Source organism: Budorcas taxicolor, chromosome 5 (assembly GCF_023091745.1).
Source record: "Budorcas taxicolor isolate Tak-1 chromosome 5, Takin1.1, whole genome shotgun sequence".
Classification (NCBI taxonomy): domain Eukaryota; kingdom Metazoa; phylum Chordata; class Mammalia; order Artiodactyla; family Bovidae; genus Budorcas; species Budorcas taxicolor.
The window spans coordinates 102305628-102377716 of NC_068914.1; the positions used below are offsets into that span (position 1 = coordinate 102305628).

At 37.5% G+C, this 72089-nt stretch overlaps 4 protein-coding genes across 4 annotated transcripts; 1 reads left to right on the forward strand and 3 right to left on the reverse strand.

The window, feature by feature from the left end:
- Positions 1-14527: 14527 nt before the first annotated feature.
- Positions 14528-15463, forward strand: LOC128047859 (olfactory receptor 6C2-like). The gene has a single exon (XM_052640246.1). It carries the CDS (start codon positions 14528-14530, stop codon positions 15461-15463), a length of 936 nt encoding a protein of 311 aa, XP_052496206.1.
- A 6153-nt stretch (positions 15464-21616) lies between these two features.
- LOC128048362 (dnaJ homolog subfamily C member 21-like) lies at positions 21617-23326 on the reverse strand. Its single transcript, XM_052640741.1, has one exon. It carries the CDS (start codon positions 23324-23326, stop codon positions 21725-21727), a length of 1602 nt encoding a protein of 533 aa, XP_052496701.1. The 3' UTR covers positions 21617-21724.
- Positions 23327-33460: 10134 nt separating this feature from the next.
- LOC128047886 (olfactory receptor 6C2-like) lies at positions 33461-34396 on the reverse strand. The gene has a single exon (XM_052640276.1). The coding sequence runs from the start codon at positions 34394-34396 to the stop codon at positions 33461-33463; it is 936 nt and encodes a 311-aa protein (XP_052496236.1).
- Positions 34397-64850: 30454 nt separating this feature from the next.
- LOC128047697 (olfactory receptor 6C2-like) lies at positions 64851-65804 on the reverse strand. The gene has a single exon (XM_052640038.1). The coding sequence runs from the start codon at positions 65802-65804 to the stop codon at positions 64851-64853; it is 954 nt and encodes a 317-aa protein (XP_052495998.1).
- Between the last annotated feature and the right edge of the window lie 6285 nt (positions 65805-72089).

The following is a 72089-nucleotide window of genomic DNA, read 5'->3' on the forward strand; positions in this document are numbered from 1 at the left end:
ATGTTTTTCTGGAACTCTCTTGCTTTTTCCGTGATCCAGCGGATGTTGGCAATTTGATCTCTGGTTCCTCTGCCTTTTCTAAAACCAGCTTGAACATCAGGAAGTTCACAGTTCATATATTGCTGAAGCCTGGCTTGGAGAATTTTGAGAAGTACTTTACTAGCATGTGAGATGAGTGCAATTGTGCGGTAGTTTGAACATCCTTTGGCATTGCCTTTCTTTGGGGTTGGAATGAAAACTGACCTTTTCCAGTCCTGTGGCCACTGCTGAGTTTTCCAAATTTGCTGGCATATTGAGTGCAGCACTTTTATAGCATCATCTTTCAGCATTTGAAACAGATCAGTTGGAATTCCATCACCTCCCCTAGCTTTGTTCGTAGTGATGCTTTCTAAGGCCCACTTGACTTCACATTCCACGATGTCTGGCTATAGATTAGTGATCACATCATCATGATTATCTGGGTCATGAAGATCTTTTTTGTACAGTTCTTCCGTGTATTCTTGCCACCTCTTCTTAATATCTTCTGCTTCTGTTAGGTCCAGACCATTTCTGTCCTTTATCGAGCCCATCTTTGCATGAAATGTTCCCTTGGTATCTCTAATTTTCTTGAAGAGATCTCTAGTCTTTCCCATTCTGTTGTTTCCCTCTATTTCTTTGCATTGATCGCTGAAGAAGGCTTTCTTTTCTCTTCTTGGTATTCTTTGGAACTCTGCATTCAGATGCTTATATCTTTCCTTTTCTCCCTTCCTTTCACTTCTCTTTTCACAGCTATTTGTAAGGCCTCCCCAGACAGCCATTTGCTTTTTTGCATTTCTTTTCCATGGGGATGGTCTTGATTCCTGTCTCCTGTACAATGTCACGAACCTCAATCCATAGTTCATCAGGGACTCTGTCTATCAGATCTAGGCCCTTAAATCTATTTCTCACTTCCACTGTATAATCATAAGAGATTTGATTTAGGTCATACCTGAATGGTCTAGCGATTTTCCCTACTTTCTTCAATTTAAGCCTGAATTTGGTAATAAGGAGTTCATGATCTGAGCCACAGTCAGCTCCCGGTCTTGTTTTTGTTGAGTGTATAGAGCTTTTCCATCTTTGGCTGCAAAGAATATAATCAATCTGATTTCGGTGTTGACCATCTGGTGATGTCCATGTGTAGAGTCTTCTCTTGTGTTGTTGGAAGAGGGTGTTTGCTATGGCCAGTGCATTTTCTTGGCAAAACTCTATTAGTCTTTGCCCTGCTTCATTCCGCATTCCAAGGGCAAATTTGCCTGTTACTCCAGGTGTTTCTTGACTTCCTACTTTTGCATTCCAGTCCCCTATAATGAAAAGGACATCTTTTTTGGGTATTAGTTCTACAGGATCTTGTAGGTCTTCATAGAACTGTTCAACTTCAGCTTCTTCAGCATTACTGGTTGGGGCATAGACTTGGATTACCGTGATATTGAATGGTTTAAAAAATATACACTATTCTGTTTATTTATACTTTGGAATAGATTTTTTTTCTTAGCATTCTTGTACCCTAAGAGTATTGATATCATGAACTTTGGATATCCCTTTTTCTAAGAACTTTTCCCATATCAACTACTGAAAATTTACATAGTTTAATTATCTGCTTGAAGATTTTTTTTCCTAGATAAGTTGAAAACAGTTAAGGACGCTGTTCCATTGTCATGACTGAATCTATACTTACTCTACAAAAGACAGTTCCTGTATTAAAAATTCCTTTCCCAGGTGTTTCCCATAACTTTCTGCAATTGTTTATGCCTTTACATGGCTGTCACTGGTTTCCCACTGTGGTGCATAACACAGAGAGCATTTGACATTTATGGAATTCACTATGTGAAAAAGTATTTTGTAACAGCTGAAGAATATTATTCTTGTGTGCTCAGTCACAAAGTCGTGTCTGACTCTGTGACTGCTTGGACTGTAGTCCGCTACACTCCCCTGTCCAAGGAATTTTACAGGCAAGAATAGTGGAGTGGGTTGTCATTTCCTACCCCAGGGCATCTCCCTGACCCAGGGGTCAAACCGATGTCTCTTGCGTCTCCTGTATTGGCAGGTAGATTCTTTACCACCAAGCCACCTGAGAAGTCTTGTTTATTTTTCAATCTGATATGTATTTGTATGAAACGCTCTGACACTTTTTTTTAAGCAAGTCATTGATGTTATAGTCAGCTCTATAAGTATTAAATATTTTCTCCAGTCTGACTTCTATCCTTAGCTTCTAATAATTGTCTCTAGCTCAAGACTTCCAACATACTCCTCAACTACTTCTGATACGGTGTCTGAAGATACCACTCTACTCAAATGACACTTGGCAATTTTAGCTGTTGTTTCTGTAAGTTTCAATGAAATGTGGCCCATTATACTTGCACTTTTGGTTGTATCTGGCACTGTCAATCACTCCCTCTTCTTATGTTGTTCTAGACACATTGTTTGTACAATATCTACAGTCCTGGTTTTTGTTCTGCGCTTCTGGTTTCTCCTTCACCAGAACCTCTTCTGCTATTCATCTAGGATAACACTGATATTTCTCACTTCACTTGTACATCATCTTCTCTGCTTATTTTGCATTTTCTTTGAAAATTGATGAAACCATGATGTCAATTTATCATTTAAAATTTGATAATTATCTAAAGTTGCATATTTGATCTGATCTCTTTCAAGTTTAAACATTTTCACCTGATAATTTCACACTCCCTGAAAGCACACACGTTCACAATGGAATGCCTCCTCAACTGCATGTCTATTCACTCCTTGCTTTACTTCCTGTTTGCTGTACTAAAACAAAAATCCAACACGGATTGCCCTATATTAGTAACTGAGATCAAGCTAGAGTTTTCTCAGCAAAACACTAACTTGAAACTCTTCGACTCTGCAGGTATTTTCACTTAATTCTGCTGTTTCTCTGACTCAAACACAGGAAGTTCTATTTGTTTGTTTGGCAGCTTTCAGTTTTGGAGAGTGGCTCTCGAAGCACATTATAGTGAGAGTCAGGTATTGTTGTCATCTTAGGTAGACTACCTGTTCGGAAAGTGGTTTTATCTAACCATTTATGCTTTTCCCCTCCTCATGACTCTATCTGTTTGCTCCTTCTGACCTCTATCTGGCATTTAGTGACTTGTTCCTCTGTTTTCTGTTCAGGTTCTTTCAAGGAATCTCCTAACCTCTCAAACCACAGTAAGACCTAGGTGTTTTGACACATGGTATGCTTACAGTCTATTCAAAAGCTCATTGAATGTAATAACCACAGAACAGAAAACGTCTGAGATAGAGAATTAATTCTAGATAATATTTACCCTAGACCTAGGTACTCACACTAGTTTGGATAGTCATAACATTCAAATCTTTCTAGACAAAGTGAAAATTTCTGACAGTATTAGACTGTTATTTGTTTTTATGTGCCAAACATAAAGCAAGTGAATAAACACAAGTCCTAGGTGAATTAGGTTTTAAAGTCACTTATGAATGTTTTGTGTATTCTTCTGGCAAAGATCCTGAAACAAGCAGCAGTAGGGAGAGTGTCCTCAGAGAAGTGAAGAATCTACAATGACGTTTAACAAAGAACTTTCACATAAAATGAAAATAAAATGATAAAGCTCAAGCCTATCTTTCCTTCATCTTGTTTAATAACATGTATAGTTGTTAAGTGCTGCTCTCAGAATATAAGTATCCCTTGATCCTTCTAACTTAATTTTACCTTTGTTGCTGTTTAGTCAATAAGTCGTGTACAACATTTTTGGGGCCTCATGGACTGTAGCCTATCAGGGTCCTCTGTCCATGGGATTACCCAGGCAAGAATATTGGAATGGGTTGCCATTTACTTCTCCAGGGGATCTTCCCAACCCAGGGACCGAACCCTGCATTGGCCAGTGGATTCTTTACCACTGAGCCACCAGGGATGCCCTAATTTTATCTTAAGTAATTGCTACTTATTACAAACTAGATGTAAGCTTATTTTATTTGTTATATTATTTATAATATCTCAGCAAATATTTTTGGTTTTGTTTATGCTTTTTCATTTTCCTTTTTATAATTTTGATAAAGTACATATAACATAAAATTTACCAATTCAGTTCCATTAAGGGTACATTTCAGCAGCATTAAGTACATTTCTCTTGCTCTGTATTATATTGATATATTGTGGCTTCCATTCTGTCTGCCCTCTGTTGGATAAGGATAAGAGGCTTGTGTAATCAAAATGGACTAAAGACCTAGATGGAAGGCCAGGCACTATAAAACTCTTAGAAGTAATCAGAGGCAGAACACTCTTTGACATAAATCATGAAAGATCATTTTTGACCCATCTCCTCAAATAATAAAAATTACAATAAAACAAAAATAAATAAATGGAATCTAATGAAACTTAAAATCTTTTGGATAATAATGAAAATCATAAATAGGATGAATACACAACAATTAGAACTGGAGAAAATATTTGTATACAAAGCAACTGAAAAGGGATTGATCTCCAAAATATAGAAACAGTGCATGCAGCACCTTACGAATACAAACATACATCCCATGCAGAAATGGCCAAGAGAGCTAAACAGACATTTCTCCAATGAAGAGATACAGAAGGCCAACAAACATATGAAAAATATGCTCATCGTTGTGAAGTATTATAGAAATGCAAATCAAAACCACATTGAGGTATCACCTCACACCAGTCAGAAAGTGAAAGTGAAAGTCGCTCAGTGTGTCTGATTCTTTGCAACCCCATGGACTATACAGTCCATGGAATTCTGCAGGCCAGAATACTGGAGTGGGTAGCCTTTCCCTTTTCTAGGGGATCTTCCCAAGCCAGGGATTGAATCCAGGTCTCCTGCATTGCAGGTGGATCCTTTACCAGCTGAGCCACAAGGGAAGCCCAAGAATACTGGAGTGGGTAGCCTATCCCTCCTCCAGTGGATCTTCCCAACCCAGTAACTGAACCAGGCTCTCCTGCATTGCAGGCAGATTCTTTACCAACTGAGCTATCACATGAGTTACAATGCTCATAGTAAAAAATTCTACAAACCTTATATGATGGAGAAAGTGTGGAGAAAAAAAGAATGCTCCTGCAGCATTGGTAGGAATGTAAATTGATACAGTCACTATGGTGAACAGTATGGAGGTTCCTCAAAAAACTAAAAATAAAACTAACTTATGATCCAGCAATTCCACTCCTGTGCACATACATGGAGAAAATCATAACTAAAGAAGATATGTGCACCTGAATGTTCATTGCAGCACTATTTACAATAGACAGGGCATGGAAGTAACCCAAATGTCCATCAAGAGAGGAATGGAAAAAGAAAATATGATATATATATACACAATGGAATATTTCTCAGCCCAAAAAAGGAATGAGACAGTGCCATTTGCAAAGATATAGATGGACCTAGAGACTCTCATACAAAGTGAAGAATGACAGAAAGAGAAAAACAAACGTTAATGTCACTTGTATGTGGAATCTAGAAAAATGTTACCGATAAAGCTATTCAGAAAGCAGAAATAGAGACATATCATGGGAGGAAGGGGTGGTGGGATGAAGTAAGATATCGGGATCAACATATATACACATTATGAATAAAATATATAACTAATGAGTAAGTAGTGTATAGCACAGGAAACTCTATTCAATAACAGGAGTAGGGTGTTAAAAAGATGAATGACACTTATTCTTAAATCTGAACTAATGCTGATAATAAAAAGCAGGCATTAGCATTCAACATAAGACACGGTCAACAGTATCCTTCAAATTAGTCCAAAACAAGAAAAATACAAAAATCAGGCTAAGTTACAGTCTTGTTTGAAACTATGCTCTAGAAATCAATTATTTGTGGACATTAAAAGAAAAACACAACATTGAATATGTGTGTTAACAGATTAAGGGTAATGCACAGCAATAAAAATGTACTTAATATTCCTTTAAAGAAGCTGAGATAGGAAATTTTATTTTATATGCATTTAGTCAAAGTTATAAAAAATAATATGGGGAGAACAAATATGTATTGAGCATAATCACATGTAATACAAACACACGTAAATTCTTTTCAGAGGATGTCAAAAGAATGAGTAATTTTGAAAGAAAACTATGAAAATGAAAATTAAAATATTTAACTGTATTATTAAGCACAAATAAACAGTAAAATATATCATCTCATTTAAAAGTATAACATATAAAAATAGATATGAAAAATGTCATGATCAGAAAAATATGACTTTTTTCTGAAATGTAACATGAGATTTTATTTCAGGAAAATCCACAACAAGTTGAAGACCAGTAAAAAGCTGGGGAAAATAGTTACAATCCACACAACAGGCAATATGTCAATATATGCAGAAGTAATAGCAATAACGCTGACTTTTAGGGAATATAGAAAACTGAAAGATATTTGCACAAAATGCTTTTGGCATCACAGTTGATAGTTTATTTAGAAAGAAATGAGATACATTTATTAAAAAATTGTAGAATTATGTAACATAATATCAACTTGAGGTAGTCATTTTTTTTAATAGCAAAAAGTTTTTTTTTTAGAAATAACAAAGATTCAATTGTTAGAACTGATTCAAATTATGATGGAATGCCCCAAGAGAAATATTATATAGTTTCCCAAATGATGATGTAAATTTATAATGATTGAGGTAACAAGTAGTTTATTTAAAACTTTTTATTAAGTAGTTTGAAACACATTTGTAAATAAAGTCTACATTTTGAAATAACCAATTAATAAAAATATATGTACATAGGAGATATCTGGAATATTGTAATGTGAGATACTAAGATTAGTTTTCATATTGAAGTTTAACTTTTCTATTAATTCTATATCAAATATCAATTTTAGATAATAATTAGTGATTATAATTTTAATAAATAGTAATTATATGACTATATATTATAAAAATAAGCAGAGTTAGATATATTTGTTAAAATATTAAGGATGATACATAATGGTAAAGTGAAAAGAAAAGTGTTAGTTGTTCAGTCTTGTCTGACTGTTTGCAACCCCATGGACTTAGCCCATCAGCTCCTCTGTCCACTGAATTCTCCAGGCAAGGATACTGGAGTGGGTTTGCCATTCCCTTCTACAATGATAAGAATGTACTTAATACTACTGGATTGTACCTCTTAGGTAGTTGAGATGGTAGATTTTATGTTATATGTAATTTACAAAATTAAGAAAAATAACATGAGAACGTATAAATAAAACCAAGAGAAACATACTGAGAATAGCAAGAAATAAAACAAAACCCATATCTAGTTTATAATAAATAACAATTAGGGTAATTTTAAGCTAAAAGGAGCAAGGGGTAAGTGTATTCTGTGAGCAGCTACTAGCAGCTGTAGATGTTATTATTGGATGAGAGGAAGAAAAGGTAGGCTTGCACTTTATCATTTTATTTTTATTTTATGTAAAAGTTCTGTGTTGAATGTCACTGTGAAACCTTCAGTTCTCTGAGGACACTGGCCCCAGGTTGCACATTTCAAAAATTTTCCCAGAAGATGACACTAGAGATTCATAATTAACTTTAAACCTAATTCACCTAGGACTCATGTTTGTTTACTTGGTTTCCTGTTTGGCACATAAAACCAATGTGAATCTTGTTATGGTCAGAAATTCTAAGTTTGCCAGGAAGTTTGGATATCATGTCTATCCAAACTGAAGAGTTCCTGATATTCCTCCCAACCCTGGAGTAGCAAATACCTTCCAAAGAAACACAAATGCTATGGCAGGAAAGCCTTGGCAACATGTTAGAAATGATAGGATTGGATAAATTAGAGTCATCTCACTGCCTGTGAGGTAAGTGTGGGTCCATGAGTAAGAGTGATCAGATGTCCAGTTACAAGTTTATAAAAAATGTTTTTCTTCATCCTTCTAGTCCTCAGGATGTCCAGGGATAAATAGCCAACTGAAACCACTACATTTCTGGTCTTTGAGAGACAGAAAATTATTATCTCTTATAAACAGTTTGATATGTCTTGGCAATTAGAGAGATGTAAATAGTTAATAGGGGATTCCCTGGTAGCTCAGCTGGTAAAGACTCTGCCAGCAATGCAAGAGACCTGGGTTCAATCCCAGGGTTTGGAAGACCCCCCTGGAGAAGGGAATGGCAACCCACTCCAGTATTCTTGACTGGAGAATTCCATGGATAGAGGAGCCTGGTTCGTGGGATCTTAAAGAGTCGGACACGCCTGAGTGACCAACACACACACAGCACACAAATATACAATTAATTAAATTTTGATTAAAAGAAACCTGATTTCATAATTTGAGTTGATTGAGGATACTGATGAGACTGGGGTTTGAACTAACAAATATCTGGCAACTTAAAAATAGATGCAAGGAATGACTACGAGAAGCAGTCTTGAATTGGACATTATTTGCTGATATGATTAAGATCTTTGCACTCTTTAAAACATTCTGTTCTCTAAAAGGCAAGAGAAGTAAAGAGGCATCAGTCAAACAATAGTGATAATTTATTTTTTGCCGGGGTCCAGCCCTGGTGGATCCAGGGTAATTCGAAGGTAGGGACGGAATCGGCGTCCTGGAAAAAACTTATTTAATTACAGATATAGAGGGAGATTAGAAACAGATAGTGTAGTAGGAAAATTAGTGGATAAAAAGAGGCTGAATAACTGGTTTACGTGGAATACTAATCACCACCTACATAGGCCACAGGCGTCTTTCCATTCTCCCGAGGGAGAGGAGGCACTGAGGCCTCCCTAGTCTGATCTTAGAAGCCCCGGAAAAGTGAGTAGGCTTGGTGCGTACCCTCGTACCAGATGGAAATTCAGCCAGGAAAACGGGGAGCGAGAAAGAAACGACATGGGGGAATCAGTCTTTCCAGAAACTGATCCGATTTCTTTATTTTTCAGGTTTGTTTATATACCTTTTGGTTATACATAGGGATGAATACAGAGTCACAAGGGGGTCAGCAGACCTGACCCTTGTCACGATCAGGTGCTTCGTATAAAATTATACAAAGGTCTTATGGGTTTTTACATCATCTTCTAGCCATGAGGTCTGCTGACATTTTATGGCCCTTTCTGATACCGGTCAGTAAGCCAGAAAACTTATTTTTCTAGGGGTGATTTTTTCTTAAATCAGGCGCCACCCTCCAAATAAAGTTGCATTCCTATAGGGTGAGGGTGTAGTGAGTTACAATCAAGAAAGGAATTTATGTAACCTAAGGTTTATCATGATTAATCTTAAAGGTCAGTACTTATTTCTCCTATATGCTAGTTATGTTCATTATAAGGGCAGGAATATGGAGATTTAGCAGCAAATATTGGCTCAACAAATGTAAACCCTTCACCAAGGGTCCCCTTGTTTCCCCTTAAGATCTATTTTGTCTTAAGATAGTGATAAAGTTACATTTTTAAATAGCATAGTGATTTATAACAAAGTGCAGTGGTCTATAATAAAAGAGAAAATTCATTAACTCAAAAAGTCTAGTATTGCTACCATCAAAAACTACTATATTTCCTTTTCTATATTCCAAATGAAGTGAAGTCGCTCAGACATGTCTGACTCTTTGCGACCCCATGGACTGTAGCCTAACAGGCTCTTCTGTTCATGGGATTTTCCAGGCAATAGTCCTGGAATGGATTGCCATTTCCTTCTCCACGGGATCTTCCCAACCCAGGGATCGAACTTAATATATTCCCAGGTGCCTAAGGATATGGAGGCCTGATGGCAATCATTGACTCATCAATGAAAAAAGCCCTACGCTAATACTCCAAACTCTCTGTGCTGTTTATGGTTGAGAGGTTGTCACACAAGCTAGTCTGTCAGCAGAGAGGTTTGACCTGAGACACGCTTGTCACACCCAGGGCAGGGAATTAGCAGTAATTATTGGCACAACAAATGAAAAAACCCTTCACCAATATAATTTCTAATCAACCCACTAATACTCTACTAATGATCTTCTAACTTCTCAAAAGAGTCTGTATTTAGAAAGTTTTAAAACATCCCGTGCCTCTCACAGTTGGGAGGCTGTAAACAATCACATGCGGCCGGACGAACCTGATCAGGCAGGCCAGAGAACCTTCAGAGTTCGTAAGTTGAAACACTCTTGTCACGCCCAGAAATTTTTATTAACTTGGAGCTGCAAGTTAACTCCTTCTCCGAGAGAAATGGTTATGGGGGAGAGCCCCCGATAAAGTACTCTGGTTTTGGGGGTTGATGCTCGGGAACAGGGGGTTTCCTGAGGCTTGATCAAGCCTTTGCATATGCCAAGCTTCCTTCCTCAAGACCTTTGCCATGGGCAGAGTTCCTCACGCTGGCCCCCGGCAATTTTTCAAGATATTTATGAGCAAAGACAGAGCCTGAAGTTTCCAGAGTTGTGAAAGTCACCAAATAGGTGTCTCAAGAATGAAGAAAAAAGAGATAGGTGTGTTGTACCTGCAATCCTTTTCTGTAATCTGAGTCTGTTATTCTCTTTAATTATCCTGATGATTTAATCTGTTGTTTATATTTGTTTAGTTTATTGTTACATATGTGATGCTCACATATTTGGAAGACACCCCAGCTCATCCTAAAATATGTTTTTAAATAGTGCCCTCCCCCTCTGTAATGGAATCTATAAACTCTGGGAGGTTTACTAGGGGAAATGGGCACATGAGTAGCTCCCACTTCTGCAGGAAAGGAATATATTAAAGCAATCAAGTGATGCTGTCACAAGCCAGGTAATTGGAACTTCTAGCAGAAATTATGTTTTTATCTTTAAAAAATTTACTGATGGCCTTGGTCAAAATTTGGGGAGCAAAATCATTTCAGTAGATGTTAGTGTGTTTAGCTGGTGTTGGCTGAGGAACAACCACAGAGCAGTTGTTGGTCCAAATCCAGAACTATATTCCTGAATCTCTGGTATTGTTAGTTTCGTGTCAGGTGTTTTGAAGAAGCATGAATTGAAGGCATAAAAGGAAAGCTATTTCTTTGCCAAACAGTGTTTACCTTTCGGCCTTGATGCAAGTGTTTTTTATGGGCTCAGTGGAGAGGTTATAGTGCCATTTAAGAGCCACCTAGTGGACTTCCCTGGTGGTCCACTGGTTATGAGTTCTCCTGCCAATGAAGGGACACATGTTCCATCCCTTGTCTGGGGAGATCCCACATGCCACCAGTCAACTAAGTCCATTCACCAAACTACAGAGCCCATGATCTAGAGCCCACACTCTGCAATGAGAAGCCACCATGCAGAGAACCCCGAAACTGCAACTAGAGTATAGCTCTCATTCACTGCAACTAGAAGTATACACAAAACAAGGAAGACAAAGCACAGTCAAAAATGAAAATAATAAAGTATATAAACAAATAACAAAATAAATAAAATAAAAGTCACCTAGAACATTTCATCAACAAATGTAAAAACAAACAAGAATCCTTGGAATTAGAGTCAGGGATATGTCAAAAGTTAGAAGTGTCAGAGTAGCTATTAAATTGATTCCATGTATTATACAATATAAACTGATCTAGGTCTAAGGGTAAATATTATCTTGAATTAATTCTATATCTCAGAATCTGTCAGTTCTGTGGCTATTACATAAAAAGAGATTTTTGAATAGGATGTGATATAAGGTGTGACAAAACCCATAGGTCTTGAACTGGCTTGAGAGATTAGGAGACGCTTAGAAGAGTCTAAACAGAGCACAGAGGAACAAGTACTGAATGCCAGTTATAGATCGGGAGCAGCAAACAGGTAGAATCATGAGGAGTGGAACAGAACAAATGGTTAGGGAAAACTACTTTCTGGACAGCAGTCTACCTAAGATGACTACAATACCTGACTCTCACGATGGTGTGCTTCTAGAGCCACTCTCCACGACTCCAGACCAGCAAACAAAGATAGAGCTTCCCCTGTATGAATCAGGGAAACTACAGAATTAAAAGAAAATACTTTCAGAGTCAATAGACTTTCAAGATAGGGTTATACTAAGAAAATTCTAGCTTGATCTCAGTTGTTAATATAGGTCAGTCAACACTAGCTTTTGATTTTAGTACAGCAAACATGGATTAATAACCTCAGATATGCATATGACCACCATTATGGCAGAAGGTGAAAAGGAACTAAATAGCCTCTTTGAAAGTAAAAGAGGGGAGTGGAAAAAACTGATTTAAAACTCAACATTCAAAAAACTAAGATGAGAGCATCTGGTCCCATCACTTCATGGCCAATAGATGAGGAAACAGTGGAAACAGTGAGAGATTTTATTTTGGGGGGCTTCAAAATCACTGCGGATGGTGACTGCAGCCATGAAATTAAAAGATGCTTGCTCCTTGGAAGAAAAGCTATGACCATCCTAGACGGCATATCAAAAGCAGAGACAATAGTTTGCTAACAAAAGACCATCTAGTCAAAGCTATGGTTTTTCCAGTAGTCATGTATGGATATGAGAGTTGGACTATAAAGAAAGCTGGGTACTAAAGAATTGACGCTTTTGATCTGTGGTGTTGGAGAAGACTCTTGAGAGTCCCTTGGACTGCTTGGAGATCAAACCAGTCAATCAGAAAGGAAATCAGTCCTGAATATTCACTGGAAGGACTGATGCTGAAGCTGAAACTCCAATACTTTGGCCACTTGATACAAAGAACTGACTCATTGGAAAAGACCCTGATGCTGGGCAAGATTGAAAGCAAGAGGAGAAGGCGATGACAGAGGATGAGATGGTTGGATGGCATCACCGACTTGATGGACTTGAGTTTCAGCAAGCTCCTAGAGTTGGTGGTAGGGAAGCCTGGCGTGCTGCAGTCTATGGGGTCGCAAAGATTCAGGCACGACTGAGCAACTGAACTGAACACCAAACATGGAATAAGGCAGAGAGTGAACAGAGGTGCAGTTGAGGTAGCGTTCCATTCTAAACATGTGTGCTTTGAATGAGTGTGAAATTGCCAGGTGATGATGTTTAGCATTGAAAGTGTGTGTTAGTTGGTCAGTCGTGCCCGACTCTTTGCGACCTCATGGACTGCAGCCCACTAGGCTCCTCTGTTTATGAAATTTTCCAGGCAAGGATACTGGAGTGGGTTGCCATTTCCTTCTCCAGGGGATCTTCCCAACCCAGGGATCGATCCTGGGTCTCCTGCACTGCAGGCAGATTCTTTACCCAAGGAGCTACAAGGGAAGCATTGAAAGAGATCGTATCAAATATGTAACATTTTGAATTACCAAATTTTAGGTGATAAATTGACGTCAAGAGATTTCAAAATTTCCACAGAAAAGTAATAGGTAAGCAGAAGATGATGTAGGGGTGAAGTGTGATAAATATCAATGTTATAACTATGAGTAGGGGAAAAGGTTGTTATAAAGGAGAAACCGGAAGGTCAGAACAAAAACCAGGAGTGTGGATATTGTGCAGACAATGGGTTTATAGCAACCTAAGTAGAAGAAGTGATTGACAGTGACAAATTACAACAAAACTTGCAAATAATATGAGCTACACTTTGTTGAAACATAACAGCTACAATTGCAAGAAATAATTGCTACAAATAACAGTTTCAGTGGAGTACTGTGTTCAGAAACCATATTGGAATAGTTGAGGAATAGGTTGGAAGTTGGATGGAGTTAGAGTAAAGCTAAGGATGAAAGTTCATTTGGAGAAATTCATGGTAAAGGTCTAGGAAAGAATTTTCATTACAGGAACTCTCCTCTGTAGATTAAGTATAGGTTTGGTCATGGCAGTGGAACAGAGTCCTCAAATGCTTTCCCAAAGGGATAAAGAAACACTTAAGTGTTTTTAATATATCAAAAGAGGAAGCTTCAACCAGATAATTAACCTGTGTAAAATTTCAATTAGTGATAAAAGAAAAATTCTTAGAAAACAGGATATTCTAAAGTTCATGATTTTATTGATCCTGGGGAATAAGTTTGCTATGAGAAAAATCAATTCCAAAATAGAAAGTAAAAGCATGACATACTTTTAAAGAGATATCATGGAAAAGGTATGTTTTACTTGGACAATATGATTTAACTAACCCCTAAAAAATGAAATATGTTTTATAAGTACAGGTTATCACCATTTAGGATGCTATAAAATCGATTTTGTGGTATTGATATTTATTTGTTTATTTTAAAGTTGATGTATATTTGATTTACCCATAAGCATAAACTATTATGTTAGTTTCACACTCACAGCATAATGATTCAATATTTTTAGAGACTTTATAGAAAACCTCAGAGATCAAGGCATGTTTGGATTGGTATTGAAATTTTTGTTGTAGATATATTTTTGTATATATATATATATGTCCTTTGTTTGTGTGCCCATACACTGAACTACAATATAAAATGTACATCTTAGCATATTTTGAGGTCCAAAATACTTGGGAGCTAAGTTTCTAGCCTACCACAGATATACCAACAGAGCTTACAACATGAATTAATTAAAATACTCATTATTCAGAAAGAAGATACATATAAATGGCTTGACTTGACTTATCTAAACAAAATCTACATGTGAAATGTAAACTGTTTTCTTACCCTCTTCTCAGATTTTCCTTCCAACAGTTTTACAAGCAGACTGGACAGAAGTCCAGACCCAGAAATGAGAAACCACATACCAGTAGTCAGTTTCATCCTCCTGGGGTTAACAGAAAACCTACAAATGCAGATTTTGATTTTCACATTTCTACTCATCACCTACATATTGAGTGTAGCTGGAAACCTGATCATCATCACCCTCATATTAGTGGATTCTCATCTTAAATCTGCAATGTACTATTTTCTCCAAAACTTTTCCTTCTTAGAAATCTCATTCACTTCTGCCTGCATTCCTAGATTCTTGTATAGTATATCAACAGGTGACAGGTCCATTACCTATAATGCTTGTGCAGCCCAACTGTTTTTTACCTATGTGTTTGGAATGACAGAATTTTTTCTCTTGGCCACCATGTCCTACGATCGCTATGTAGCCATCTGCAAACCCCTGCATTACATGACCATCATGGACCACAGATTCTGCAAAATGCTTATCTTCTGCTGTTGGATGACCACTTTCTTGATCATATTTCCACCATTTTGCTTGGGACTGAACCTGGAATTCTGTGACTCTGTTATCGATCACTTCTTCTGTGACGTTAATCCACTTCTGAAGATCTCATGCTCAGATCTATGGTTCATTGAGGAGATGACCCTTGTTGGCTCTGTGTTGATATGTATCATGACTCTCATATGTGTGGTTTTGTCTTACATGTTTATCATCAGAACTGTTCTAAGATTCTCTTCTGCCCAGCAAAGGACAAAAGCTTTTTCCACCTGTTCTTCCCACTTTATTGTGGTTTCTATCACCTATGGAAGCTGCATCTTTGTCTATATCAAACCCTCATCAAAAGATGAAATGACTATTAATAAGGAAGTAGTTATACTTACGACTTCCATTTCCCCTGTGTTAAACCCATTTATTTATACTCTGAGGAACAAACAAGTGAAACATACCTTTAACGATTTAGTCAAAAGAATTTTATTGGTTTCAAAGAACTAGGGGAATGTTGATAGGATCCCTAAACAATTTTCTTATGGGTGTATACTATTTTATCTCTTCTTGAACTAGATTTGGTCTTCCATTCTTCATTGACCCTGATGATGTCAACTCTGTGTGTGTGTGTGCTGGTCACTTCAATTGTGTTGACTCTTTGCAACCGTGCGGACTGTCGCTTCTAGGCCCCTCTGTCTATGGGATTCTCCAGGCAAGAATACCAGAGTGGGTTGACATGCCCTCCTCAGGGAACCTTCCCGACTAAGGGATCAAACCCATGTCTCTTTCGTCTCTTGCATTGACAAGCGGATTCTTTGCTACTCACACCATTTTGGAAACCTTAGAATTACAAACATAAAAAAAATGAAAATTGTTGTTTCAGGAAATCTAATCAGAACATCACTTTGAACTTTTCTTTCCCAGCACTGAAAAGATTGCATATAATTTCTCCAAACAATTTCTACAAATTGAGAGAAATAATATTAAGAAGAAGAAAATACTATTTCTGAGTTTAACAGAGAAAAAATTCTCAAAACCTCAAAGTTTATTTTAAAGTAAAAAATAAGTATAAATATTTAGAATTTCAAAAAAGCTTTTATCAATAAGGAAGTTTAAAGTCACAGGTTACATAGTCATACAATGGATATAATTCAATGTAAAAATCATTTAATGACTGCCATGAGGGCGTTGCGGAGAAGGCAATGGCAACCCACTCCAGTACTCTTGCCTGGAAAATCCTATGGATGGAGGAGCCTGGAAGGCTGCAGTCCATGGGGTCGCGAAGAGTCGGACACGACTCAGTGACTTCACTTTCACTTTTCACTTTCATGCATTGGAGAAGGAAATGGCAACCCACTCCAGTGTTCTTGCCTGGAGAATCCCAGGGACAGCAGAGCCTGGTGGGCTGCCGTTTCTGGGGTCACGCAGAGTCGACACGACTGAAGCGACTTAGCAGTAGCAGCAGCAGCAGCATGAGGACATTGATTAAAATAAAGAGAGAAATGCATTGGTCATTGCTGCTAAGGATTAAATCTTGCATTGGAATTCCATAAAGGAGATTGATACTGATGTACCAATTGAAATATGAAAACACAAAGTGGTGACAGCACGTCTAAGGAACCCCATAGGGCTAGTGTATTAAGTTGCTTCAGTCATGTCCGACTCATTGTGACACTATGGACTGTAGCCCGCCAGCTTCCTCTGTCTGTAGGCTTTTCCAGGCAAGAATACTGGAGTGGGTTGCCACTTCCTCCTCCAGGAGATCTTCCTGATCAGGAATTGTACCCACATCTCCTGAGTCTCCTGCATTGACAGGCAGGTTCTTTACTACTAGTGCCGTGTAGGGATAGAAGAGTGACAAATAAGGCTAGAAGACTGATAAATAACAAGGAAGATGGAGAAAAGAGATGATAATTAAAAAGTAATGTCAATTAAATTATTTGCTTTTTGAAAAGAAAAGCTTTAGTCATTTCAAGAATTCAAAATATGCATGCAGTGATAGCTCACAGAGAACGATCAGCATTTTATTATTTATTAAATTCTGCACCAACTTTAACTGCTATTGTTCAACATCTTTAAACTTCCTTTGATTTTTGCTCTCTTTGAGGTTACTTATCATATCATAGTCCCTGTAGGCAGGAATTTTCCACTCATGTCAACTTCCCAATGTCAGTGTTCTGTTCAGTTCAGTTCAGTCACTCACTCAGTCGTGTCCGATTCTTTGAACCCCATGAATCGCAGCATGCCAGGCCTCCCTGTCCATCAACTCCCGGAATTCACTCAAACTCATGTCCGTCGAGTCAGCGATGCCATCCAGCCATCTCATCCTCTGTCATCCCCTTCTCCTCCTGCCCCCAATCCCTCCCAGCATCAGAGTCTTTTCCAATGAGTCAGCTCTTCGCATGAGGTGGCCAAAGTACTGGAGTTTCAGCTCCAGCATCAGTCCTTCCAAAGAACACTCAAGACTGATGTCCTTTAGGATGGACTGGTTGGATCTCCTTGCAGTCCAAGGGACTCTCAAGAGTCTTCTCCAACACCACAGTTCAAAATCATCAATTCTTCCATGCTCAGCTTTCTTCACAGTCCAGCTCTCACATCCATACATGACTACTGGAAAAACCATAGCCTTGACTAGACGGACCTTTGTTGGCAAAGTAATATCTCTGCTTTTCCATATGCTATCTACATTGGTCATAACTTTCCTTCCAAGCAGTAAGCGTCTTTTAATTTCATGGCTGCAATCACCATCTGCAGTGATTTTGGAGCCCCAAAAAATAAAGTCTGACACTGTTTCCACTGTTTCCCCATCTATTTGCCATGAAGTGATGGGACCAGATGCCATGATCTTCGTTTTCTGAATGTTGAGCTTTAAGCCAACTTTTCTCTCCACTTTCACTTTCATCAAGAGGCTTAGTTCCTCTTCACTTTCTGCCATAAGGGTGGTGTCATCTGCATATCTGAAGTTATTGATATTTCTCCTGGCAATCTTGATTCCAGCTTGTGCTTCATCCAGCCCAGCATTTCTCATGATGCACTCTGCATATAAGTTAAATAAGCAGGGTGACAATATACAGCCTTGACGTATTCCTTTTCCTACTTGGAACCAGACTGTTGTTCCATGTCCAGTTCTAACTGTTGCTTCCTGACCTGCATATAGGTTTCTCAAGAGGCAGGTCAGGTGGTCTTGTATTCCCATCTCTTTCAGAATTGTCCACAGTTTATTGTGATCTACACAGTCAAAGGCTTTGGCATAGTCAGTAAAGCAGAAATAGATGTATTTCTGGAACTCTCTTGCTCTTTTGATGATTCAGCGGATGTTGCCAATTTGATCTCTGGCTCCTCTGCCTCTTCTAAAACCATTTTGAACATCTGGAAGTTCACGGTTCACGTACTACTGAAGTCTGGCTTGGAGAATTTTGCTGCTAAGTCACTTCAGTCGTGTCCGACTCTGTGTAACCTCATAGACGGCAGCCCACCAGGCTGCCCGTCCCTGGGATTCTCCAGGCAAGAACACTGGAGTGGGTTGCCATTTCCTTCTCCAATGTATGAAAGTGAAAAGTGAAAGTGAAGTCGCTCAGTCATGTCCAACCCTTAGCGACCCCATGGACTGCAGCCTACCAGGCTCCCCTATCCATGGGATTTTCCAGGCAAGAGTACTGACGTGGGGTGCCATTGCCTTTTCCATACTAGCGTGTGAGATGAGTGCAATTGTGCTGTAGTTTGAGCATTCTTTGGTCAAAGCAGTGTACTCTAGTTTAAATGACATTCCCACAAGGAATCTTTTGCTGACATTGTTTTAATTCCTTCTTCACCAACATGACCACCAAGCCTAAGTCCAACTCATGCACACTTCTCATCACTTATCTGCTGTTTTCAGATTTCTCATCAAATTACACTTTCATGTTTGCTTGTCTTTATTCTACTCTAAGTGGTAAATGTCTTGGAGAAGTCTATCTTGTATAACAAATTCTAGAATGCCTTAAGCCTGGCTTCTACACAAATAGTAGTTACACAATAGATCATGTTCCAACATGATAATCTGAATACTTTTGATAATATAAATGAGAATTTTTATATGAAGATGAAAAATACAAAAGTAACATTTAGGACTAATCTGTGAACAAGAAGGAAGAAATGTATGGTGAAAGTATAATCCCGTTAAAAATATTTATTTTTAAATTTTGGAACAAGAGAATATAAATCAAAATTTATTAAAAATTTATGACACTGATAAACCTGAAAATTACCCTATGATTATTATGGTCAAAAATTACACTGGAAAAAGGTGGAGAAATAAAAGTTAAAATAAGTAAACTATTGCTAGCAAGTGGCATAAATAGGATCCAAAACTATTTTTCTTGGTTTAGAATGGAACTCTTTGTTTAAGTAACTGTATCTGCCTCTGCAGAGACACCATGAGTACTTCAAGGTACAGCCCAAGGAATACCTACCAGCATTAAACTTTAGCAAGATATATGTCATAAATAAAAGACAAAGATAAAAGTAAAATATAACATATTATACATATACGTTATTCATTGTATGGTAATAAATGATATTAATTGTAATTTGATAAAATACCAAAAATTTTGAGATTAAATTAAAAAATCAGCATACTGATACACGGAATTAAAGAGGAAGAGAAAATGAACAAACAATAAAAGCAAGAGAAAAGAAAAAGAGAAAAAATGGCCTTGTACTTTGGATCTTCAACCTCACTGAGAAAAGCCTGCCTTTAGGCACTCTTCTTGCTGCTAATCATCTGTTCTCCTAAGGCAGACTTCAAATGTGGAGCTAGAGGAAATTCCTGCAGGAATTTCTCAAAATCTTAGAGTGCTTGAGGGACAGGTTGTCCAAGTTCAGTCCCCTTCAGGGATCAAAAATGTTTCATGTCCTTTCAAATTTCAACCAGAAAAAGCATCTGGGTCTAGAAACCCTAATCCTACAGCTATGGTTTAACTTCAGATTTCTAAGTATTTAGATTCTCTGATATTTTGATTCTGCCTATGCTATCAATTTAAATATAGGATATACACATATGCATGTATATATGTGTGTGTATTTATTTAAGATTTCTGTTCAGTCGCTCAGTCGTGTCCGACTATTTGCGACCCCATGAATTGCAGCACGCCAGGCCTCCCTGTCCATCACCAAGTCCCGGAGTTCACTCACACTTATGTCCATCGAGTCGGTGATGCCATCCAGCCATCTCATCCTCTGTCGTCCCCTTCTCCTCCTGCCTCCAATCCCTCCCAGCATCAGAGTCTTTTCCAATGAGTCAACTCTTCGCATGAGGTGGCCAAAGTATTGGAGTTTCAGCTTTAGCATCCTTCCAATGAACACCCAGGACTGATCTCCTTTAGAATGGACTGGTTGGATCTCCTTGCAGTCCAAGGGACTCTCAAGAGTCTTCTCCAACACCACAGTTCAAAAACATCAATTCTTCGGCGCTCAGCTTTCTTCACAGTCCAACTCTCACATCTATACATGACTACTGGAAAAACTGTAGCCTTGACTAGACGAACCTTTGTTGGCAAAGTAGTGTTTACTATTTTTCTCCATGTGAGAGTTGCTTAGTCTGTCTATACAGTTAAGATGAAGGGTACAGTGTTTACCTTCTGAATAGTCTTCAATGATATCAATTTATATAACTGTGGTTACACTATTGATTCCTGACTTCTTTAGCCAAAAGTGCAAAATCATTTTCTACACAAGCCTGGTTTATCCTCTGGGCTCATAGCTTGGTCACACATGTGAAGGGTATCCACATTAGTTTTCTAATGATAACTGGCTGCTAACTGATATTATTAAATCACACATTTCTTCAATATGTATTCCAAACAAATTGAGAAAAGGCACTGGAGTCAAGTAAGTGTAAATAGTTGTTTCACTCATGATGAATGCAGACTGAAGGATATGTCTAAGATGATAGAACTTCTTTTATTGGCCTAATTTATTATACCTGTGGCATTAGAAGTAGAGAACCCACTGCCAATTCAGGAGATGTAGTAGACATTGGTTTGATCTCTGGGTTGGGAAGATTTCCCTGGAGAAGGAAATGGCAACCTACTCCAGTATTCTTGACTGGAGAATCCCATGGACAGAGGAGCTGGGTGGACTGTAATCCATAAGGATCACGGAGTTGGACAGGACTGAAGTGACTTTGAAGCCACACACTTCTGATGTCATAGGTGAGGACACTGGGCCCTAGGGAGCTAACTCAGAGGCAGATGCAGGGAAGAGGGCAGCTTGCTTGTCTTTCAGGTCACCAGTCATGAGTGGTGATGATACCTCCAACTCAATAAAGAGATACATTTTGTAGAAAGTCATCCAGTCATCTAGGTTTTATTTTATTGGTTTTATTTAATTAGGTTGAATTTTGTATCTTATACTGAAGTATAGGCAATTGAGAATGTTGTTATAGTTTTAGGTGTACAGCAATACCATGCAGCCATACATATACATGTATCCATTCTGAGCAGAGTTTCATGTGCTATCCAATATTTTGTTGGCTATCTGTTTTAGACATAATAGTGTGTACATATATGTTTTAAACCATTCTCAAATGGTATTTTTATTTATTTATTTTTTTGACATGTTTAAAAAATATATATTAAACCAAAAAAATGTTTTTACAAGATAAAAAATAATTTTCCACAATGCAATAAATTGCAGATCACTGAAATTTTAACTCTTTAGATGATTTCAGTTCAGTTTTTGGTTTCAAAAGCTAGCAACAACTGAAAGAGAAAAGCGCAGGCAGAATTTCTATCTGTTTTTACGTTTCTCTTTCTTGTTTCGACTGTTTGTTACACTGTTCAAAGATGCTGAGGATGAAGGTGCTCTTGCATGACCAGTGGCCTTTAGATGATCAAACAGTTTATTCCGGGATGGAAATTCACTATGGCAAGTTGTACAGCTGATAAGCACATCACTCACTGTCTGTGGTTCAGCAGGTACTCTGACAGACTTTTTAGTATCTTTGGCTTTCTTTCCTTTGGGTTTAGAAACACTTTTAGCCTCAGTTTTGGGGTCATTGCACAGTTCCACAGTCTCTGTGACCCCAACATTTTCTTGAAGACTATCTTCTGATTCTTTGGCACTGTTTTGATTTAGGTTGGTATTTTCCGGGTCAGTCTTTACTCCTTCTCCAGTTCCATTTTCATTGAAATTATCATCATAGTTCTGTGCTGGTTTCTGTTTCTTTTTCTTCTGTTTTTTAGAAAGCTTTTGTTCTGGCGCATCCTCCATCTCTTCCTCGGAATTGGCATTCAGACTGTTTTCATCAGTTTGAGGTCCTGAAAAATTTGCTTCCTCCTCCTCCAACTGTTGTTTTAACAAGGCAACCATTTCCCGATGCTTCTTTGATTTTTCATGATTCCTCATAGCCTTTTCGGTCTTGAAAGACTTATCACATGCAGGGCAGTAAAGGCCATCATAAAGCTCTGCGTCCTCGGCCTCGTCACTATCTTTACCATCCTGTCCGTCTCTGAGCTCCTGGTCTTCTGCTTCGTCTTCACCTGATCCATCTGCAAACTGCTTTTCATACTGCACCTCCATCTCCCTGAGCTCCTTCTCCAAGTCAGCTACCGCCATCCAGCTCTGCTCTCTGTACTGCTCTGCCAGCTTGGCCTGTTTTAGCTTCTGCTGCCGCCTCATCGCCTCAGCTTTCCTCGCCTTCTCTGCATTTTGTTCTTCCACGAGCTTTCGATGAGCCTGCACTCTTCTATCCCTTTTACGGATGAAAATGACCAGCTGAAGGACAAGCTCATTCTTCTCTTTCCTCGCTTTGTCTCGAATCTTTTTGTTTTCTTTTTCCATGGCTCGTTTCTCCCAGCGGTTTGAAGCCTGCCGTGTATCATATTCTTCTTTCCAAGCAAAGTTCTTCTGAGGGCAGAAACTCTGCCAGTAAGCATAGAAAGGGTGGACCACCGTATCATAGTCACTCTGGGAGTCTCCAAAAGTTGGGAAATCTTCCGTGTCCTCTTCTAAAGCAGATTCTAGTTCTTCCTTTGCAATCATTTCAAAAACATTACGGTACACCGTATAAAAGCCCTTTTCGTCATCACCATAACCAGAGTAGCAGGTAACGGTGAAATACTGAAGCAAATCTAAGCTGTCATCTTGATATTCTCCATCAAGCCCACCTTTAAGCAGAGCCTCTCTATGATTATCATACCACGCTCTCTCCTGAGGGTCACTCAACACATCATACGCCGCTTGGATCAGTTTAAATTGTTCAGCTGCTTCTGCGGCATTATCCAGATTTTTATCCGGGTGCCATTTCAGGGCTAGCTTCCGATAGGCTTTCTTGAGCTCCTCCTCGCTGGCGTCTCGCCGCACACCCAGCGCTTCGTAGTGACACTTCATCGCCCGACAGGGCAGGGGGCACGGGCCGGGCCGGGGCCCGGGGCGGGGCCGGAGCCCGGACCCGGGCCGAAGTGGTGGCGACGGCCCTGGTGGTCCTCTCCTGCGGCGGGAGCCCGGCGCCCGCACCGGGCCAGCCAGCGAGCGCGGCGGCGGCGACGGCGGCGCGGGCTCAAATGGTATTTTTAAACACTCATACAGGGAGACAAGATATAATAGTTAATGGAAAAGTACCTCTTTCTCAGATGTCATAATTAGCAACATATTAAAATTATTTTCCTCTGTCACCTTCTGATCGTTTATTTTTTTGACTATCATTTCACCTTATAGTGTTTTACCCATACATTCATTTTATTTTATCCACAAGTTTATTGATAGGTGGAGGGAAGGGAAAATCGCTCAGTTGTGTCCAACTCTTTGCGACCCCATGGACTGTATAGTCCATGAAATTCTCCAGGCCAGAATACTGGAGTGGGTAGCTGTTTCCTTTTCAAGGGGATCTTCCCAACCCAGGTCTCCCACATTGGAGGTGAATTCTTTACCTGCTGAGCCACCAGGGAAGCCCAAGAATCCTGAAGTGGGTAGCCTATCCCTTCTCCAGCAGATCTTCCCGACCCAGGAATTGAACCAGGGTCTCCTGCATTGCAAGTGGATTCTTTACTAGCTGAGCTACCAGGGAAACCCTGGTATCAGTAGGTGTAGCTAACTGAAAGGAAAATGTTCTTTTACTTCCACCATGCTCTTGTCCCATATATCAGTAAGTCAAAATATAATTCAGAGTGTATTCATACTTTCCTGGTTCACAGAAAGATTTTTTTTTTCGCTATTAGGTGTGTGAATCAAAATCCAAAGAAAATTCTTTATTATGTTCAGTTGTTAGGTTACTTACCACTTTCTGTCTGTTCTTTTCTTCTTCTTCTTTTTTTGGCATTTTATTTATTTTTTAGATATTTATTTTAATTGGAGGCTGATTACAATATTGTGGTGGTTTTGGCTAAGATCAAGGGTAGTATCTGTCTATTCTTATAATGGTATAATTTTTTTTTTTTACTTTAATTGATGGTGAAATGAAGTCATTTTAGTGTAGAATGTCCTTGTTTATTTAACTGATTGCTTCCTTACAGGATCACTGAACTTATTTCTCTAGTGCCTAGTTTCTTCTCACATATTAATTAGATTTAATTTTGATTAGATTTAGATTCATATTTTTATCATATATGGATGAATCTAAGCAATTCATTCTTATGTACAAAGAACCATTTGACAGGGACATTTCTAATCAACACATCAGGCAGTACTGAAAGGAGGTCCAGTTGACTTTATAAGGGTCATGAAGTCTTGCAGTATGAGTCACACAGCTTCACTTATCAACTACCTTTTATAAAAATATGAATCCAAATTTTCATTGCTGCTAGGTTAAATGATAGTCAAAAATAAAAGATTAAAGCATTACAGAGAAAAATTATTTAAAAATGTTGATTTTTAAAAATCAACCTTTTAATATCTGCAAGACCACTGAACATTTTTGGTCCCAGATGGGCACAGAAGTTGGAGAACCTCTTGTTCAAGCACTCAAAGATTTTGAGAAATTCCCAAAGGACCTTTTTGTTTGAAACCTATTATTATCTAAGGCCACATACCTAATTATTGTATTATTGTTGTTTGTTCAGTCGTCAAGTTGTGTCGAACTCTTTGATATCCTGTAATATTCCTTTGGGATTGACTGGTTTGATCTTCTTGCTGTCCAAAGGGACTCTCAAGAGCGTTGTCCAGCATCAATTCTTTGGTGCTCAGCCTTTTTTACAGTATGACTCTCACATCTACATGACTACTGGGAAAACCATAGCTTTGACTATACAGACCTTTGTTGGCAAAGTGATGTCTTTGCTTGTCAATACACTCTCCTTGTCATAGCTTTTATGTTACTAACCCTGTTACCATAGCAACAGCCATGTAACATTGAACACTTGCTCTTATCAGATGCTACACTGGGTTCTACACACAGTCTAATTAATCCTAATGGCAAGGTAGGTAAGCCACTTGATAGGTCAAAAGACCCAGAGAATTTCAGAGAATTAAGTGGCTTCTTCACACCAGGTAGCAAATAAATTATGTAAAAAGAAGTTTAATATGGATCTACTAGGTTCCAAGTCAGTCTACTGAAGAATGTCTATGACCAAAGTATAATTCTGATTTACAGCGTGTATAGAGTCAGACTATAGAGTAACAGTACTTTAGATGTGGGGTTAGATAAGTAGGTATGGGGCAGGAGGGGAAGGGGATGACAGAGGATGAGATGGCTGGATGGCATCACTGACTTGATGGACGTGAGTCTGAGTGAACTTCGGGAGTTGGTGATGGACAGGGAGGCCTGGTGTGCTGCGATTCATGGGGTCGCAAACAGTTGGACACGACTGAGCGACTGAACTGAACTGAACTGAAGTAGATATGGAAAAGTTTGCCTAATGCGCCAGGCAGTGCTGTGCCAACTGCTTAGTGTTGTTGTCTCATTAAATCCTGATATGGGTTCAAATTTCAATTTGGTAATATTTGGATAATATGAAGAGCTTCCCTGATGGCTCAGATGGTAAAGGGTCTGCCTACAATGCGGGAGACCTGGGTTCAATCCCTGGGTTGGGAAGATCCTCTGGAGAAGGAAATGGCAACCCACTCCAGTATTCTTGCCTGGAAAATCCCATGGATGGAAGAGACTGGTAGGCTACAGTCCATGGGGTCGCATAGAGTCAGACACAACTGAGCGACTTTCTTTCTTTTCACATGACTGATCTTAGGATTAAGTGAGAGGAAGTATTTAAGCACCTGACACCATGCACATAGCATGTGCTTAAGAAATGGGAGAGAGCATCATGATCATCACCATCGTCCTTCCTCTGAGGTCACACAGCTGGTGAGAGGTTCAGATGGGGCTGGAGCCAGGACCTGTGCCCCTCTGAAGTCTGCTTTCACCACAGCACACTTCTCTGCCTTCAACTTAGTTTCTTTTCATCTACCAGTTGGCCGTGGTGCATTAACCTTTCTAAAATATATGTTGAATTCAATTTATTAAAGTTTTGTTAAGAATTTTTTCAACTGTGTTCAAGAAGGATATAGGTCTGTAGTTTTCTTTCTTTCTTTCTTTTTTTTAAATAAAATCTTTGTTCTCATATCAGAGAGATACTGGCCTCACAGGATAAGTGGTAAACTATTCCCTCATCCTTAAGTTTTCTAGAAGAGTCAGTGCAGACTTCGACATTTTATAACCAAGCAGGACCCATCTGGGCTTCCCAGGAACAGACTGCCCTCCTCCCTGCTCACTGCCATGCCTACCACGTCTTCTGCCTGCCTCTTGATTGTAGAAAAACCTTTAGCCTCCTAGGCCTTCCTTGAGTGCCAAAGAATGAGTTTAACCAGAGAATCTGTGGGGTCTAAATGGATTGACATTTGGAGACTGTGCCTTAGGAGAACAGATGATCAGCACCAAGAAAAGTTTTTGGAGGCAGATTTTTCTCAATGACATTGAAGATACAAATTACAAAGCCATTTTTTTTTTCTTTTTTCCTTTTCTCTTGCTTGTACTACTTTTTTCATTTTCTCTTGCTGTTTAATTCTATATGTTGGTACTCTCAGTTCAGTTCAGTCACTCTGTTGTGTCTCTTCGCAGCCCCATGGACTGCAGCATGCCAGGCTTCCCTGTCCATCACCAACTCCAAGAGCTTGCTCAAACTCATGTCCATCGAGTCGGTGATGCCATTCAACCATCTCATTTTCTGTCATCTCTAAGGGCTCTCTGTTCCTTCAATCTTTTCCAGAATCAGGGCCTTTCCCAATGAGTCAGTTCTTTGCATCAGGTGGCCAAAGTATTGGTTTCTCCTTTAGCATCAGTCCTTCCAGTGAATATTCAGGACTAATTTCCTTTGGGATTAACTGGTTTGATCTCCATGCAGTCCAAGGGACTCTTAAGAGTCTTCTCCAACACCACAGTTCAAAAGCATCAATCCTTTGGCATCCAGCCTTCTTTATGGTCCAACTCTCACATCCATACATGACTACTGGAAAAACCATAGCTTTGACTAGGTGGACCTTTGTTGGCAAAGTAGTCTCTGTTTTTTCATATGCTGTCTAGGTAGGTCATAGCTTTTCTTCTAAGGAGCAAGCATCTTTTAATTTCATGTCTGTAGTCACCATCTGCAGTGATTTTGGAGCCCAAGAAAATAAAGACTGCCACTGTTTGCATTGTTTCCCCTTCTATTTACCATGAAGTGATGTGACCGGATGCCTTGATCTTCATTTTTTGAATGTTGAGTTTTAAGCCAGCTTTCCCTACTCTGCTCTTTCACTTTCATCAAGAGGCTCTTTAGTTCCTCTTTGCTTTCTGCCATAATGGTCATGCCATCTGCATATCTGAGGTTATTGATATTTCTCCCAGCAATCTTGATTCCAGCTTGTGCTTCATCCAGTCTGACATTTCGCATGATGTACTCGGCATACAAATTAAATAATCAGGGTGATGGTACTCTAATTTTTATTTAATCTTGGAGTTTTTATTGTATTTATCCAATTACAATAATATCATTTAGGTTCTCACAAGATGGCAGAGTAGAAGGACCTGTGCTCATCATCTGTGAGAATTACAGCTCACTGCTGAACAACTATCGATAGTAGAATGTTGAATCCCACCAACAAAAGATACCCCACATCCAAGGACAAAGGAGAAGCCCCAGCAAGATGGTAAGAGGGGCAAAATCTTGTTTAGAGTCAAACTCCATACCCTCCAAAGATGCTCGGAGGGCTCAAACAAAATCTTGTGTGCTCCAGGAAGAGGGTGTTTGCTATGACCAGTGCATTCATCACTGAGGAAGGCTTTCTTGTCTCTCCTTGCTATTCTTTGGAACTTCCTCAGTGATCAAAAAAAGATATGGAACTGAAAGATGAACTCCCTAGGTCGCTAGGTGCCCATAATACTACTAGAGAAAAGTGGAGAAATAACTCCAGAAAGAATGAAGAGATGGAGCCAAAGTGAAAACAATGTCCATTTGTGGATGTGATGGTGATAGAAGTAAAGCCTGATACTGTAAAGAGCAATGTTGCATAGAAACTTGGAATGTTAGGTCCATGAATCAAGGTAAGCTGGAAGTGGTCAAACAGAGGATGAAAAGAGTGTACATTGATATTTTAGGAATCAGTGAACTAAAATGGATCGCAATGGGTGAATTTAACTCAGATGACCATTATATCTACTACTGTGGGCAAGAATCCTTTAGAAGAAATGGAGTAGACCTCATAGTCAACAAAAGAGTCAGAAATACAGTACCTGGGTGCAATCTCAAAAAAAGACAGAATGATCTCTGTTCATTTCCAAGACATACCATTCAATATCACAGTAATCCAAGTCTATGCTCCAACCACCTAGAGTAAGACAGCCTGGAATGCGAGGTCAAGTGGGTGTTAGGAAGCATCACTATGAACAAAGTGAGTGGAGGTGATGGAATTCCAGTTGAGCTCTTTCAAATCCTACAAGATGATGTTGTGAAAGTATTGCTTTTTTCCCTCAATATGCCAGCAAATTTTAAAAACTCAGCAGTGGCCACAGGGCTGGAGAAGGTCAGTTTTCATTCAATCTCAAAGGAGGGCAATGCCAAAGAATGTTCAAACTATCCCACAATTGCACGCATCTCACTTGCTAGCAAAGTAATGCTCAAAATTCTCCAAGCCGGGCTTCAACAGTACATGAACTGTGGACTTCTGGATGTTCAAGCTGGATTTAGAAAGTAAGAGGAACCAGAGATCAAATTGCCAATTTTCCCTGGATCATTGAAAAGCAAGAGAATTCCAGAAATCTATCTACTTCTGCTTTATTGACTATGCCAAATCCTTTAACTGTTGTAGATTACAACAAACTGTGGAAAATCCTTCAAGAGATGGGAATACCAAACCACCTAATCTACCTCCTGAGAAATCTGTATGCAGGTAAAGAAGCAACAGTTAGAACCAGACATGGAAAAAGAGATTGGTTCCAAATTGGGAAAGGAGTACATCAAGACTGTATGCTATTACCCTGCTTACTTATCTTACATGCAGAGTACATCAAGCAACATGCCAGGCTGGTTGAAGCACAAGCTTGAATCAATATTACTGGGAGAAATATAAATAACCCCAGATATGCTGATGATATCACCCTTACGGTAGAAAGTGAAGAGGAACTAATGACCTCTTGATGAAAGTGAAAGAAGAGAGTGAAAAGACAGGCTTAAAGCTCAACATTCAAAAAACTAAGGTCATGGCACCCAGTCCCATCACTTCATAGCAAGTAGATGGGGTAACAATTGAAACAGTGACAGACTTTATTTTTTTGGGCTCCAAAATCACTGCAGATGGTGACTGCAGCCATGAAATTAAAAGATGCTTGCTCCTTGGAAGAAAAGCTATGACCAACCTAGAAAGCATATTGAAAAGCAGCGACATTACTTTGCCAACAAAGGTCTGTCTAGTCAAGGCTATGGTTTTTCCAGTAGTCATGTATGGATGTGAAAGTTGTACTATAAAGAAAGCTGAGCACCGAAGAACTAATGATTTTTTTTTAAATTTTTACTTTATTTTACTTTACAATACTGTATTGGTTTTGCCATACATCAACATGAATCCACCACAGGTGTACATGTGCTCCCAATCCTGAACCCCCCTCCCACCTCCCTCCCCATACTATCTCTCTGGGTCATCCCAGTGCACCAGCCCCAAGCATCCTGTATCCTGCATCGAACCTAGACTGGTGATTCATTTCTTATATGATATTATACATAGAACTAATGCTTTTGAACTGTGGTGTTGGAGAAGATTCTTGAGAGTCCCTTGGCCTGCAAGGAGATCCAACCAGTCAATACTAAGGAAATTAGTCCTGAATATTCATTGGAAGGACTACTGCTGAAGCTGAAACCCCAATACTTTGGCCACCTGATGCAAAGAATTGACTCATTGGAAAAGACCTTGATGCTGGGAAAGATTGAAAGCAAGAGGTGAAGGGGATGATTGAGGATGAGATGGTTGGATGGAATGACCAATCATGAGTCTGAGCAAGCTCTGGGAGTTGGTGATGGACAGGGAAGCCTAGCATGCTTCAGTCCATGGGGTCACAAAGAGTTGGACAAAACTGAGCTACTGAACTGAACTGACTAAATATCATTTATTATTATCATAGAATTATTATTATATGTGTATAAATACTTTGTGCTCGGTTGCTCAGTCATGTGCACTTTTCGACCCGATGGGCTCTAGCCTTCCAGTCTTCTCTGTCCATGGGATTCTCCAGGAAAGAATAGTGGAGCAGGTTGCCATTTTCTTCTCCAGGGGATCCTCCTGACCCTGGGATCAATCCTGTGTCTACTGAGTCTCCTGGGTCTCCTGCATTGGCAGGCAGATACTTTACTACTGAGCCACGTTGGAAAGCCCAACATTAAAATTTTATCTTTGTATTTTGTTTATGACACATCTTGCTCAATTTTAGTACTATTAATTATTCTTTGCGCTCTTCCTTGAAACTCTCTTGATGCCTCTGCTGAGGCAGGTACAGTTACTTGATAAAATAGCTCCATTCAAAATCAATAAAAATAGTTTTGGATCCTAGTTATGTCACTTGCTAATGATAGTTTACTTATTTTAACTTTTATTTCTCCATATTTTTCCAGTGCAAATTATGACTAAAATTTGTGGGGTAATTTTCAGGTTTATCAGTATTATGAATTTTTACTATCAATTTTTAATAAATTTTGGCTTATATTCTATTTCATTACAAACTTTAAAGATCCCTAATGTTACTTTTGTATTTTTCATGTTCCTATAAAATTTCTCATTTTGCATTATCAGAAGTATTCAAATCACCATGTCAGAAGATGATTTATTGCATAACCAATATTTGTCTAGGTGCCAGAATTGACACATGGGATGAACTTCTCCAAGGCATTTACCACTTAGAATAGAGTAAGAACAAGCAAACATGAAAGTGTACTTTGATAAGAGAAATGAGAGCAGCAGATAAGTGATGACAGGTGTGGATGAGTAAGACTAATCCAGTCTTGGTGGTCATGTTGGTGGAGGAGGAATAAGACAATATCAGCAAAAGATTTCTTGTGGAAATGTCATTTAAAATGGAGGACCCTGGAACTGCGTAGCTGAAATGAGTGGAAAATTCTTGCCTGCAGGTGCCTTAATAAATAAAGTCAAGTAAGAGAGCAAAAGTCAAAGGACATTAAAGTAGGCTGATTCTGAAAATTCAAGATGGTGAAGAATTTAACAAGTAATTAAATGCTGTTCTTTTCTTGAGAGCTGTAATTGGGTGCGTATTTTGAACTCTTGGAATGACTAAGTTTTCATATTCAAAAATAAATCATTTAAATGACATTAGTATGCACATTTTTTCCATCTCCTGCATATTTGAGTTGCTGCTTATTTATTTATCTAGCCCTATGGGGTTCCTTAGACTTTTTGCTTTGTCTTTATGATTTAACATTTCAGTAGGTACAATAGTGTCAATCTCTTTTATGAAACTTCAATGCGGGCTTTAATCCTTAGCAGAAATTACAAAAGCATTTCTTCTTTCTTTAATCTATGTTTTATTGGCAATTTAAAAACAACTTTTATATTGATTAGATGCATTTAATAAATACAATACATATGTAAATTGTGACTTAAGGCTTCCGTATTGGTAAAGGCTTTTTTGAAATTCTAAATATTTGTATTTATTTCTTATTTTAAAATATTGCTTTAGAATTTTGAGAATTTTTCCCTGTTACCAGTGAAAATAGTAATCTTTCTTTTTAATATTATTTCTTTCCTCATTTGAGTATTTCTTTTGGAAAAATTATATGTAATATTTTCAGCACTGTGAAAGAATGTTTGAGAGTGAGGACTTCCTTAGATTTTCTTTTTTTTTTTTTTCATAAAGTTTGTAATTCTCAAGGACTTTGATTTATAAGGGGGCTATTGTTGTTCAGTCACCAAGTTGTGTCTGACACTTTGCGACCCCATGGACTGCCACAACCTAGGCTTCCCTGTCCCTCACCATTTCCCTGAGTTTGCCTAAGTTCATGTCCTTTGAATTAGTGATCCCATTCTACCATCTCATCCTCTATAGCCCTCTTCTCCTTCTGCCTTCAATCTTTCCCAGCATCAGGGTCTTTTCCAATGAGTCAGCTGTATGCAATAGGTAGTAGAAGTGTTGGAGCTTCAGCTTCAGCATCAGTCCTTCCAAAGAGTATTGAGGGTTGATTTCCCTTAAGATTGACTGGTTTGATCTCCTTACAGTCCAAGGGACTCTCAAGAGTCTTCTCCAGCACCACAATTAGAAAGCATCGATTCTTCAGTGCTCTACCTTCTTTATTGTCCAGCTCTCACATCTGTCATTGACAACCGGAAAGACCATTGCCTTGACTATATGGATCTTTGTAAGCAAAATTATGTCTTTGCTTTTTAACACACTATCTAGGTTTGTCATGATCTTAGCTTTTTTTTTTTTTAAATTGAATTTTAAGCTGAATTTTTCACTCTCCTTCACCCTCATCAAGAGGCTCTTTAGCTCCTCTTTGCTTTCTGCCATTAGAGTGGTGCCATCCGCATATCTGAGGTTGTTGATATTTCTCCCAGAAATCTTGATTCCAGCTTGTAACTCATCCATCCTGGCATTTCACATGATGTGCTCTATGTATAAGTTAAATTAAAAAAAAATAAGTTAAATAAACAGCCTTGTTGTACTCTTTTCTCAATCCTGAACCAGTCAGTTGTTTCATACACGGTTCTGACTATTGCTTCTTGACCTGCATACAGGCTGCTCTGGAATGCCCATCTCTTTAAGAATTTTCCATAGTTTGTTATGATTCACACAGTCAAAGACTTCAGTGTAGTCAATGAAATAAAGATAGATGCTTTTCTGGAATTCCCTTGGTTTCTTTATGATCCTGCAAATGTTGGCAATTTGATCTCCAGTTCCCATCCCTTTTCTAAACCCAGCTCGAACAGCTGGGATTTCTATAAAGAAGGGAACTATAGAAATCACTTAATCAGAATGGAAGACCAGATCTCACTTAGGAAGAGACAATAGAGGATATACACATAAGAAAATTGTTTAGGGAACCTGACTTCAACATTCTCTTAGTTCTTTGAGACCAGTAGAATTCTTTTGAGTAAATTGCTAAATGCTTGTTTCACTTGTTTGTTCCTCAGAGTATAAATAAATGGGTTTAACACGGGGGAAATGGAAGTCGTAAGTATTACTACTTCCTTGTTAATAGTCATTTCATCTTTTGATGAGGGTTTGATATAGACAAAGATGCAGCTTCCATAGGTGATAGAAACCACAATAAAGTGGGAAGAACAGGTGGAAAAAGCTTTTGTCCTTTGCTGAGCAGAGGGGAATCTTAGAACTGTTCTGATGATACATATGTAGGATAGAACAACGCATGTAAGAGTCGTGATAAATATCAACACACAGCAAGCAAGTGTTATCTCTTCCATGAACCATGGATCTGAGCATGAGATCTTCAGGAGTGGATAAACGTCACAAAAAAAGTGATCAATGACAGAGTCACAGAATTCCAGATTCAGTCCCAAGCAAAACGGTGGAAAAACAATTAAGAAAGTGGTTATCCAACAGCAGAAGATAAGCATTTTGCAGAATCTGTGGTTCATGATGGTCATGTAATGCAGGGGTTTGCAGATGGCTACATAGCGATCGTAGGACATGGTGGCCAAGAGAAAGAATTCTGTTACACCAAACATATATGTAAAAAATAGTTGGGACAGGCAAACATTATAAGTAATAGTCCTGTCTCCTGTTAATATACTGTACAAGAATCTAGGAATGCAGGCAGAAGTGAATGAGATTTCTAAGAAGGAAAAATTTTGGAGAAAAAAGTACATTGCAGTTTTAAGGTGAGAATCCACTAATATAAGGGTTATGATGACCAGGTTTCCAATTATATTCAACATGTATGTGATGAGTAGAAATATAAAAGTCAGAATCTGCATTTGTAGGTTATCTGTTAATCCCTGGAGGATGAAACTGACTACTGATGTGTGGTTTCTCATTTCTGGGTCCTGACTTCTGTAGTCTTCCTGTAAAGCTGAGGGAGGTACAATCTGAGAAGACACTGAGAAAATGTTTTACAGTAGCTTTTGTCTAGAAAAGGTAAACAATATATCTTATATGTATTATCTGTTGCCCAATAAGTGAGTATTTTTAACTAATTCGTGCTATAAGCTCTGTTGATATATCCCTTGATAGGTTAGAAACTTGGTGTTCAAACATTTTTGACCACAAAATATGGTGAGATATGCATTTTATATTGTAATTTACTGTACATGCAAACACACACAAATATATATACTTACATAGCTTTGCAACAAGAATTTTAGTAAAATATTAACCCTCAGATGCCCTGTTTTCTGATATTATACATATAATCTATAAAGATATCAACCACTATGCTGTATATCTAAAACTAATATGAACTATACTACAATTTTTAAAATAAATAAATCCAAATATGATCACATTGATTTTACAGTCTGCTGAATGGTCATAACCTGTGTTTGAATAAAAGACATTTCATTTTTTATGGTTTCTTTAAATAATACTCTCCAAGTATATATCTAATTTTTCCATGATATTTTAAAAACGAACACTATCCTTATAGCATATACTTCAGAATAGATCTTTTATAGCACATTTTTCCCCTAGGAAAAATGAAATAATTAATTTTAGGATATTCTGTTTTCTAAGAACATGTCACATATCAGTAACTGAAATTTTGCACAGTTTAATTATCTGTTTGAAGGGTTTCTTTTCCCCTGGATAAATTGAAAACAAATAAAAGTTCTGTATCAATTTGTCAAAGCAGTTGAGGATTCTGTTCCACTGCTATGACAAACCTGTACTTCATCTACAAAGTACGGATCATATATTGAAAATTCCTTTCTGAGGTCTTTCTTATGGCTTTCTACAGTTGTTTGTACCTTTAAGTGATTGTCACTGATTTCCCACTTTGGTGCACAACACAGTATTTTGACACATACTGAATTCACTAAATGGAAATTGTTTTTTTTATACAGCTGAAGAATATTATTCTTAATGTGTATCATTCAGTCTAACGTGCATCTGCCTGAAACACTCAGACTCCTTTTGATCAAGTCACTGATGTTATAATCATCTCTGTAAGTATTAAATATATTCTCCAGTCTGATTACTATCCTTAGATTATAATAAATATCTGTAACTCCATCCAGAGTTTCAAACTTCTCAGTTGCTTCTGATAAGGCTTCTGAACATACCGCTCCACTGAAACATCATGTGGCAATTTTAGCTGTTATTTCCTTAAGTTTCAGTGAAGGGTAGCCCTTTTTATTTGCACCTTTTGTTGCAGTTGACCAAACTGGTCCATCACTCCTGCTGCTTATCTTGTTCTAGATGCATTGTTTTCACAATATCCACACTCCTGGTTTTTGTTCTGCCCTTCTGGTTTCTCCTTTATAAGAACCTCTTCTCCTATTCATCTTTATAACATGGATATTTCTCACAGTTTGCAAGTACACCATCTTCTCTGCTTATCTAGGAATTTTTTTCTTGAAATTGTTGAAATCCTGTGACATCAACTTATCATTTAAAGAAAAAGGAGCCTATTATACCGAGTGAAGTAAGTCAGAAAGAGAAAGACAAATACTGTATGTTAATGCATATGTATGGAATTTAGAAAGATGGTAACAATGATCCTACATGCAGGGCAGGAAAGGAAACACAGATGTAAAGAACAGACTTTTGGACTTAGTGGGAGAAGGCGAGGGTGGGATGATTTGAGAGAATAGCACTGAAACATGTACATTACCATATGCACAAGAGATGACCAGTGCAAACTGGATGCATGAAGCAGGGCACTCAAAGCCAGTTCTCTGGGACAACCCACAGAAGTAGAGTGGGGAGGGAGGTGGGGAGGTTCAGGATGGGGGGACACATGTACATATTTTTGATGTATGGCAAAAAACCACCACAACATCGTAATTACCCTCCAATTAAAATATATTAATTCAAATTTTATAATTATAAAATACTGAATATTTAATATTATATCTTTCAATGTTAATCATCTTCATCTGACTATTTCCCACTCTCTTTAAGCACACATGTTCACAGTGGAATGCCTTCTCCACTGCATCTCTGTTCACTTCTTGGCTTACTCCTTGTTCTCTGTTCTAAAACCAAAAGCTAATTTGGATTGATCTATATTAACCACTGAGATGAAGCTAGAATTGTATTAGCCCAACCCTACCGTGAAACTCTATTGACACTGCAGGTATATTTTCACTTAATTCCACTGTTTCCCTGACCCAGAGACAGGGAAATTCTATTTCTTTATTTGTTTGGTGGTCTTGGAGTTAATGGAGAGTGGCTCTAGAAACACACCATGTGAGAGTCAGGTATTGTAGTCATCTTAGGTGAATTATCTCTCTGGAAAGTATTTTTATCAAACCATTTGTGCTTTCCTCTCCTGGTGAATCCATCTGCTTGCTGTTTCCGACTTATATCTGGCATTTATTGACTTGTTCTTCCATTTCCTGTTTAGACTTTTGGAGGAGTCTCCTGACCTCCAAAATCACAGTAAGAACTATATGTTTTGCCACACACTATGTTCACACTGTATTCAAAATCCCATTGAATATAATAACCACAGAACTGAAGGATTCTGACATATAGAAATAAATGTAGATAATATTTACCTTTAAGGACTTCCCTGGTAACTCAGAGGTAAAGAATCCACCTGAAATGCAGGAGGTGCTGGTTCAGTCCCTGGGTGGGGAAGATTCCTTGGAGAAGGGAATGGCAACCCACTTTAGTACTCTTACCTGGGAAGTCCCATGGATAGAGAAGCCTGGTGGGCTGCAGTCCATGGGGCTGCAAAAGAATCAGACACAACTTTGCAACTAAACAACAGTTACCCTTAGACCTAGACCAATTTATATTCCATAATAAAGTGAAGTTGCTCAGTCCTGTCTGACTCTTTGTGACCCCATGGACTGTAGCCCACCAGGCTCCCCTGTCCACGGGATTTTCCAGGCAAGAATACTGGAGTGGGTTGCCATTTCCTTCTCCAATATTCCATAATAAATTGAATAAAATTTAAAAGTAAGCTGACATCTCTTACTTTTGCCATATCCCTCCTTCTAATTGTAGGGATTCTTGTTGGCTTTTGTATTTGGTGGAGGAAATGTTCTAGGTGACTTTCAAATCACCTCTTCACTCAGCATGAACACAACACCTGCATTAAGGTCAAAAGTACTACGTGACTTATCACTTTGCCTGGCAGAGAATATTTTCCTTTATGCCTTCTCTTCATGCTTCATTGATACACCTGAGAGAAATATATTAACACCAGAGATTAAGGACTACAGTTCTGGATTTGGACCAATAGCTGCTCTGTGGTGGTTCCTCAGCCAACACCAACTGAGCATACACTAACACCGGCTGAGAGAATTTCTCTCTCCAAATTTTGTTCAAGGCAATCAATAATTTTTTTTTTGAGAAAACATAATTTCCCTTAGAAATACCAGTTATCTGGCTATGCTTTGGTGTCAGTTTATTGCTGTAACATATTCCCTTCCTGCAGAACTGGGAGCTGCTCATGGCCCATTTCCCATATTAAACCTCCCAGAGTTTATAGGCTCCATTAAAGAGAAAGAAGACTGTATTTGAAAATATGTTTCAGGATGAGCTGGGGGCTGTTCCAAACATGTGAGCATCACATATGTAACAATAAACTAAACAAATATTAACAAGTTGGGCTTCCCTGGTGGCTTAACTGGTAAAGAATCTGCCTGGAATGCAGGAGACCTGGGTTCAATCTTTGAGTTGGGAAGATCCGCTGGAGAAGGGAATGGCAACTCACTCCAGTATTCTCGCCTGAAAAACTCCATGGATGTGGACAAAGGAGCCTGGCAGGCTACAGTCAATGGGGTCACAAAGAGTCAGACATGACTGAGCAACTAACCCAAGTACCAACAACAAGTTAAATCATTGGAATAATTAAATAGAAACACTAGACTCAGGATACAGAAAAGAACTGCAATTGCAGCCCACCTACTTCTCTTTTCTTCAGTCTTCAGCCTTCTAGTTGGTGCCTGACACAACTCTGGAAACTTCAGGCACTGTCTTTGCCCCTAAATATCTTGGAAAATGAATTGACATTGTTTGTCTGACTGCTACCTGTGTACTTCTCTTGCCTTTTAGAGAACTTAACATTTTAAACAGTGTAAGGATCTTAATGATATCAGCAGATAATACACAACTGAAGGCTGCTTCTAAAAGTCCTTCATTTCATGTATTTTTAAGTCACCTGCTATTTATGAGTGCAAAATCCAGCACCATCAGTATCCTGGATCAATTCAAATTTATAAACTCTTGCTTCTTTTAATAAAATTTCAACCAACTGTTCACATCTCTGTAACTATGCCAAGACATGTCAAACTATTTATAAGAGATAATTTTTGACTCTTAAATATCATGGATATTTAAGATGTGGCAGATTCAGTTGGTTGGTAATCCCTGGACATCTTGAGAGATGAAGGTAAAGGAGACTATGTTTGCACAAGCTTGTACGTGGTCTTCTGGTCACTCTCACTCTTGGATCTATGCTCACCTTACAGGCAGTTCTGAGATGACACTGATTTATCTGATCTTTTCATTTCTAACATGTTGCCAAGACTTTCCTACCAAGGCATTTGTGCTCCTTTGAAAGGTATTTGCTACAGCAAGGTCTGGGGAAATATAAGGAACTCTCTCTAGTTTGGATAGTCATGATATTCAAATCTTCCCAGACTATGTGAAAATTTCTGTCAGTTACAAATTCAGTGTTTATGTGCCAAACAAGAAACCAAGTGAATAAGCATGAGTCCTAAGTGAATTAAGGTTTAAATTCAGTTATGAATCTTTTATGTAATCTTCTGGCAAAAGTCCTGAAATATGCTGCCATGGGGACAGTGTCCTCAGAGAACTAAATATTCCACAATGACTTTCAACACAGAACTTTTACATGAAATAAAAATAAAATGATAAAAGGCAAACCTATCTTTTCTTCCTCTTGTTCAATAACATCTATATCTGCTACTGGCTGTTCACAGAATAAAATTGCACCTTACTCCTTCCAACTTAAGTTTACCTTTAGTAATTACTGCTTATTATTAATATAAACAGGCTTCCCAGGTTGCTCAGTGGTTTAAGAATCTGACTGCCAATGCAGAAGACACAGGAGATGCCGGTTTGACCCCTGGGTCCAAACAGTCGATTCCCTGAAGGAGGAAACGGCAACCTACTCCAGTATTCTTGCCTGGAGAATCCCAGGGACAGAGGAGCTTGGGGGACTACAGTCCATAGAGTCACAAAGAACTGAACAGGACTGAGCGACTGAGCACAGACACACAGATAAAAGTTTAGGAGCTTCCCAGATGGTGCTAATATTAAAGAATCTGCTTGCCAATGCATGAGAATAAGGTGCAAGGGGTTTGATCCCTAGATCCAGAATAGTCTCTGGACTAGGAAATGGCAATCCACTCCCATATTCTTGCCTGGAAAATTTCATGGACAGAGTCTGGTGAGCTACAGTCCATGGGAGTGCAAAGAGCCAGACATGATTGAACAAGCATAGGCACAAGGTTTTAAATGTGATTACCCTCAATAATTTTGGGGGATTTTGTTTATACTTTCTCATGCTATTTAAAAAAATTTTGGTAAGTTACAGATAACATAAAATAATCGTTCTCAACTCTTTAAAAGGTACAACTCATATTATTAAGTACATTCCTATTGGTGTATATTTCTCTTAATACTTTAACACATACATCTAATTCTGTTTTTTTTCTTATAATATCTAATGCTTACTATTTATTATGTTATAAAGTAATTTCTAGTTATTATCCAAAATTTCTATTTATTATCCAAAATAAAAAAGTTACAACTTAAATATAACAACCAATATCAATAGCTCAGATTATAATTTTCCTGAAATTTCTTATGTGAATAAGGACAGTCACATCAATTGTTATATTTCAAAACATACAACTTTCTTTCCATTTTGTTTTTCAAACTATTTTATAATAAAAACTTTTAAATAAACTACTTTTTAACTCAATAATTATAAATTTACATTATCAGTTGGGGAACTATGTAATATTCCCTTTAGAGCATTCCATCATAATCTGAAATCAATTCTAACAATTAAAAATTTGTGGTTCCTAAAAAAACTTTTTACTATAAAAAAAAATGACTGCCTCAGCTGGTATGATGTTATATAATTCTACAGATTTTTAAATAAATTTATGTAGTTTCTTTCTAAGTAAACTGTAAGATGCAATGCAAAATACATTTTTGTACAAATATCTTTGTCTATTTACAACATTCCCTAGAAGTGAGCATTATTGCTATTTCTTCTGTGTGTAATCACAACTTGACTATTTATGTGTGTTACAGATATTTTCCCAGTTTTTACTGTTCTTTATCTGTGTTTACAGTTTTTACTTAAATAGAATCTCATGTTACATTTCTGAAAAAGTTTGTTTTTCTGATTAAGACATATATTTTTTCAAATCTCCATCCTTTATATTTTTAAAATGAGATAGTGTCATATTTTTCAACTTTAAAAAATTTAATAATAAAGTTAAATATTTTATTTTTGACTTTCCTACTTTTCTTTTAAAATTACTCATTATGTTTGAAATCTTCTGAAGAATATTTACCTGTGGTCTTGTATTATGTCTGCTTACCTTCAATATATGTTTTCTTTATACTTTTTCATTTTATTTTTTTATAACTTTGATAAAATATATACAAAATAAAATTCACCATCTCAACTACATGAAAGGTACAGTTTAGTAGTATTAAGTACACTTCTGTTGCTGTATAGTCCCCTTAATACTTTAAGACACAAATCAATGCTGTTCTTTTCTTGTAATCTTCATGAATACTTGATATGGAGGTCTTAGTTCCTAACAAGGCAAGTCGCTCAACCTGATGTTTGTCATTCTTCCTCTTGCTGGACTACTTTACAGCATACTCTTGGCTAGTGTCTTGTGCTGAATGGTAATACTTTCTTTCAATTAACCATATTATTTCAGATTTAATAAAAAGAACTAATCATCTTTGTAATATCTTATTCCTGTTAGTTCACAGGTATTTTCCTTTCTTGGATTGCTCATTTTTCCTTCTTGCTAGAATATACCATTTAGGAATTCTATTGATTATCATAAAAGTTACACCCTTTGAGTCCTATCATTTCTTAAATTGTGTTAATCAAAGTCTCATACTTAGGTGGTTCTTATCCCATGTGTATAATTTTCTATTGGACACAATTTTCTGGAGAAATTTCTTCTTCTTTACTAAAAATTTCAGCAATGAACATATTTTGTATATTGATATATTAATACAATACAGTAGGTTGATAATCATTCTTAGGCGTTTAGGATTTTTATTTATACTATTCTTTTCTAAATTAATTTCATTCGTTTATATGTAGCTGTCCACTTTCCCCCAAGTGGAAAAGTGGAGAGTTTCAGAGAATAGCAAGGAGAGATGAGAAAGACTTCTGAAGTGAATAAAGCAAAGAAATAGAGGGAAAAAAACAGAATGGGAAAGACTAGAGATCTCCTCAAGAATATTGGAGATACCAAGGAGCACTTCATGCAAGGGTGGGCACAATAAAGGTCAGAAACAGCAAGGACCTAACAGAAGCAGGAGATATCAAGAAGAGGTGGCAAGCATACACAGAAGAACTATACAAAAAAGTCTTAATGACCCAGGTACAGGAGACAGGGATCAAGACCATCCCCATGGAAAAGAAATGTAAAAAAGCAAAATGGCTGTCTGGGGAGGCCTTACAAATAGCTGTGAAAAGAAGAGAAGCGAAAAACAAAGGAGAAAATGAAAGATATAAGCATCTGAATGCAGAGTTCCAAAGAATAGCAAGAAGAGATAAGAAAGCCTTCTTCAGCGATCAATGCAAAGAAATAGAGGAAAAGAACAGAATGGGAAAGACTAGAGATCTCTTCAAGAAAATTAGAGATACCAAGGGAACATTTCATGCAAAGATGGGCTCAATAAAGGACAGAAATGGTATGGACCTAACAGAAGCAGAGGATATTAAGAAGAGGTGGCAAGAATATACAGGAGAACTGTACAAAAAAGATCTTCATGACCCGGATAATCATCATGGTGTGATCACTCACTTAGAGACAGACATCCTGGAATATGAAGTCAAGTGGGCCTTAGAAAGCATCACTACAAACAAAGCCAGGAGGTAATGGAATTCCAGTTGAGCTGTTTCAAATCCTGAAAGATGATGCTGTGAAAGTGCTGCAGTCAATATGCCAGCAAATTTGGAAAACTCAGCAGTGGCCACAAGACTGGAAAAGGTCAGTTTTCATTCCAATACCTAAGAAAGGCAATGCCAAAGAATGCTCAAACTACCACACAATTGCACTCATCTCACATGCTAGTAAAGTAATGCTCAAAATTCTCCAAGCCAGGTTTCAGCAATACGTGAACCGTGAACTTCCTGATGTTCAAGCTGGTTTTAGATAAGGCAGAGGAACCAGAGATCAAATTGCCAACATCCGCTGGATCATCAAAAAAGCAAGAGTTCCAGAAAAACATCTATTTCTGCTTTACTGAGTATGCCAAAGCCTTTGACTGTGTGGATCACAATAAACTGTGGAAGATTCTGAAAGAGATGGGAGTACCAGACCACCTGACCTGCCTCTTGAGAAATCTGTATGCAGGTCAGGAAGCAACAGTTAGAATTGAACATGGAACAACAGACTGGTTCCAAATAGGAAAAGGAGTATGTCAAGGCTGTATATTGTCACCCTGCTTATTTAACTTATATGCAGAGTACATCATGAGAAACGTTGGGCTGGAAGAAACACAAGCTGGAATCAAGATTGCTGGGAGAATTATCAATAACCTCAGATATGCAGATGACACCACCCTTATGGCAGAAACTGAAGAGGAACTAAAAAGCCTCTTGTTGAAAGTGAAAGAGGAGAGTGAAAAAGTTGGCTTTAAAGTTCAACATTCAGAAAACGAAGAGCATGGCATCCGGTCCCATCACTCCATGGGAAATAGATGGGGAAACAGTGGAAACAGTGTCAGACTTTATTTTGGGGGGCTCCAAAATCACTGCAGATGGTGATTGCAGCCATGAAATTAAAAAACACTTACTCCTTGGAAGAAAAGTTATGACCAACCTAGATAGCATATTCAAAAGCAGAGACATTACTTTGCCGACTAAGGTCCATCTAGTCAAGGCTATGGTTTTTCCAGTAGTCATGTATGGATGTGAGAGCTGGACTGTGAAGAAGGCTGAGCACCGAAGAATTGATGCTTTTGAACTGTGGTGTTGGAGAAGACTCTTGAGAGTCCCTTGGACTGCAAGGAGATCCAACCAGTCCATTCTGAAGGCGATCAACCCTGGGATTTCTTTGGAAGGACTGATGCCAAAGCTGAAACTCCAGTACTTTGGCCACTTCATGTGAAGAGTTGACTCATTGGAAAAGACTGATGCTGGGAGGGATTGGGAGCAAGAGGAGACGGGGAGGACAGAGGATGAGATGGCTGGATGGCATCACTGACTCGATGGACATGAATCTGAGTGAACTCCTGGAGTTGGTGATGGACAGGGAGTCCTGGCATGCTGCTTTTCATGAGGTCGCAAAGAGTCGGACATGACTGAACGACTGAACTGAACTGAACTGAACTGAACCATGATAGTGTGGTCAGTCAGCTATAACCAGACATCCTGGAGTGTGAAGTCAAGGGGGCCTTAGGAAGCACTACTATGAACAAAACTAGTGGAGGTGATGGAATTCCAGATGAGCTACTTAAAATCCTAAAAGACGATGCTGTTAAAAGTGCTACACTCAATATGTCAGCAAATTTGGAAAACTCAGCCATAAACTGGAAAAAGGCAATTTTAGTCCAATCCCAAAGGATGGTAATGTCAAATAATGTTTCGAGTGTTAGTTGTTCAGTTGTGTCCGACTCTTTGCGAGTCTGTGGATTGTTGCCTATCAGGTTTCTCTGTCTATGGAATTCTAAAGACAAGAATTGGATCCATTTCCTTCTCCAGGGGATCTTCCTGACCCAGGGATTGAATCTGGCTCTCCTGCATTGGAGGCAGATTCTTTACTATCTGAGCCACCAGGGAAGCCCCTAAGAATATTCAAACTACCATACAAATGCACTGATTTCACATGCTATCAGGGAACGTTTAATTTTAAGGAATCCTATATGTTGTTTTCTGTTTCTCAAGGGCCTTCTGTCCCTTATCAGTTCCCGGAATACAGGAACGAGCAGAGCTGCACCCAGTTCTCAGGACTGAGGTCATGAGACGGGATGCATACATGGATTCCTTTCAGTAACCTTTTCTGTAAAACTACTTAGTCATGTTCCTATTTCCAATACCTGGAATGTCTTCTGGCCCCATGACGATTGTTATTCCCTTAGTTCTGTGGTTATGCATTTGGTTTCGGTGTTTTGCTCAGCTTTATTTTTCTGCCTAAGGCTTCCTTGTATAACTATATATAAGCATAAGCTGCCATGATTAAAGCACTCTTGTTCCACTAGAGACTTGGGTCCCCCGTGTCCTTCCTTTCTTCACCTTCTTTTTGTCGACTCCTGTCCCCAGGTTCTGGTCTGTCAAGAAGACCATAACAACATGCTAGCAAGATATTGCTCAAAATCCTTCAAGCTAGGCTTTAGCAGTAGATGAACAGAGAACTTCCAAATGTACAAGCTGAGTTTAGGAATGACAGGGGAACCAGAGATCAAACCGCCATCATTCGTTGGGTATAGAAAAAGCAAAGGAATTCCAGAAAATCATTTAAACTTCTGCTTCATTGACTACACTGAAGTCTTTGACAGTGGGGATCACAACAAACTGGAAAACTCTTAAAAAGATGGACTACCAGACCACCTTATCTGTCTCCTGAGAAACCTCTATGCAGGACAAGAAGCAACAGTTATAACTGGACATGGAACAACGGACTGGTTTGTTATTGAGAAAAGAGTATGTCAAGACTGTATACTGTCACACTGCTGTTTAATTTATATGCAGAGTACATCATGTGAAATGCTGGACTAGATGACTCACAAGCAGGAATCAAGATTGCCAGGAGAAATATCAGCAAACTCAGATATGTAGAAGCCACTGTTCTAATGGCAGAAAGTGAAGAGGAACTAAAGAGCCTCTTCATGAGGCTGAAAGAGAAGAGTGAAATGATGGCTTAAAATTCAACATTCAAAAAACTAAGATCTTGGCTCCGGTTCCACCACTTCATGGCAAACAGATGGGGGAAAAGTGGAAGCAGTGACAGGTTTCATTTTCTTGGGCTCTGAAATCACTGTAGACAGTGACTGCAGCCACGAAATTAAAAACCCTTGCCCCTTGAAAGAAAAGCTATGACAAACCTACACAGTGTGTTAAGTAGCAAAGACATCACCCTGCCGACAAAGGTCCATATAGTTGAAGCTATATAGTCATGTACAAATAGTACATGTACAACAGTAGTCATGTACAAATGTGAAAACTAGACCATAAAGAAGGCTAGGCACTGAAGAATTGATGCTTTCAAACTGTGGTGCTGGAGAAGACTCTTTAGAATCCCTTGGACAGAAAGGAGATCAAACCAGTCAATCATAAAGGAAATCAACCTTGAATATTCATTGGAAGGATTGACAAATGACTGTAAAGAAGCTGTAATGGGAAATTTTGTTATATGTATTTTATCAAAATTATAAAAAATGAGAAAATATAAACAAAATCAGATATATTTTGAAGATAACCACACACAATACAAAAACACAGATAAATCCTGCTTCAGTTCAGTTCAGTTCAGTCACTCAGTCGTGTCTGACTCTTTGTGACCTCATGAATTACAGCACACCAGGCCTCCCTGTCTATCACCAACTCCCAGAGTTCACTCATACTCGCTTCCATCGAGTCAGTGATGCCATCCAGCCATCTCATCCTCTGTCGTCCCCTTCTCCTCCTGCCCCCAATCCCTCCCAGCATCATAGTCTTTTCCAAGGAGTCAACTCTTCACATGAAGTGGCCAAAGTACTGGAGTTTCAGCTTTAGCATCAGTCCTTCCAAAGAAATCCCAGGGTTGATCGTCTTCAGAATAGACTGGTTGGATCTCCTTGCAGTCCAAGGGACTCTCAAGAGTCTTCTCCAACACCACAGTTCAAAAGCATCAATTCTTCGGTGCTCAGCCTTCTTCACAGTCCAGCTCTCACATCCATACATGACTACTGGAAAAACCATAGCCTTGACTAGATGGACCTTAGTCGGCAAAGTAATAAATGTCTCTGCTTTTGAATATGCTATCTAGGTTGGTCATAACTTTTCTTCCAAGGAGTAAGCGTCTTTTAATTTCATGGCTGCAATCACCATCTGCAGTGATTTTGGAGCCCCCCAAAATAAAGTCTGACACTGTTTCCACTGTTTCCCCATCTATTTCCCATGGAGTGATGGGACCGGATGCCATGCTCTTCGTTTTCTGAATGTTGAACTTTAAGCCAACTTTTTCACTCTCCTCTTTCACTTTCAACAAGAGGCTTTTTAGTTCCTCTTCAGTTTCTGCCATAAGGGTGGTGTCATCTGCATATCTGAGGTTATTGATATTTCTCCCAGCAATCTTGATTCCAGCTTATGTGTTTTTCCAGTCCAGCGTTTCTCATGATGTACTCTGCATATAGTTAAATAAGCAGGGCGACAATATACAGCCTTGACATACTCCTTTTCCTATTTGGAACCAGTCCATTGTTCCATGTCCAGTTATAACTGTTGCTTCCTGGCCTGCATACAGATTTCTCAAGATGCAGGTCAGGTGGTCTGGTATTCCCATCTCCTTCAGAATCTTCCACAGTTTATTGTGATCCACACAGTCAAAGGCTTTGGCATAGTCAATAAAGCAGAAGATGTCAAACAAAATGAGCAACTTTGAAAGAAAACTATGAAAGTCAAAATTAAAATATTTAGCTTTGTTATTAAGCAAAAATAATTTGGAAAATACAACAGCATCTCACTTCAAAAGTATAAAGTATGAGGAATAGATAGGAAGAAATATGTCTTAATCAGAAAGATATAATTTTTTTCTGAGCTGTAACATGAGATTCTATTTCAGGAATATCCATAAGCACAATTAAAGATGAATAAATAGAATTATTTGCAATACATGTAAGTCAAGTTGTGAATATATGCAAAAATAATAGCAATACTGCTCATTTTTAGAGAATATATTAAGACAGAGATATTTGTACAAAAATGCATTTTTCATCTATTTATATTTTATGTAGAAAGAGTACATAAATTTATTTTAAAATTATGTAGAATTATATGACATCATGTTAGTCTGTGGCATTCATGTTTTGAAAATATTTTTTAAGGAGCTACAAAGTATCAATTATTATAATTGATTTCAGATTATGATAGAATGCTCTAAAGGGAATACTACACAGTTCCTTAAATTATGATGTAAATTTACAATTGTTGAGATGTAAAATAGTTTATTTAAGTTTTTTATAAAATATTTTGGACAACAAATCATATTTCACATTTTGAAATATACAAGTTAATATGAATATTTAAATTTTGTTTTGATTAATTTAATTCTATAATAAATAGCAATTTTGAATAATAACTAGAAATTGCTTTATAATTTATAACAAATAGCAAGCACTAGATATTATAAGAAAAATGCAAAGTTAGGTATATATGTCAAAGTATTTAGGGAACTATATAATGATAGAAATGTACTTAATAGCATGAACTGCTATTAAGTAGTTAAGATGGTAAATTTCATGTTATATGTAGTTTACCAAAATTATAAAAAAAGAACATGACAAAGTGTAAACAAAACCCTAAAGAATTGTTGAGGGTAATTACAAATAAAACTGATGTCGCTTATAAGAAATAGCAATTTCTTGATTTCTCAAAATTAAGTTAGAAGAAGTAAAGTGTAACTGTATTCAATGAGCAGCTATTAGCAGCTATAGATATTATTGAGCAAGAGTAAAGAAATGTAGGCTTTATCTTTTTATTTTCATTTTATGTAAAAATTCTGTGTCGCATGTTACTGTGGAATCTTAGTTCTCTGAGTATACTGTCCCCAAGGGTGCATATTTCAGGATTTTTGCCATAAGACCGCTTCAAAGATTCCTAGGTGACTTTAAAACTGAATTCGTGACGGCATCACTCACTTGATGGACATGAGTTTGAGTAAGCTCCTGGGAGTTGGTGATGGACAGGAAAGCCTGGCATGCTGCAGTCCATGGGGTCGCAAAGAGTTGGACACGACTGAGCAACTGAATTGGACTGAATTGAAAACCTGATTCACGTAGGACACATCTTTATTTACTTGATTTCCTGTTTTGTATATAAACAAACATGAATCTTGTTACTGTCAGAAATTCTCAGTTTGCCAGGAAGATTTGAATATCATGTCTATCCAAATTGGAGAAAGTTCCTCATATCCCCCAGACCCTGGAGTGGGAAATATCTTTCAAAAGAACACAAATGACTACCTTGGCAGGAAAAGTCTTGGTAACATGTTAGAAATGAAAGGAGAGTTAGAAATAAATGAGTGTCATCTCAGAGCTGCCTGTAAGATGAGTGTGGGTCCATGAGTCAGCGTGACCAGAAGTCCAGTTACAAGTTCATGCAGGATTACTCTTCTTCATCCTTCTAACCCTCAGGATGTCCAGGGATAAATAACCAACTGAAACCACTGTATCGCTGGTCTTTAAGAGATGGAAAATGATTATCTCATAAACAATTTGATATGTCTTGGCAAAACTTGAGAGGCATAATAGGTAATTAAATTTTGATTAAAAAATCAAAGGATTCATAACTTTAAATTGATCAAGGATGCTGATGGGACTGGATTTTGGACTAAAAAATAGCAGGCAACTTAAAAACAGGTGAAATGAAGGACTTCTAGAAGTAGCCTTGAAGTGGACATTATCTGCTGATTTGATTAAAATCCTTGCACTCTTTAAATGTTCAGTTCTCTAAAAGGTAAGAGAGTTAACAAGAAGTCAGACAACAGTGTCAATTACTTTTTCAAAATATTCTGGAGCAAGGACAGGGCCTGAAGTCTCCAACTAGAGGTCTGAAGACTGAAGAAAATAGAGAAAGGTGGCAGGATCTGCAATCCTTTTATAAATTATCTTGAATCTGTTATTCACATATTATAATGATTTAACCTATTGTTAATATGTTTAGTTTATTGTTAAATGTGTGATACTCACATATTTGGAAGAGCCCCCAGCTCAACCTAAAAGATGTTTTCAAATAGAGTGAGTCCTGTCTCTTTAATGGAGCCAGTAAACTCTGGGAGGTTTATTGGGGGAAATGAGCACATGAGTAGTTTCTGCTTCTGCAGAAAAGGAATATGTTGAAGCAATCAAGTTACACTATCACAAGCCAGTTAATCAGAATTTCTAACAGAAACTATGCTTTCATCTTTTAAAGAATTATTGATGGCCTTGAACAAAATTTGGAAAGTGAAATCATTTCAGTAGATGCTAGTGTGTTTAGTTGGTGTTGGCTGAGAAACAATCACAGGGCAGCTGTTGGTCCAATCCGGGACTGTAGTCCTTAATCTCTGGTGTTAATATATACCTGTCAGGTGTTTTGAAGAGCATAAATTGAAGCAAAAAGGAAAGCCAAACATAGTGGTAACTTTTGGTTTTAATGCAAGTGTTGTGTGTGTGTGTTGAGTGGAGAGGTTATAGGGTCATTTAAGAGACACCTTGTGAACTTGCCTGGTGGTCCAGCAGTTATGAGTCTTCCTGTCAGTTAAGGGACATGTGTTCCATCCCTGGTCCAGGGAGATTCCCACATGCCACCAGGCAACAGAGCCCATGCACCACAGCCACTGAGCCCATGATCTAGAGCCCATGTTCTGTAATGAGAAACCACTGCAGTGAGAAGCCTGGGACCAAAACTAGAGAGTAAACGTCACTCGCCGCAACTAAAGAAAGTGTGCACAAAGCAAGAGGACCTAGCTTCAGTTCAGGTCAGTCGCTCATTCGTGTCTGACTCTTTGTGACCCCATGAACCGCAGCATGCCAGGCATCCCTGTCCATCACCAACTCCCGAAGTCCACCCAAACCCACGTCCACTGAGTCGGTGAGGCCATCCAACCATCTTATCCTCTGTTGTTCCCTTCTCCTCTTGCCCTCAATCTTTCCCAGCATCAGGGTCTTTTCAAATGGGTCAACTCTTCGCATCAGTTGGCCAAAGTATTGGAGTTTCAGCTTCAGCATCAGTCCTTCCAATGAACACCCAGGACTGATCTTTAGGATGGACTGGTTGGATCTCCTTGCAGTCCAAGGGACTCTCAAGAGTATTCTCCAACACCACAGTTCAAAAGTATCAGTTCTTTGGTGCTCAGCTTTCTTTATAGTCCAACCCTCACATCCATACATGACCACTGGAAAAACCATAGCCTTGACTAGACGGACCTTTGTTGGCAAAATCATATCTCTGCTTTTGAATATGCTATCTAGGTTGGTCATAACTTTCCTTCCAAGAAGTAAGCAGATCACACTGAGAGTATATAAAGAACTTCTGTATACAAAATATTGACAACCAAATCAAAATGAGTAAAATACTTGGGCCCTCCAAAACAAGTGACAAATGCATGATTCATAAGCATATGAAAAACTGTCAGTATCAGAAGTCACCAGAGAAACGTGCATGAAAATCATAATGAAATCCCCTTTCACACTGACTAGAATGGTTAAAATCTTAGACTGAGAACACTGATATTAACAAGGATTTGGAGCAAACAAAACTGTCATATAGTTTTCACTAGAATGTAAGTGGTACAAACACTTTGGAAAACTTTTTAGTAATATCTGACAAAACTTAGCAAACAGATCTATCAAACAAGCTAGAAATTCTTCTCTTTGGGTTTTCACTGAAAGAAATGATAACATTTGTTTACAACAGTGCTTGTACAAGAATGCTCATAGCCACCTTATTCTTAACAACTCCAAACTGGAAATGGCCCTCCATCAAAAGATAGTTGTAAAAATAAATTTTCATGTATTTGTACAATGGAATATACTCAGCAAGTAGAAAGAACAAGCTACTGATACATGAAACAAAATGATAAATCTCATTATCGAAATACAAAGACCTAGAAAAATATCACAGGACTCCATTTACAGAAGTTCTTGACCAGGCAAAACATATCTATGGATAATAGTCATGATAGTGCCATCTCATGGGCAAGTGGGAGACTGTTGTCAGAACAGTGATATGAAAGAAATTTTCACTGTGGGAAAAGTCCATATCTTCTTTTGGATGGTAGGTGGCTCTGGTTTTTACAATGGTCAAATCTTGTAGAACACTTAGATGCTTACATTTTATTATAATTTATAACAACAAGACATGATAAGCAATGAATAAAGCTAAGCTAATTTTCTTCTTTAAATTTTTTATGAATATATTATCTATATGCTCTTTGACTTAGGTCCTCAGTTATGTAGTTTTTTGTAGTTACGAGGAAAATATCCTTATAGATTTTGAGCAATAAATATTACAAGTTTAAAAAATATAAGTTCTTTCCTTCACTATTTTTCTTTCTATATGTTCACATTCATAATCTATGTCCTAGATTAAATTTGTTTATACCATTAGAATTTACTCATAAAAGTACTGTAATTTCACTAATATTTATAGTCAATAAGCTTATCTATTTATTAGTTGATACTAAATCTTCATTACCTTTATGCTTTTGCTGGAAGTTTTAGAACTTAATAAAACGGTATGGAAACTAGTTGCATTAATACAAAACAGGCTTTCTAGATATATTTTTAGAGAGGTTTCTGTTTTACCACTGTGACTAAGGGCAGGTTTTTTTTTTTTTTTTTTTAATCTGGATGTTTAAAAAGGAACATCAGTTTTCTGGTTCCCTCCTCTGACTGTTTCTCTGGCAGTACATCATATACACAGAAATCATTTCAGTGCATAATTTACTTCAAACGATGAATTGTTGAGTATAGTACCTAAGGGGAAAGTAATAACTGCCTACTTCTTCCTGAGTGTTTCTCTTTCAATAATTGCAAAAATTTCTACTTATGCAATTATAAGTTTGTAAATGTTTTCTTGTACCTTTCATCATTTAAAAAATCTATTATAAAGTGTTTAGGAAAATAATAAATTCTCTTGTTTTGTAAATGCTGATTTTTAAAATAATATCAGATTTAACCTTTATTTTGCTGAATGTACAAATAAATTAATAAACTTATTTGTATGTCTTTGGAAACCCAAGTACCAAGGACATTATGAAACTTTCTGTGTTTCATAGGGAGCAACAGGAAATATTTTCTCAAAGGCAGGAAGATGCAACAGATCCAGCAGACACAAGTTGCCATGGCAAGAAATAGGACCTTATTTTTAGAAAAAAGTCTAACTTATTCTATCATGTAAAATAAATGGAATCTTACAACAGTTTTATTATGATATCATTTAAAAATGAGTATCACTGTAAAGATTTAAGCTGATAAGCCAAAGAAATAAAATGTAAAATCTCATAAGGTAGAAATAACTAATTCAAACATTTTGGGACATGTCTTTCCCAACTTTGACTTCTGTCATTTCACTTAGAAATATTACATAGTAATGTAATTAATACATGTATGACTTGTAATCCCTTGTGATATACCATATTATCCCCAGAACATTTTGTGTAGCTATATACATGTCAGTAATTATAATATATGTACCTATTTAACCTCAGGATTTTGTGTATACTAATTTTCATGTTTTAAAACCTATATCCATTGTTAAGAATTTTTTCTCCAAGAATTCTTTGCTTTTAATGTTATAACATACCTCATTTTAAAAAAGTGACTAATTACAATTTTAAGATTCCCATTGGTTTTTGCTTCTAAAAATTATACAAAGGTTTTCAATCAATAGCATCTTTGTAAAAATATTTCACATTTGTCATAATAGTATCAGTGGAATTTCCAGGAAAAAGATATTCTTATTTTTAAAAGGTTTTGAATGATGTTACCAAAGTAACATTCATAGTGTTTTCATTAATATTTTATTTCATGTCCACTGTATGAATGTTTGATTCTGCTTACATGAAATTTACTACTGTATCCTATTTAAAAAAAGTTTTTAAAAGTATTGGCACTTTGTTTGGTGTAGGAATTGTTAATGACTCTGAAATCACCCATAAAATGGTTACCTAGTCTGTGCATAAAATTTTCTCATAAAATAGGACAAAAGTTTGTTTCTTCCCTGCCTTCTGCAGATAAAAAATTTTCAAAAAAATTTTTTTTTCTTTGTTTCCAATTATACTTTATCAATACATTCTTCTGTAAGAAACTAACAAAAAATGTTTAAGGCCTTTGTATATCTAGGTTTTAGAGCAGGGCTGTTCCATAACAGTTCCTAAGTTATCACTAATTATTTACAATAGCAAGTAATAAAAATTTTAAGTCATGAATATATATCTTCAGAAGTACTAGCTTTCTTAAATTGGTGAGCTTAAACAATTTTCCCCTGGAGACCTCATTTATATATGTGAATGGTTTAATGCATTTTTACTGATACTGGATCCTGTCAATTCCCACTTTGTGCTCAGTTCAGTTCAGTTCAGTTCAGTGACTCAGTCATGTCTGACTCATTGCAACTGCATGGACTGCAGCATGCCAGGCCTCCCTGTCCATCACCAACTCGTGGAGTTTACTCAAACTCATGTCCATTGAGTCAGTGATGCCATCCAACCAATTCATCCTCTGTCATCCCCTTCTCCTCCTGCCCTCAATCTTTCCCAGCATCAGGGTCCTCTCTGAGTCAGTTCTTCACATCAGGTGGCCAAAGTATGGGAGTTTCAGCTTCAGCATCAGTCCTTCCAATGAATATCCAGAACTGATTTCCTTTAGGATGGAATGGTTGGATCTCCTTGCAGTCCAAGGGACCCTCACGAGTCCTCTCCAACACCACAGTTCAAAAGCATCAATTCTTCGGCACTCAGCTTTCTTTATAGTCCAACTCTCACATCCATACATGACTCCTGGAAAAATTGTAGCCTTGACTAGATGGACCTTTGTTGGCACAGTAATGTCTCTGCTTTTGAATATGCTGTCTAGGTTGGTCATAACTTTTCTTCCAAGAAGCAAGTGTCTTTTAATTTTATGGCTACCGTCACCATCTGCAGTGATTTTGGAGCCCCTCAAAATAAAGTCTGACACTGTTTCTACTGTTTCCCCATCTACTTGCCATGAAGTGATAGGGCCAGATGGCATGATCTTAGTTTTATGAATGTTGAGTTTTAAGCCAACTTTTTTACTCTCCTCTTTTACTTTCATCAAGAGGCTCTTTAGTTCTCCTTTGCTTTTTGCCATAAGGGTGGTGTCATCTGGAGACCTGAGGTTATTGATATTTCTCCCAGCAACCTTGAATCCAGCTTGTGCTTCCTCCAGCCCAGCGTTTCTCATGATGTACTCTGCATATAAGTTAAATAAGCAGGGTGACAATATACAGCGTTGATGTACTCCTTTCCCTATTTGGAACCAGTCTGTTGTTCCATGTCCAGTTCTACCTGTTGTTTCCTGACCTGCATACAGGTTTTTCAAGAGGCAGGTCAGGTGGTCTGGTATTCCCATCTCTCTCAGAATTGTCCACAGTTTGTTGTGATCCACATAGTCAAAGGCTTTGGCATAGTCAGTAAAGCAGAAATAGATGTATTCCTGGAACTCTCTTGGTTTTTTGATGATCCAACAGATGTTGGCAATTTGATCTCTGGTTCCTCTGCATTTTCTAAATCTAGCTTGAACAACTGGAAGTTCATGATTCATGTACTGTTGAAGTCTGGCTTGGAAAATTTTGAGCATTACTTTAATTGCGTGTGAGATGAGTGCAACTGTGTGGTAGTTTGAGCATTCTATGGCATTGCCTTTCTTTGGGATTGGAATTAAAACTGACTTTTTTCAGTCCTGTGCAATTGCTGAGTTTTCCAAATTTGCTGGCATACTGAGTGCAGCACTTTCACAGCCTCATCTTTTAGGAGTTGAAAGAGCTCAACTGGAATTTCATCGCCTCCACTAGCCTTGTTTATAGTGACGCTTCCTAAGGCCCACTTGACTTCACCTTCCAGAATGTCTGGTTCTAGGTGAGTGATCATACCATCGTGATTATCTGGGTCATGAAGATCTTTTTTATACAGTTTTTCTGTGTATTCTTGCCACCTCTTCTTAATATCTTCTGCTTCTGTTAGGTCCATACCATTTCTGTCCTTTACTGAGCCCATCTTTGCATGAAATGTTCCCTTGGTATATTTAGTTTTCTTGAAGAGATCTCTAGTCTTTCCCATTCTATTGTTTTCCTCTATTTCTTTGCACTGATCACTGAGGAAGGCTTTCTTATCTCTCTTTCCTATTCTTTGGAACTCTACGTTCAAATGGGTATCTCTTTCCTTTTCTCCTTTGCTTTTCACTTCTCTTCTTTTCACAGCTATTTGTGAGGCCTCCTCAGACAGCCATTTTGCTCTTTTGCATTTCTTTTTCTTGGGAATGGTCTTTGCTGGAGTTCTACTCCAGCAGCCAGGGATTCAACCTGAAGAGGTGAACGGTGTCGGCGATGAGACAGCCTCTCATTTTTCTTTTGGACTGGCTGTTTATTTCAAGTTTAAGATTCTCTTTTATACATTTACAAAAGCATTAGGCCAGAGGTTTGACATTTTCAGATCCCCCTCTCCCAGATTTATTATCTCCATAAATCATTGTTGCTCTTCAAACAGAGTTCCTGCTTCAGTGATTCTGTTGGAATCAGCCTTATCATCTATTATCTACCTCCTCTAATGTGTGCTACAGTTAACTTGTGATTACATTAATTCATGCTACATTCTTCAGTTTACTACTTATCTTCCTAAGTCCTGTATCCCCCTAACATCCTGAGCTCACTATGTCTTAACAAGGCTTCTAGCTATAGAGTCTCTAAAAATTCCTAACTTCTATAAGTTATAGTACAATATGCTAATTTTACAACATTCCTTAAATCTTTAACTTCTAACTGTTAATTATTTCTAAGCCCTAAATTCAGTAAACTCCTTTGCCATAAACATTCTCCTCACAAATAGGCTTCAGAAAGCAATCCCTCCTGTGGCCTCAAGCTACGGCCTATGTGCTCATCCTGGGACACTCTTCTGTAAAATCCTTGAACAAATGTCAGTGATTAACTTTACGAATTATTTTCTGAGCAATGCTGCAGACTTTGGGCCTTCTCAAGCTCCTCTAAAGAAAAATAAGCACCTTAATATTCCTTTTCAGTCAACTCAGCCAAGGAGAGGAAAAGACAAGTCAGAATTACAAGGCCTAACTCCTTCATCCCGGGATCTGTGCCTGAGGAATGAGGAGAAGGGGCTGGGGACCGTGCCTCCATTTTGTCAGTAATGCCTAATGCGGCTCCTGACAGGTCTTGATCCCTGTCTCTTGTACAATGTCACAAACCTCTGTTCATCTTGCCTTTAAAATGAGGAAATTATCCTGGATTTATCTAAATGAGCCCAAAACTATAACAAGGATCCTGAAGTGGAAAAGGGAGGTGGGAGGCATACGAGGAGAGTTAGAGAGATATTGGTATTTGATCACTGAAAAATTTTTAAAGAGATATTTTGTTGTTGACTTTGAAGATGGAAAAAAGTGTCCATTAGAGAAAAATTGTGGGCAGCCTGTATAAATTGAAGAGTCAAGGAATTATTGTAGATCTCCCTGCTTCAAAGTTCCGAAAGGAAATACCTTGATTTTAACCCAGTGAGATTCACGTTGGACCTGTGACCCCCAAAAAATGATTAAATAAAAAATTTGTATCGTTTCAAACTGACACAGGACATGAAATCAAAACATAAAAATTCACTTAATCCATAAGTATGCATAAAAAAGACAAAAACGAAAACAGGTAACAGATGGTACAAATAGAAAGGATTAGCAAGATGATAGATACAAACTTCAGTTCAGTTCAGTATAAAATTGCATTCAACGTAAAGAGTTTAAATACCCCAATAAACGGGCACAGGTTCTCAAACTGAAATAAAACCCAATTACATGCCATGTATAATAACTCTTGTTTAAACATAAAGAGACAAACAATATAAAATTAAAAGAACAGAAATGAATAAAACTTTCTGTCACTAACTAAAAAAAATCTGGAATAGCTATATTCAGTTCATTTCAGTTCAGTTGCTCAGTCGTGTCTGACTCTTTGCAACCCCATGAATCGCAGCATGCCAGGCCTCCCTGTCCATCACCAACTCCTGGAATCCACCCAAACTCATGTACATCGAGTTGGTGATGCCATCCAACCATCTCATCCTCTGTCATCCCCCTCTCCTCCTGCCCTCAATCACTCCCAGCATCAGGGTCTTTTCCAATGAGTCAACCCTTCACATGGGGTGGCCAAAGTACTGGAGTTTCATCCTCAGCATCAGTCCTTCCAATGAACACCCAGGACTGATCTCCTTTAGAATGGACTGGTTGGATCTCCTTGCAGTCCAAGGGACTCTCAAGAGTCTTCTCCAACACCACAGTTCAAAAGCATCAATTCTTCGGCACTCAGCTTTCTTTATAGTCCAACTCTCACGTCCATATATGACCACTGGAAAAACCATAACCTTGACTAGATGGACCTTTGTTGGCAAAGTAATGTTTCTGCTTTTGAATATGCTATCTAGGTTGGTCATAACTTTCCTTCCAAGGAGTAAGTGTCTTTTAATTTCATGGCTACAGTCACCATCTGCAGTGATTTTGGAGCGCCCCCCAAAATAAAGTCTGACACTGTTTCCACTGTTTCCCCATCTATTTCCCATAAAGTGATGGGACCAGTTGCCGTATTAATACTAGACAAATTAGATTTTAAAGCAAAGTTTATTAGCCATCTGTATGTCTTCTTTGGAGAAATGTTTATTTAGTTCTTTGGCCCATTTTTTGATTGGGTCATTTATTTTTCTGAACTTGAGCTGCATAAGTTGCTTGTATATTTTTGAGATTAGTTGTTTGTCAGTTACTTCATTTGCTATTATTTTCTCTCATTCAGAAGGCTGTCTTTTCACTTTGCTTATAGTTTCCTTTGTTGTGCAGAAGCTTTTAATTTTAATTAGATCCCATTTGTTTATTTTTGCTTTTATTTCCAGAATTCTGGGAGGTGGATCATAGAGGATCCTGCTGTGATTTATGTCGGAGAGTGTTTTGCCTATGTTCTCCTCTAGGAGTTGTATAGTTTCTGGTCTTACATTTAGATCTTTAATCCATTTTGAGTTTATTTTTGTGTGCGGTGTCAGAAAGTGATCTAGTTTCATTCTTTTACAAGTGGTTGACCAGTTTTCCTAGCACCACTTGTTAAAGAAATTGTCTTTAATCCATTGTATATTCTTGCCTCCTTTGTTGAAGATAAGGTGTCCATAGAAGACATACAGATGGCTAACAAACATATGAAAAGATGCTCAACATCACTCATTATCAGAGGAATGCAGATCAAAACCACAATGAGGTACCATTTCACACCAGTCAGAATGGCAGCAATCCAAAAGTCTACAAGCAATAAATGCTGGAGAGGGTGTGGAGAAAAGGGAACCCTCTTACACTGTTGGTAGGAATGCAAACTAGTACAGCCACTATGGAGAACAGTGTGGAGATTCCTTAAAAAATTGCAAACAGAACTGCCTTATGACCCAGCAATCCCATTGCTGGGCATACACACCGAGGAAACCAGAATTGAAAGAGACACATGTACCCCAATGTTCATTGCAGCACTGTTTATGATAGCCAGGACATGGAAACAACCTAGATGTCCATCAGCAGATGAATGGATAAGAAAGCTGAGGTACATATACACAATGGAGTATTACTCAGCCATTAAAAAGAATACATTTGAATCAGTTCTGATGAGATGGATGAAACTGGAGCCGATTATACAGAGTGAAGTAAGCCAGAAAGAAAAACACCAATACAGTATACTAATACATATATATGGAATTTAGAAAGATGATAATGATAACCCTCTATGCGAGACAGCAAAAGAGACACAGATGTATAGAACAGACTTTTAGACTCTGTGAGAGAGGGAGAGGGTGGGATGATTTGGGAGAATGGCATTGAAACATGTATACTATCATGTAAGAAACGAATCGCCAGTCTATGTTTGTTTGATACAGGATACAGGATGCTTGGGGCTGGTGCATGGGGATGATCCAGAGAGATGATATGGGGTCGGAGGTGGGAGGTGGGGTTCAGGATTGGGAATTCATGTATGCCCGTGGCTGATTCATGTCAATGTATGGCAAAACCAATACAGTATTGTAAAGCAAAATGATGTTAAAAAAAAAAAACCACACAGTAACTGGGAAAAAAATAAATAAATGAAGGCCAAATAAAACGAAGGTTTTTTCTTCTTATTAAAAAATAAAATAAAATAAAATAAAAGTATGTTCATTAAAATAATAAAGCAAAGTTTACCAGGAATAAAGAAAGTATCACAATGAATAAAAAAGTTTATTAAAGTGACATAAAAATTTTTACATTTTATTCTCTGAATAACAGAGTTTCATAATACATGAAGCAAAAACTGATAGACTACAAGAAGAACTAAACAAATATACAACCATAGTACGATATTTAAATACTCCCCTCTCAATAATTGGCAGAAAAAACAGAAAATCATTAAAGATGTGGAATACTTGAACAAAACTATCAACTAATGACTACAGGAGAAACAACTAAGCAGAAAATCAACATGGAAACTGAAAATTTGAAAATTGTAAATTACTGAAGCCTAAGAGGCATCTATAGTCTATTCCATGCAACAACTGCAGAATATACATTCTTTTCAGTGCACACTGAACATTTATTAAGATAAACCATATTTGGAACCGTACAATAAATCTCAGTAAGTGTAAAAACATTCTTCCCACAGAGACTGTTTTCTGACAACAGCAGAATTAAATTGTAATTAAAGAGAGATTTCCATAAAGTCTCCAAATATCTATAAATTAAACAATAAAATTCATATTTCAAAAAATAAATCTAAAGGGAATTTATAAATAAGATGTTTTGCTGATAGATTTTTATCAAATATTTAAAGAATTAAAGCCAATCCTTCTCAAATTCTTCTAACAATTTAAACTGAGATGAAGTAGTTCCAAATTTATTTTATTTTGTGGCTCTCAAGCCATCATGTTACTACAATAAAGAAAACTTTAGGGCAATATTTCTGATGGATATAGAAAGAAAAATCCTCAGTAGAATATGAATTTAACAGCACATGGAATGAACCATACACCATGTGCAAGTGTGATTCACCCCCTGGGATGCAAGAATGTTTTGACATATGAAATTAATATATATGATGCATCACACTAACAGAATGAAGGATGTAAATAACGTGACCATGTCATCAGATGCAGAAAATGCATTTGACAAATTCAAACCATTTTATGATTAAAAAAATTTTTTTTTGATGTCTCCACAAGTGGTATGGTAAGGGCTGGACAGCAGAGTTTGCAAGGTCTTTTCCAGCCCTAGCCTTTTATTTGATTTTTAAGAAATTTTATTTATTTATTTTAATTGGAGGGTAACTACTTTATAATATTGTGATGGCTTTTGCAATACATCCATATTAATCAGCCATTGATACACATGTGTCCCTGCATCCTGAAGCCCCATCCTAATTCCCTCCCTACTCCATCCCTCCAGGTTGTCATAGAGCACCAGCCTTGGGTGCCCTGCTTCCTGCAACGAACTCACCTTGGTCATCCATTCTACATCTGGTATGTACATGTTTCAAGAATATGCTCTCAAATCATCCCACCCTCTCCTCCCACTGAGTCCAGAAGTCTTTATATCTGTGTCTCCTTTGCTGCCTTGTATGTGGGATTGTCGGTACCATCCTTCTAGATTCCATATATATGTGTGAAGATACAGTATTTGTCTTTCTATTTCTGACTTACTTCACTCCATATAAAAGGCTCTCGGTTCATCCACCTCATTAGAACTGACTCAAATGGCTTTCTTTTTATAGTTGTATATGTACCACAACTTTCTTATCCATTCATCTGCTGATGGACATTTACGTTGCTTCCATGTCCTAATAATAAATAATGCTGCAATGAACATGGTACATGTATCTCTTTCAATTTTGTTTGTTTTCATTGTATATGTCAAGCAGTGGAATTGCTGGTTCATATAGCAGTTCTATTCCCAGATTTTTAATGAATCTTCACGCTGTTCTCCATAGTGGCTGTACCAGTTTGTATTCCCAACGAACAGTGTAAGAAGGTTCCCTTTTCTCCTCCCCTCTCCAGCCATTTATTGTTGGCAGACTTTTGATGATGGCCATTCTGGCCAGTGTGAGATGATACCTCATTGTGGTTTTGATTTGCATTTCTCTTATAATGAGTGATGTTGAACACATGATTAAAATTAGTCAACAAACTGGCTACAGAAGGAAGGTACCCTTATGTTAGCTAGACTGATGGAGAAGGACAGAAATGGCACCTGCCAGTGATGGGCTAGCTAGGTGGCAAAGAGGAAAACAATGGTGCCTACCAGAACTTCTATCCTGAAGAAATTTCCACCAGATCCTTACCTCTCTGGCACATGCACTAAAATTAGTCAATGAATCTCCTTCTCCTGTGACTCAGTGTTTTTTAAGCTTCTACCTCTGCACTGGGACTTAGAGTGAACTTGTGCCTGAACCTTTCAAGAGTGGAGTCTCAGTTTTTCACAGCCCTCTCGCTTTCCCTGCAGAAGTTCATGGCAACCCACTCCAGTACTCTTGCCTAGAGAATCCCATGGACAGAGGAGCCTGGTGGTCTATATGGGGTCCACTGGGTCACAAAGAGTTGGACACAACTGAAGTGACTTAGCATGCTTGCATGCCGGCCCTCCCAAACATAAGTCCTGTTGGTTTTCAAAACCAGATGTTGCACAGTTCATATTCCTGGTGCAGGTTCCCAGGGCTGGGGAGCTCAGTAAGGGGAGCTTCAGATCCCTTGTTCCTTGTGGTATCCACCCTGCTTGTTGGTCACCACACCAGGGGTGTGGGCTCTTCTTACTAGATTGAATTTCTATCCCTCCCACCAGTCTTGATGTGGTCTTTCCTTCACATCCTTAGCAGTAGAAAATCTGTTCTGCTAGTCTTAAAGTCATTCTCAGGGACAATTGTTTTATATGTAGCTGTGGTTTTAATGTGTCCATGAGAAGAGGGAGCTCAGGATCTTCCTGGTCTGCCATCATAATATGGAAACCATTCATTTGATTTTTTTACAATTATTTTTTCATGTAAGAGACTGGCATTTTTCCTTAAGAAATAATTCCTTTTTAAGGGATTGGGAGGCTTTTTCATTTAACATATTTGAAGGTAATGTTTTCAATATATATGAATTATGCATACAATTTTTGCAATAGTGTTAGATTTTAGATGCACAATATAAAAAAGGTTTTAGTGACATGAGTGCTATAGAAGAGAAAGCTTAGGTCTAAAAGGCAGGTTAAATAAACAGTTTCTTCAGAGTGGTTTGTATGTTTCTGTGGTGGTGGTGGGCAGTGGGTAGAAGTAACAGCTTTAAGTGGAAATAAAATATAAATTGAGACCTAAATGAAAAATAGAAGTGTAATGAAAGAATGGCAACCTACTCCAGTATTTTTGCCTGGAAAATTCCATGGACAGAGAAGCCTTTCAGTCCATGAGGTTGCAAAGAGTTGGACACGACTGAGCATGCACACAATGGAAAAATGAGGCAAAGAACTCTTTTCTTTTTTTTTTACGGACACAACAGCAAATGCAAAACCCTAGAGATACTGAGAGAAAGTCCAAAGGATGCTCATGGGGCCTGCATCTTAGAGAGATGGCAGAAAAAACAATATGAAAAATTATTTAGTAGTCTTATGAACTGTTTCAGAAAAATGGACATTTTTCAGTCTTCTAAACTGTAAGTCATTTATTTCATTAACTATTACTCTAATTATGACTTTTCTTTCGAACTTCCTTTGCAGTTATCTTAGACATTCATATATATAGTTGGTTTGTTTCTAGATTTAAAAAAATTGTTTCCATGATATACAAAATTTATTGCTCAATTTGGTTACATTTTGAGTTTAGCTACATAAATTATTTATATTTTAGTTTGAAAGTTGAACATTTTTGGCAATAACATTCAATTTATCAACTACATTTAAAATTTTGACATTGTACTTAGAATAATTCATACCCATTGAGAAAAAAACTTCCCTGGTGGCTCAGACGGCAAAGAATCCACCCACAATGCGGGAGACCTGGGTTTGATCCCTGGGTTGGGAAGATCCCCTGGAGGAGGGCATGGCAACCCACTCCAGTATTTTTGCCTGGAGAATCCCCATGGACAGAGGAGCCTGGTGGGCTTCAGTCCATGGGGTTGCAAAGAGTTGGACATGACTGAGTGACTAAGCACAACGCATGTAGAAAAGAGCTTTTCCTTACATTTATGTAAGATATTATTTATTATGTATAATCTGGGAATCTTTAAATTTTAAAATTTCAGCACTGATATGTGTGTATTTATACGTGTTCATTTATTTATGATAAACTGCAGGATAATAGATGTTAAATTTTGCTGCCGTTTAAAATGGCATTTATTTAGACATGTATTTATTTTTGTTTTCTTTACTTTTCAATAGAAACACATTACTTCTTGCTGATTAAAGGTGTTTAAAAATTTTTTGGTACTATAGGATTATTAGCAAGCTAAATACACTTAAGAATATTACCAGCTTCAAATATGTCTGGATTGTGACCTGCCATGAACGAAGCACTCAATAAATTTTAATCAATTAAAAATTTCAGCAACATTTATATTGGAAGATTGGAAGAGCACTTTAAATAATTTTTTTGCAAGTCCAAGAAAATATAATAAGTTACTTATTTCCATGTTTGATTTGCATTAAAATTTTTTTCTTTTTCAGTTGTGTTTGGTGGATTAGAGTAAAATCAGGCTTCCCTGGTGGCTCAGAGGTTAAAGCATCTGCCTGCAATGCAGCCAATGCTGGGAGACCTGGGTTTGATCCCTGGGTTGGGAAGATCCCCTGGAGGAGGAAATGGCAACCCACTCCAGTATTCTTGCCTGGAAAATCCCATGGACAGAGGAGCCTGGTGGGCTATACTCCGCAGGGTAGCAAAGAGTCAGACAAACTGAGCGACTTCACTTTCACTATATTCAGTAGATAATTATTATTACTTCTAATTAGGATCTTTTCTAGGAAAAAAAAAGACTTTTCTAGGAAGAAAAAGATTTTGTTTTCAGGGAGATTAAAGGAGTGAACTCATGTGGTAGAGGGTGTTCATTCTGGGCACAAGAAATGTTTGAGAACATTAACCTGAATAGAGATCGGATCAAAAAGAGACAGATTGTTTGGCAGTTAATGGTTTATGCATTACTTTATATTTTATTTCTAGGCTTGAGCAGTCTTTTGCTTTTTGGACACCAGTACGAATTTTTTGAAAGAATCACTGAAAGCTTGTCTCACTTGTTTGTTTCTCAGAGTGTAAATGAATGGGTTCAACATAGGAGCAATAGATGTCATTAGCACTGTCACACCCTTGTTAATAGCCACTGATTCCTTTGCTGATGGTTTGACATAGACGAAGATACAGCTGCCATAGGTGATGGAAACCACAATCATGTGAGAAGAACAGGTAGAAAAAGCTCTTTTCCTTTGCTGGGCAGAGGGGAGTCTTAGAATGGTTTTGATGATGTAAATGTAGGATAGAACAACACACACAAGGGTCAGAATGAAGGTCAGCACAGCAGAGACAATAACCAACTGTTCTATGAGCCATGTGTCTGAGCACGAAATCTTCAAGATAGGAGAGGCATCACAGAAAAAATAATCAATTATATTTGAGTCACAGAATTTTAAATTTAGGAACAGAATAAGTGGTGGTAATATGATCAACAAGCCAGATATCCAACAGCAGAGGACAAGCCTCTGGCAGACTCTGCTGTTCATGAGGGTCATATAATGCAGGGGTTTGCAGATGGCCACATAACGGTCATAGGACATGGCAGCCAGGAGAAAAAACTCTGTTACTCCAAAGACGTCAGTAAAAAACACTTGAATAATACAAATAGTATATGTAATTGTCCTGTCACCTGTTGCTATGTTGTATAAATATCTAGGGATACAAGCAGTTGTAAATGAAATTTCTAATAAAGCAAACTTTTGTAGGAAATAGTACATGGGTGTTTTAAGGTGAGGATCCACTAAAGTGAGGAATATGATGGTCAGATTCCCAGTTATACTCAACATGTATGTGAGAAACAGAAACATAAAAATTGGAATCTGAAGTTGAGGGTCATCTGTCAGTCCCACCAAGATAAAGGTTGTGATTGTATGGTTTTCCATCACTGGCTACTGAATTTTCTTCATTTCATATAAAATTTAAAAAATTTTCTTTGATATTTTAATCAATAAAGTGGTATCAAAGCCAGATAGCAATATAGAATGGCTACTAGATATTAATTCACTTGCAGTTTCTTCTTTAGAGTGGTAATTTATATTGCCAATGCTCTAGTGGACTTGGCTACTCAATTGTTTATTTTATTAATATTTTATTGTTTTGGCAGTTTTGTGATATATTTTAAGCTTATATTAAAAATATTGTTCTACTACCCCTTTTTGTCTTTGATCTCACATTTTTAATCTGTATCCCAGACTGAATTTTCTCATGTAATTAGATTGAACTCACAATGTATTGTGACTGAATATACTTATGATTTCTTCTTACCACTAAGATTTTTTCTCTATTTTAAAGGGAAATATTTAAATATAATTATTTGCTGCATATCTTTTCTTAAAGATTTGGTCATGATAACATGTACGTATTAACTACTAATCTAGGCTCTATGCACAGGCTTTGTTGATCTATCTGTGACTTGTACTTTACATTTTGCCACTAAGACCAAATGCGTGTTTATGTTATTTTGTTTTGTGTTTTAACATGCAATTTCCACATTGTTGGATAACTTGTCTGACCCTTCTTATGTCTCTCTGTTAATATGCAATTTACACTCAGTGTCCAGAGAGTTTACAACTCAAAGAGAATTTTAATGCACATTTTATTTGCTACATGTGAAGAAATGTTTGGCCCAATGATGCACAACTGGAAAAAAGCCACATATTTTTCTTACACTTTCAGTCCATTAAGTATGGAAAATAACACCTTGTGTCACTATTGCTAAAATAAAAATAAAATTTAGTACTGAACGTACTCTCCATGTACCTGTCTTGACTTTCTCCATAAGTCTTAGAGATAGTGGCAGCACCATGGCAATTAAAAGCAGACCTTCTGAGGAAATGATCTTCACCATTCAACCCTGGATTTCCAGCCTATGCCAGTATGAACTTGGGCAAGCATTGGGACCTCTCAGGCTTCCAGTTTTCTAATCTATAAGATGGGAATAGTGATAATCTTTACCATATATATTTAAAATGATTGGAAGAAACAATACTGTTATAATAAAATCTGATGTGTAGTCTGTGCTTCATAATTGTCAACTATTATTTTCTGGATGTCTACAGATAACTGATGTGATTGTAAAACCCACAAATCCTTGTGGGACTTTTATTCTGTGTAACTCATACTGTCTTTCTATTCCATGTTCTTTATAATTAAAAGCAGAGAATCTATTTAGTGAGAAATTGGGATAGGTATTGAAAGTAAGCATGTCACAATGATTATCTGTCTGAAAAAAACCCACCCCTCATCTCTCTCCTTCCACACTGATCTTTACTTTCCAGTCTCCCACACAACCTGGCCTCAACTATTCATTTGTGATTTTCACTTAGAGTATCACTTCTACTAAAAAGTCTTCTAAAAATATTGTCTGGACCTTAGTTGTGCTCCCATGATAAGTAATTCTTACTTCTGTCTTAACATTTCCTCTGAGAAAGTAAGTTTGTTGAAATCAGGGACTGTTGTCTTTTTTTTTTTAACTGAGATAACTACCAAAGCTAACACAATCCTAGGCTTAGTCAATAGTACGATATATCATTGTATAAATATGTACTTATTCATTTGCCTATGTATTCAAACCCATCTTCTGTTTTGTTTGGATTTTATCCTAATATCACTTTGTTGCTGATCTTAATTATTTTATTTATTTATTTATTTTTTAGGTTCGATGCAGGATACAGGATGCTTGGGGCTGGTGCACTGGGATGACCCAGATGGATGGTATGGGGAGGGAGGTGGGAGAGGGGTTCAGGATTGGGAACACTTGTACACACGTGGCAGATTCATGGTGATGTATGGCAAAACCAATACAATATTGTAAAGTAATTAGTCTGTAATTAAAATAAATAAATTTAAATTAAAAAATTATTTAAATTTTATATATCATTGTATTTAACATGGGGGCTTTTTTTTTTTTTTTTGCATTTGAAGCAGCAATTTCGGTAGTGAATAAAGTCATGCATACCTCACCCTCTTTGTTTACGTTATTACTTTCCATGCTGGCCAAACTGTTAACTGCATCTTGTTTTACCTGTCAAGCAGATGAATAGTTGTATCCTTCTGGGTGACTATTCTTCCTTTCATGGTGAATCTGTCAGTAAGATACTCAAATAGAAAGCCAAGAAATTTGCATATGAATACATAATTTTCAAAAGCTATTCATCTTAAAATATATACTTTTATTTAATTTTAGTCCACTATATTTATGTATCTCCAGTTTTAAAATCTTTCTTTATTTTTGGTAAATTTTTAATATTCAAAAATCTCAACTATATTGAAATAGCTTTGTGAATGCACCACTGTTTTGTTCATTTATTTGAATTTATTTTAATTGGAGGCTAATTACTTTACAATATTGTGGTGGTTTTTGCCATACATTCACATGAATCAGCTATGGCTGTACATGTGTTCCCCATCCTGACTCTCCCTCCCACCTCCCTCCCCATCCCATCCCTCAGGCTCATCCCAGTGCACCAGCCCTGTCTCATGCACCCTGTCTCATGCATCAAACCTGGACTGGCGATCTATTTCACATATGATAATATATACCTTTCAATGCTATTATCTCAAATCATCCCACCCTTGCCTTCTCCCACAGAGTCCAAAAGTCTGTTCTTTACATCTGTGTCTTTTTTGCTGTCTCACATATAGGGTCATTGTTACCATCTTTCTAAATTCCATATATATGTGTTAATATACTGTATTGCTGGTTTTCTTTCTGACTTACTTTACTCTGTATAATAGGCTCCAGTTTCATCCACCTCATTAGCACTGATTCAAATGCATTCTTTTAATAGCTGAATAATATTCCATTGTGTATATTACCACAGCTTTCTTATCCATTCATCTGCTGATGGACATCTAGGTAGCTTCCATGTCCTGCTATTGTAAACAGATGCACCACTGTTTTAAATCAGTTTCCAACATATTATTATGTATTTTGTTTTCTACAATTGATAAAATGTCTGCAAAAGGCATATTTTATAAACATTATTGCTTGATTTCACAATAATTTCTGGAAATAAAATCTCAAGGAAAAAGAAGATATTTATTTAGAAATTTTGTACTCATTTACCAAAGAATCATCTATAAACTTTATCACTTTTTCCTTCAAATCACTGTGTGAATGTGTAATTGTACCCACACTGAAATTACTACAAAGTATCGTGCTTTTTTCTCAAGATTATTGACACTTGTATTTGATATAGTGTTACTGAGTCTTAACTCCTACAGTTTACACCATGGAATATTCATTTGATCAGTCTGCATTTAAGGTTTCTAACCTTGTCTTTCACAGGTAAAGGTTTTTCTCCTTAAAATTTCCATTTATGTTTCTTCAATATATATTTCCGTAATATTTTAAAATCAGAGTTTAAGAAATTTCTAGTTCTTGATTAGGCTTAGGAGTTGTTCGCTAGTTCTTCCTCAGGTCTCATACTGATGTTTTACTGACATATTTCAAATATTTTTTGGCTTTGAACTACTATCTTCAGGACTGAAGTGTCTCATATAAATTAATAGAAAACAATTTGCTTTTCAATTTCCTGGTGAAATTTAATTAGATATTTTATTGGTTGTCATTTGTTCTCTTAAAATACTCACTTTCTCTCGAAGTTAAGGGAGGATTATCTCTTACTGTATGACTGGTTATTACTGTTAAACCCAGAGGATTACTGTAACCATTATAGGAAAGGAGAGATGCCAATGATTTTTTTGAAGAACTTTGATATTCCTAGGAACTAACTTTAAGGACACACCAAAATAAATTCAATCAATAATTTTAATTAAAGGGAAGGAAGACTTTTCAGTCTTCCTAATCTATTATTCCTCCACCAGTGACATCTAAATCTTTACATGATAACATGCTCTTTTCTTCATCCTTTGTGGTAGCCCTTATTCCAAAATATTCTTCAATTATTGCAGTCATGAATAATGACAGTTTTTAAGAGGCAAAGTTTAAGAAAACATTTTGCATCCTTCAAAGACTTACATATTTTTTAAAAGTGCCACCTCAAAACAAGGGACACATACAGACTGAAAGTGAAGGGCTGGAAAAAGATATACCATGCAAATAGAGACCAAAAGAAAGCAGGAGTGGCAATACTCATATCAGATAAAGTAGACTTTAAAACAAAAGCTGTGAAAAGAGACAAAGAAGGCCACTACATAATGATCAAAGGATCAATCCAAGAAGAAGATATAACAGCTATAAATATCTATGCACCCAACATAGGAGCACCTCAATATGTAAGACAAATGCTAACAAGTATGAAAGGGGAAATTGACAATAACACAATAATAGTGGGAGACTTTAATACCCCACTCACACCCATGGACAGATCAACTAAACAGAAAATTAACAAGGAAACACAAACTTTAAATGATAAAATAGACCAGTTAGACCTAATTGATATCTATAGGACATTTCACCCCAAAACAATGAATGTCACCTTTTTCTCAAGTGCTCACGGAACCTTCTCCAGAATAGATCACATCCTGGGCCATGAATCTAACCTTTATAAATTCAAAAAAATCAAAATCATTCCAAGCATCTTTTCTGACCATAATGCATTAAGATTAGATCTCAATTACAGTAGAAAAACTATTAAAAATTCCAACATATGGAGACTGAACAACGCACTTCTGAATAACCAACAAATCATAGAAGAAATCAAAAAAGAAATCAAAATATGCATAGAAACAAATGAAAATGAAAACACACCAACCCCAAACCTGTGGGACACTATAAAAGCAGTGCTAAGAGGAAAGTTCATAGCAATACAGGCATACCTCAAGAAACAAGAAAAAAGTCAAATAAACAACCTAACTCTACACCTAAAGCAACTAGAAAAGGAAGAAATGAAGAACCCTAGGGTTAGTAGAAGGAAAGAAATCTTAAAAATTAGGGCAGAAATAAATGCAAAAGCAACAAAAGAGACCATAGCAAAAATCAACAAAGCCAAAAGCTGGTTCTTGGAAAGGATAAATAAAATTGACAAACCACTAGCCAGACTCATCAAGAAACAAGGGAGAAAAATCAAATCAATAAAATTAGAAATGAAAATGGAGAGATCACAACAGACAACACAGAAATACAAAGGATCATAAGAGACTACTATCAGCAATTATATGCCAATAAAATGGACAACGTGGAAGAAATGGACAAATTCTTAGAAAAGTACAGCTTTCCAAAACTGAAGCAGGAAGAAATAGAAAATCTTAACAGACCCATCACAAGCACGGAAATTGAAACTGTAATCAGAAATCTTCCAGCAAACAAAAGCCCAGGTCCAGACGGCTTCACAGCTGAATTCTACCAAAAATTTCGAGAAGAGCTAACACCTATCCTACTCAAACTCTTCCAGAAAATTGCAGAGGAAGGGAAACTTCCAAACTCATTTTATGAGGCCACCATCACCCTAATGCCAAAACCTGACAAAGATGCCACAAAAAAAGAAAACTACAGGCCAATATCACTGATGAACATAGATGCAAAAATCCTCAACAAAATTCTAGCAATCAGAATCCAACAACACATTAAAAAGATCATACACCATGACCAAGTGGGCTTTATCCCAGGGATGCAAGGATTCTTCAATATCCGCAAATCAATCAATGTAATTCACCACATTAACAAATTGAAAAATGAAAGTCACATGATTATCTCAATAGATGCAGAGAAGGCCTTTGACAAAATTCAACATCCATTTATGATAAAAACTCTCCAGAAAGCAGGAATAGAAGGAACATACCTCAACATAATAAAAGCTATATATGACAAACCCACAGCAAACATTATCCTCAATGGTGAAAAACTGAAAGCATTTCCCCTAAAGTCAGGAACAAGACAAGGGTGTCCACTTTCACCGCTACTATTCTACATAGTTCTGGAAGTTTTGGCCACAGCAATCAGAGCAGAAAAAGAAATAAAAGGAATCCACATTGGAAAAGAAGAAGTAAAACTCTCACTGTTTGCGGATGACATGATCCTCTACATAGAAAACCTTAAAGACTCCACCAGAAAATTACTAGAGCTCATCAATGAATATAGTAAAGTTGCAGGATATAAAATCAACACACAGAAATCCCTGGCATTCCTATACACTAATAATGAGAAAGTAGAAAAAGAAATTAAGGAAACAATTCCATTTACCATTGCAACGAAAAGAATAAAA

Bases quoted from the DNA above. Each gene is read 5' to 3' on its own strand.
- LOC128047859 (XM_052640246.1), top strand. From the start codon at position 14,528: ATGAGAAACCACATACCAGTAGTCAGTTTCATCCTCCTGGGGTTAACA.
- LOC128048362 (XM_052640741.1), bottom strand. From the start codon at position 23,326: ATGAAGTGTCACTACGAAGCGCTGGGTGTGCGGCGAGACGCCAGCGAG.
- LOC128047886 (XM_052640276.1), bottom strand. From the start codon at position 34,396: ATGAGAAACCACACATCAGTAGTCAGTTTCATCCTCCAGGGATTAACA.
- LOC128047697 (XM_052640038.1), bottom strand. From the start codon at position 65,804: ATGGAAAACCATACAATCACAACCTTTATCTTGGTGGGACTGACAGAT.